Source organism: Musca domestica, unplaced genomic scaffold, assembly GCF_030504385.1.
Source record: "Musca domestica strain aabys unplaced genomic scaffold, Musca_domestica.polishedcontigs.V.1.1 3, whole genome shotgun sequence".
In the NCBI taxonomy this organism is placed as follows: domain Eukaryota; kingdom Metazoa; phylum Arthropoda; class Insecta; order Diptera; family Muscidae; genus Musca; species Musca domestica.
The window spans coordinates 11,471,964-11,544,052 of NW_026712299.1; the positions used below are offsets into that span (position 1 = coordinate 11,471,964).

Below are 72,089 nucleotides of genomic sequence, written 5' to 3' on the forward strand. Positions count from 1 at the left end.
TCCATTACGAACTTCAAACACCAAACTTGAAACAATTCCGGTGAATAACATCGCTAAAACCATCAAAATATCGAATATCGGTGGGTACAGTTATATAGGGGCTATACGAAACGTAAACCTACACAAATAGTTTTCTGTCATAGGCTGTAGTATCCACTACGTACATTAAATACCAAATTTGAAAGAATTCCGGTGAATAATGTCGCTAAAATCAACAAAGTACCGAATATCGGGAGGTACAGTTATATGGGGGCTACAGGAAGACGTGAACCGACATGGCCTATTTTTATTACCAAAAGTCCTGCAGACATAATATACATTTGAGTAAAATTTTATCAGTCTACTTCAATTCATTCGGAAGCTAGAGTGATTTCCACAGACGGACATCGCTAAATCGACCTAGAATTTTATGCTGATCAGGTGGTGTTACAAATGGAATGACAATCTTAATATACCCTCCATACAATGGTGGAGGGTATAAAAGTATATATCGGAACCGAGTTGCACAAAATGAAAACGTACGTCCCGAAATTCACTCCATTAGGGCTGGTATTGGCCATTATTTGCACAATGAACCTGAAACCGGATTAAGGATATATATGGGAGCTATATCCAAATCTAAGCCGTTCTCGATAAAATTTGGCCATGATATTTCCGAGGTTATAAGATATTACTAATGTGAGGGAGTTAAATGCCAAATTGGATTAAACCTATGTATGGAAGCTATAGATATATCTGAACCGATTTTTACCGAATTCACACGAATTGACACAATTCAGGTCATTTAGACCGATAATGGCTATTTGGTGCAAAATTAACCCGGTAGAGGATATATATTGGAGTTCTATCCAAATCAGAAACGGTCTTGACAAAATTTGATACACTTATTTCAGAGCTGTATCTAATATCTGGTACCAAAGATCACTGTTGTGGAATGCATATTACGCTTGTGAGGTACTTTAAACCCCAAATCGGATAAAATATATAAAGAGCTATAGCTATATCTGAACCGGCCTTCATCAAATTTGACATACTAGCTTCTAGACTCAATTCGGTCGTAAGTGCCAAATTTAATCCCATTTGGACAAATATTAGACGTTTGATGCAAAATAAAATGTAAATCGGACGAAGTTGTATATGGGAGATATATCAAAATCCGAACCGATCTCGATAAAATTTAGCAATGGTATTTCTGAGCTGTATTTGATATATTTCCCCAAATATTGTTGTTACAGAGTGCATATTACGGCTGCAGAGGACTAAAATAACAAATCGGATGAACCATATATATTGGAGCTATAGCTATATCTGAACCGATTTCGATCAAATTTGGCATGCTTATTTTCAGGCCTAATTTGGTTGTATGTGCAAAATTCCATACTATTCGGTCTTATATTACACGTTTGGTGCACAATAAAAGGCAAATCGGACGAAGATATATATGGGAGCTATATCTAAATTTTTACCGATTATCTCCAATGTCAATAAGGTTCGTCCTTGGTCCAAAGAAATGATTCATGCAAAATTTCATATGGATCGGGTAATAAATGCGAACTGTACTTTGTTCACAAAAATACATGGACAGACGGACGGACACTGAATGTGATTCTATGCAGATCATCAAAAGGAACTATGGGTCTATCTCGTTTCCTTTTGCCTGTTACAAACAAATGCACAAAGACGTAATACCCTGACCACCTTGTGGTGTAAGGTATAAAAAATGCACAAAGACATAATACCCTTACCGCTATGTGGTGTAGGGTATAAATAGCCGTCTCACTCTCGTTGGATCAGATAAGCGTTGATGAAGCTTCCGAAACTTATGATTAGGAAAAATTAATTTTCTAAATGTTGTCCATGTTTTGTAGTACTGCCCTTATTATCGAAAACTTTTAATATTTGCCAATTTTGTATTTAAGGTATTGAAAGTTATCATCCAATGACATTATCAATCCAAATTCAGAAATCGAATCCACGCATCTAATTATCTCGAAGATGAAAGCTCTCATATTTTTGTAGTTCTGTTCTTATCTTCGAAAACTTAACATTTGCCACATCTAATATTTAAGGTATTGAAAGTTATCATCCAAATAAAAATCTATTTTAATCAAATCCAATGACGATATCAGTAAATATTCAGTAATCAAATCCACACATCCAATTGAATCCACATTCAAAAATTCGGAAGATCTTCCAGACTATTTTTGTTCAAGAAGGTTCCTAAGCTCCCATCTTATTTTTTCTTTTTGTCTCTTGTCATTTTATATTTTCTTCAATTTCTGCCCAAATCACGTGATTTGATCTGCGGTCTTCATTTGGCAATAGAAACTACTCAAATATCAATACATCGTAATCCCGCCAACAGTGAAATTTTTTAAAGATTTATTTTGTGAAGTTATTAGAAAAGCGGTTCATCTTATCCTCAGCCCCACAATTTTCCTCACCATCCTCGCTATTTTTAATGATTCGTATCAATTTTTTACAAGATTTATTTGACACTTCCTTGTTTCACGTTACTCCCTTTCGCCCTGCCGAATCGGTGGCGGATGATTGTATTGAATGCGATATTTTTTAATTAATTACACCTATACCAAGTAGTACCACACGAACGTACGTCACTAGCGGGGTCATTTTCATTTATTTTCATCCAATCATAGACGACATTACCTTGAATAATGTTTTCTTTTTTCCACAGAGTGAGTGTGTGTGTATGCGTCTGTGTGTGTGGAGTCTGTGTTGCATAGCAACGTGCAGTACCTTTTTATACGTTTACGGATTTTCGCGAAAATTAATCGTTATACACTTGAACCCAAAGATTTATCGCTTTGTAAATTTACACTGTTCTTCCCGCCGGTTGCCGCCTTGCGCTGAATTTATTTTTTTTTCTGTTTCGATTTCATTTCCCCCATTGCCAGGAGGAGGTTGGAGTTTTTTCCTGTTTTGGTTTTCTTTCCGAGCAATCTTGTTATTTATTGTTTATGTATTAATCAATATCAGTCAGCTGAACGGAGCGAAGAATAAATATGGAATAATGAAATAAGGTACAGTGAAACACTATTTATAATGGCGTAGGACTGTAGTTGGTAAAATATTGGTGGTTATCACAGCTATATTCTATGATATTGTAAGAACCTCAATAGGGCTTCTGTGAGTTTATTAATCGGGAAACCAATTTCCGAGATTTACCGACGTTTTCAGAAGTTGGACCAAAATCCGGTATGGAATATGCTACTCCAGCGTCGAAACTGTAAAGTTGATGTTTCGGTTCAATCCAGTGCCTTAAAAAAATCCCTGCTCCAGTATATATTTGAATTTTTCATAGTTTCTTTGAAGTTGAGCAACCTTTCTTATTGAACCATGCGTATTAGTAAAGCCCTTGATTCATTTACATAATTGCGGAATATTTGGAATGCAAAAAGTTGAGTTTCAAGACAAAAAGTAAAGTTTTTAAGAAAAAAAAAATAACATCAATGGATTAAAGCAATTATAATAATATAAACATCGAAATCGAAGAAAATTTGGCTGGATTGGCCAACCCCTTCACAAAACATCTGAAGAAGTATGCAAGCGTGCATTTTTCCTCAACACTCAGGGAAGCCAAAAAGGGTTGACATAGGTCAACTATGTCAGATATTAACTCTATGGCCCATAGTCTTCAAAGATCCTTCAACAACATTGCAGAACTGAGTACCGTAGCTACAAACCGGCATAGATGGATACAATTAATAGGCAGAAGGCGACGAGTATAGCATTATAATAATGTCATCCTCTCCATTTTCCAATACCGCTTTGAGAAGTGCTCTTTCCATATTCTGTTTGTTTTTTTACTGTTCGATAAAATTTTCGGCCTTCAATATGTCTCCCCTACATCTCAAAATCTTCGCATTCCCGCTTATCCATTTCGCTCGTTTTTTCTACGGAAAATACATTTCTCCCCCTCCTTTTCTCCCGATACCTCTCTCGTGTGCAACCCTTTGCTATTAACACTGGGGTCGTCCTATGCACCACATTTTTTCCTCTGTAACATCACGATACTCCAGGTTGTACCATGACTTTATTCATTGCCTCTGGCACCCAATTTCGAATTTTTCGTCGGTTTTCATGAAGTGGGCAATATTTTTGGTACAAGGAGTGCCTTCATAGCACATTTTATACCCTGAGCCATATGGCTCAGTTTCAGGACATTTAGAGTCGATCTAGCGATGTTCGTCCATCCATCTGTCTGTTTGGCTGGCTGCAGCGAACGATAACTCTCCGACTCCACTCAACCTTGACACGTCTCAATATTTTCATCAAAACAAGATCTGTTATAAAGATGGTAGAGATTCGACCATTTCTTCTGGTACCTCCCCCTCAAAGAGTCAAAGTTTTGAATCACCATAACGATCATAAAATCCGAAATAAGCATCCGCTCTTCAAATTACACACTTCACAATATTTTTATAAATCCAAGGTCTGGTGTGAAGATGGCATATATCGGTCCACTCCTTCTGGTACCTCCAGCACAAAGGGTCAAAATTTTGAGTATCCATGAAGATCATAAACCGCGAATTTTACGTCCGATTTCATTCAGACTTGGCACATCTCAATATTTCCATCAACATAAGGTCTGCTATAAAGATGGTAGAGATCGGACCATTTCTTCTGGTACCTCCCCCACATACAGGGTGAGATGAAAAAACTGCAACCAACTTCAGACTGCTGTCATTTCAAAGCCACTCGTCCGACAACTGTTAAAATTATTATCGGAAAATTCCATTCGGCAAATATTGAAAAATGATCTCGGGGTAAAGCCATTGAAATGTGTAAGAACTTACACTGCAACAGAAAGATAATAGACTCGCTTGGCCGAAAGTGGTGAATTGCCGAATTTGGTCTTCTCCGATGAGAAAACATTCGTTGTCCAGCAGTTTGTTAACAAAAAAACTGATCGTGTTTACATGCCAAAGAGGTCAGATGAAAATATGCACCTTCGGTTGGCCACCAGAACTCAAGCGCCGGCCATGGTGATCGTGTGGACCGCCATAACAGCCGATGGCCAAATCCGCTCGTGGCATGCCGAATATTACCTCAAAAATATTCTGGAGGGTGTATTAAAGCCTTGGCACGTAAACACTTTGTCCGCAGACCTTGTTGAAATCAACAACGCACTCAGCACGCGCCACCTAAGAATGGTTACAAAATGTGGTTCCTCGCTTCATTTTCAGCGCACAATGGCCACCAAAATCTCCCGATAGCAATCCATTGGACTATTCTGTCTGTAGAATTTTGGAAAGCAAGGTTGGCACTAAAAAATACCAAAATGTCGATCACCTCAAGCAAGCGCTTCGCCGGGAATGAGCCAAAATACCGCAGAGCTAGATTCGGGCAGCGTGTGACGGTTTCACACGTTTGAAGGCCGTTTGAAAGCCATAATTCGTGCCAAAATTGACAACTTCGAAAAAATTTAAACTTATTCTAAAATTTGATGCTATTTCCGATATTTTTTGCTTTCATTCAATAAATTTAAAAAAAAGTAATAAAAAGTATGGCGTTGAATTTTATTGCAGTTTTTGTTATCGCACCCTGTATATATAATTTAATAAGATATCAGGTTTATTGTGCACCAAATGGCTAATATCAACTCAAATGAATTGTATCTTGGCAATTCCGACTGAATTCATCAAAGAAACAAATACTTCAAATTTGGTGAAAATCGGTTCAAATATAGCTATAGCTCCCATATTTATGTTTCATCCGATTTGAGGTAATAAGCACTCTACAACAATAGTCTTTGGTACCAGAAATCAGCTCAGAAAATAGAAATATAGAACTCATAAAAAAGTGTTTAAAATGTTGTCGAGATCGGTTCAGATTTTGATATACTTAATATATATCTTTATCCGATTTTGGTTTTTTTGTGCACCAATAATGTTCAATAATATAAAAATATTATTACCATAACCGATTGTTCCTTTATGAGATTGAAGGTTCTGTAACATAGCATTTGTGTATATGGTGCCATTTCTATTCACTTCTGCATCTCGAAAAGCATATCCAGCAGGATATTATAAAGACCACACGAAAGGCTGCCTCCCTATCTGAAACCTCTTTTGGTACTGAATTGCCATGATAATTGGCAAGCAAGTCTTTAAACTTTTAGTCCACTGTAAATGTAGATAAGGTCGTACATATGTTCACATGTGACACTCGTACTTAATCAAGAAGTAAATCCAGCAAACGCACGCACACACACACACATTCGTATATATTTTTTATTTATTTATGACGACAGTCTGGTGGTGTAAACTTGTCGCAATTCAATTAAAAACTTTTCAACTCCTTTTTCGAGTAAATCTGTGAATATTTTCACGTTACTGCTTTTCGCCATCGTTAATTAATGGCTGCTGTCTATGCAAATGGAATTGAAATGAAAAGCAAAAAATAGAGCGCAACTTAAATTGCTGTTGTTTTCTTTTCAACATATTAAATTTGCTTTCGCTACCAATGGTATTGGTAGTTCTTTTTTAAGTTATAAGCCTTTCAGGAGGACAAATAGAGATATATTTTTTATAGATCCGATTAGGTAACAATAATCTTATCAACAATGGGATGGGATTTTGTGAGTTTTTTTTTCTAATATTTGAATGTGACAAAATGACTTTTCCAAGCGTATTTCAGGCAATTGATTATATATTAAGGAGGGGTGATGTTGAGGTAGTTTGGAAACTAAAACGACCTACACATCGATAGTAAATTCACGCATTTTAGGAAAATTCGTCATTTATTTGACTTATAACTATGCAATTGGCCAATTAAATATTTAATTATTTACGAAAACATGTTCGGTGTAAACAAGGTTCGAAGCTTAGCTAAGTTCCTCCAGGCCTAACTTTTTATACCTTCTACCATTCGGAAGGAACTTGAAAATTTTAAAATAAAACCGGAGGAAAATACCGCTCAAACGAAAACGTATACGAAGACATGAACCTGAATAAAGTAGCATTACATACTATACCAAAACGTGGACCTGCACGGACAATTTTCTGTCAGAGGCTGTAGTATCCATTTCGAACTTCAAATACCAAATATGAAACATTTCCGGTGAATAATGTCGCTAAAATCATCAAAATACCGAATATCGGGAGGTACCGTTATATGGGGGGCTATACGAAGACGTGGACCTGCACAGACAATTTTCTGTCTTAGGCTGTAGTATACATTTCGAACTTAAAATGAAACATTTCCGGTGAATAATGTCGCTAAAATCATCAAAATACCGAATATCGGGAGGTACCGTTATATGGGGGCTCTACGAAGACTTGGACCTGCACGGACAATTTTCTGTCTTAAGCTGTAGTATTCATTACGAACTTCAAACACAAAATTTGAAACAATTCCGGTGAATAATGTAGCTGAAATCATCAAAAATGCCGAATATCGGGAGGAACCGTTATATGGGGGCTATACGAAGACGTGGACCTGAACGGACAATTTTCAGTCTTAGGCTGTAGTGTCCATTACGAACTTCAAATACCAAATTCGAAACTATTCCGGTGAATAATGTCGCTAAAATCATCAAAATACCGAATATCGGAAGGTACCGTTATATGGGGGCTATACGAAGACTTTGACCTGCACAGACAATTTTCTGTCAGAGGCTGTAATATCCATTACGAACTTCAAATACCAAATTTGAAACATTTTCGGTGAATAATGTCGCTAAAATCATCAAAGTACCGAATATCGGGAGGTACCGTTATATGGGGGGCTATACGAATACGTGTACCTGCACAGGCAATTTTCTATCATAGGCTGTAGTATCCATTACGAATTTCAAATACCAAATTTAAAACAAGTCCGGTGAATAGTGTCGTTAAAATCATCAAAATACCGAATATCGGGAGGTACTGATATACGGGGGCTATACGAAGAGGTGGGCCTGCACAGACAATTTTCTGTCTAAGACTGTAGCAGCCATTACGAACTTCAAATACCAATTTTGAAACAATTCCGGAGAATAATGTCGCTAAAATAATCAAAATACCGAATATCGGGAGGTACCGTTATATAAGGGACCGGCACAGGCAATTTTCTGTCTTAGGCTGTAACATCCATATCGAACTTCAAATACCAAATTTGAAACTATTCCGATGAATAATGTCGCTAAAATCATAAAAATACCGAATATCGAATATTCAATACCAATAGTTCTGCAGACATAATACACATTATGGCAAAATTTTATCAACCTACTTCATTTCGTTCGGAAGCTAGAGTGATTGCCACAGATGGACAGACGGACGGACATACCCTCTATACTATGGTGGAGGGTATAAAAAAGCAATCGTGCGTTCGTTGCGACTATCTTTCTGATTTTACAAAAGCTCAATTTTTTGGCACGACAGTGTATCTTTTAGTAGGAAGTGAATTGACCCAACCATGGTCGCGTCGACACAGCTGCTGGGACAATGAACTGTCAAACCGATTTTGAAATTGAAAATTTTGAATGAAAAATTTTTGAAATTTGTAAAAATTGTTGAAAATACATATCATATCAACTTCCGATTCGCGTCGTATAAGAAAACATATAAAAATCTACTTATTTTTGACAATACATTTTAAAAATTCTGATATATCAAGCGTTGATGCATCTACCTATATTCTTCTACCATGGACCCAACTCAATATCAAACTGGCATACCAATAATACATCCACACATATTTATGTATTTATGTACGTACATACTTAAATCTCGAATAAAAAATATAAACAATAAAAATTCCCATAATCCATTATTGGTGGCTTCTATAGCCATTATTTAGAATGTTTGTATTCCAACAAACCATGTTTTGATAATTAAATATAAGCTGTGCCACGATGGAAAGGAGAACACATAGATTGGAAATAAAGATATAAAAAACACAGAAAATATGTTAAAAATATTTATTGTGATACAGTAAAAATACCCTACACAATAACATCGATATGTTTACGTGGGGAGGGGATTATTTAGTTGTGAGAGATTATGTAGTTAAAAAATAGTTTCTTCTAATGTTGGTGAATACCCCTATACCCTATTCCCTACTCCCTATTGACCTCCTTTTACGAGTTTTCACTGTAATTTATTACCATCTATGGTTGTGATTTGTGTTCTCTTTGTTCTCATTTATTATTTTTTTGTCGAAATTGTTATAAATGAATGTTATTTTATTAGTTATGTCATAAAATTTGTAAAATAAACATAACATCCATTCAAACATATTTACGAGCTATTGTTGGATATTTTGGTTTGTAATCTATTTTGTGGTTATCATAAAACATTTACCATATCACAGAAAAAAAAATAAACAAAAAACTTTGAACAAATTGTGATATGTATTTCCTTTACAATTGAAATGGTTTGAAATGTGTCAAATAAAAAACGATTGCAAATGTTGTAATTGTCTGAGGGCAATTTGATGCAATTCATATATGTCTCCTATATCGTATTTATACACATTAGTCGCGTATTTCGTCATTGTCTAGGTTTTTTCTAAGACAGTAAAAGTGAGAATACATAAAACGCATTTTTGACTGGCTTAAGTTATCGGCTGGCTTCCTCGGAAAAGAACAAATGAACATTGGGCCAAAATCGAACTAAATCGACCTAAAACTCCTTTGTTCGATGACTTAAACCAGTCAAAAAAACGTCTTATGTATTCTCACCTTAAGAGCCAACAACATTTGGCATTACGGTCAATTAAAGAAAAAAATCAATTAAACAAACAAACCAATAAGGCAGCAGACAATAAACAAAAATATAAGCTTTTCATTGAAAACTATGCAATTGGTTTTACTAATGCCACAATAACAAGGTGTTCCTGCAAATTGTAAAAGCCACATGAAATGTCAAAATTTGGTTACACTTTTTTGCCTGTTGTTTATCTTTTGTTCTGTGATTTCAATAACAATAATGCATTTTGACATTTTGTTTGGTAGTCAGCTGGCTTGGAAGAGGCACCATGATCCAAGTATAAGGTCCTCCTTCCAGCTCAGCTGATTACCAAACGATCTGTCAATTAAATTTTGAGTTCGCTCCAAGCAAAACAAACTTCTAAACCATGGTAGACGAATACAGTCGCATCGCACATGGGCTTGGACAAAGAACTGTCAAACCAATTTTTAAATTGAAAATTCTAAATGAAAAATTATTCAAATTTGTAAAAATTGTTAAAAAACGCATGCCATAACAACCTCCGATTGGTGTCGTATAACATAACTTATAAAAATGTACTTATTTTTGAAAAAAAAAAAAAACATTTTAAAATTTTTTTACATATCAATGTTCACATGCGTTGATACATCTACTTGTATTCTTCTACAGTGCAGCAGAGCTGTTATACATACAAAAATTTGACAAACATATTCGCCACAAAATTCTTCTGTCAAGGCAAAAAAATTTATTTTCGCCTCAAACATGAATTTTGACATTTCATCTGATAAAATAACAGCTGTTTTTAGATTAGTTCTCTCGAAGGAAGACCTTATAATTGAGCCATGAATGGTAGAATGATACAGGTAGACGCATCGACACAGCTGATGGGACAATGAACTGTCAAACCGTTTTTGGAATTGAAAATGTTGAATGAAAAATTATTAAAATTTGTAAAAATTGTTGAAGAATTCATATTATAACAATTACCAATTTGCGTCGTATAAGAAAACATTTAAAAATATACTTATTTGATAAAACATTTTAAAATTTTGACATATCAATGTTCTCAAGCGTCGATGCATCTATATATATTCTTCTACCATGGTTTTACTTGAAAGGCAGAATGATACAGGTAGACGCATAGACACAGCTGATGGGACAATGAACTATCAAACCAATTTTGGAATTGAAAATGTTGAATAAAAAATAATCAAATTTGTAAATTTTTTTGAAAAACGCATATTATAATAAGCTCCGATTGACGTCTTATAAGAAAACATAAAAAACCTACTTATATTTGAAAAAAGAAAACATTTTAAATTATTTGACATATCAATGTTTGCAAGCGTTGATGCATCTACCTGTATTTTTCTTGATCCCCCAAAAGAAAAATAATATAAAGCTACATTATTAATATGTTTTTTCAAAAATAAATAGATTTGGTGCCCAATTCTGTCAAAACATATACACAATTTTGAACATGGCAGAATAATACAGGTAGATGCATCAACGCTTGCAAACATTGATATGTCAAAAAATTAAATGTTTTTTCAAATATAAGTAGATTTTTATATGTGTTCTTTTACTAGGTCATTCGGAGGCTATTATTAGCGTTTTTCAACAACTTTTAAAAATTTAAATAATTTTTCATTCAACATTTTCAATTCCAAAATTGGTTTGACAGTTAATTGTCCCAGCAGCTGCGTCGACGCGTCTATCTAATTCTTCTACCATGATTTTGAATTAAAAAGTTAATAATTTTGAAATTATTTCACATTGACAAAAAAAACAATTGTTGCATATAAGACTCCGCATTTGGCATTTTAAGACTTCGTTACAGAGTTGCATTTTTCTTAGTTTCTTGAAGTTGAAAAGCTTTCTGGTTGAACCATGGTTGCTCGTTCTCACAATTATGAACACAACCAAACCCATTCACATGGCATTATAATTTTGTTCCAAAAATAAGGGCAAAATGTAAATGTAGTGATTTCTTCTACCACTTATATTTTCTCTTTAGAAACTTTTTCCATCACGAATTTTGAAGGGTAAAATAAGGAACTCTTTTAAATAGCATATTTGAAATGAAATCATGACAGCAAAACAAGTTGTCAAAACAAACTCAATGGCCCATTCTTACATCTTTTCTATATTAAAGTCCAGGAGATGCATTCTTGTTCTATGAAAATATGAAATGAAAAATATTTCCTTTATAAAATTTTTCATTTGACATTTCTTTGCTTCATAAAAATTTTCATTTCATATTTTCATAGAACAATTGAGGCCCAGTTTTGCTATCCCTTAATTTAGGAAAAGTAATGCTAAGTTCACATGGCACGTGATTCGCTCTCTATTTATTGTTCGACTATTAATTATTAAATATCTATTTATGTAATTCCCCACACAAAATTTGCCTAGGGAACAAACATTTTTATTCCTGTTTTCATTCAAATAACTGTCAGAACTACAATTAAATATGTCCCATTCCTAATAAATGAGAGCATTTATCAAAAAGTATAAAATATGACATTTCAAAATGCCAAAAAGGAAATTTCTTAAAATTTTGGAAAATTTTCAGGAAGATTGAAACTAATGAATGAAACATGTAATGTTGAAGGGGGTATGTATGGTAGAGTTATCATTTTCTGTAATTTACCTTTTTAAATTTTACTGCATAGAAAACAGATTCCCATCTGTGATTTGTGCATATACGAAGGATTTAGAAATATACATTTTCACAATGAAAAGTTGTCAAATTGACATTTTTGAAAAAAAATTGTAAACATATGATTGCATGACTTTATCTTCTTGATTCTACCATGGGCGTATGTACATTCAAAGGAAAGTAAATTTTGTTCTCTCCCTCATCGGAGGTTGACTTTTGTCCAGGAGTCTTAATTATTGCAGAAAACCGGAAACAAGGAGGGATTATTTTCAAAATTTTTGTTTCGACAGGAAAAAAGGAAAATACAAGCATATATTTAAAATGTCAACATTTCCACAGAAAGTTAATAACAAGAATGGAAACGGTAAAATTCGAGCATTTTGACAATACAGACGAAATCTGCTGGTCTTATCTAATAAATAGTCATCTCAGCTAAGGCCGTGATTGCGTGTATGAATCAATGGAATCATGGTAAAATTAAGGTCTTTGCCTTATTCTAAATAAGCATTCACAGCTCTGTGTTTCACGTTTTCTGTGATTTTCCTTGTCAAATTACTAGACATATAATCAGGTTCCCATCTCTGATTTGTGTGTACGCAATGGTTACCCTAAAATTTGTAACGATTGTTACAAATTGTTACTGGAAGTCGTCTGTTAACCAGAAAGTTCTGCAAAAGTGAGCGGTTGGAGGGAGACATTTGCGTGTATCAATGAATGGAATCATGGTAAAATTAAGAAGGTAAAATCATTTTGAAATAAGCATTCCCAGCTTTGCCTTCTTGTGTAATTTACCTTTTCGAATTACTCGATATAGAAAACAGGTCCCCATCTCTGATTTGTGTGTGTATACAATGGAAATTTAAATATAAGGTGTTTATGGTTACCCTAACATTTGTAACGATTGTTACAAATTGTTGTTACTTGTTACGCCTGTTAACCCGAAAGTTCTAAAAAAGAGAGCAGTTGGAGAGTGACATTTTGACAATTCTTTCAGTGAGAGTTTGCAAATTCTTGCTGGACAAATTCCTTTTTGCAACTCTTCTTCTCATTCATCGACATTCAATCAGATGTTTTCTATTGTTTGTTTATTTCTTTTTGTGCTTTCAATTTGAAGTTTTTTTTAGAATATTTCCATACGGAAAACACATCAAAGTAATATTTCTTTTATTGCTCATATTTTTATGTTATTGCTAGTTTTATTTTTATTTATAAAACTTGTGAAATTGGTGGTGCTTCTTTTCTTTAATTTTTTTAATAGGGGACAAATTTGCTTGTTTTGACAAAACAGCTGGTTAGTTGCAAGCTTTTGCAGGAATACCGTCTGTTTACTTTTCGCATTTTCCTTGCAAAAGAGAATAAAACAACCTTACTCTCTCAGAAAGAAGTTGCTGGACAATTCCTGTTGAAAAAGTAACCAGACACACCTATAAATTTTGACAAAGTTTGAGATGTTGTCAAGTGAATAATTTAACAGAAATTGTTAACATATAATTGCATGACTTTACCATTTTAATTCTACCAAGAATAGAATCATGTCCTATCGAAAAGTTTATCCAATAAGACCAGCTGATTTCATACTGATGATTTAAGCATGGTAGAAGAATACAAGTAGTCACATCGACACAGCTGCTGGGACAATGAACTGTCAAACTGATTTTGGAATTAAAAATGTTGAGTGAAAAATTATTGAAATTTGTAAAAATTGTTGAAAAACAACCTCAGTTTTCCATCATATAAGAAAACATATAAAACCCTACTTATATTTTATAGAACATTTAACATATTTTGACATATCAATGTTCGCAAGCGTTGATGCATCTACCTGTATTCTTCTACCATGAAATTAAGCATTTGAAAACGTAAACAAACACTTTGACATTAGTTGTGTTCCAGAACCTGCAAATTAGTACTAATTAGCACTAATTCTGCTACAACGCGTTCCCGTACTCCAAAAACTAGCAAAACTTGCAGCTCTCTCTAGAAAAAAATGGCGCTGAGTGGTGCACATTTCTGCTTGTTTTAGCTACATGAATTTGGCCGAGCAGAAATGTGCATATTGTAAATTTGACATTTCATTGGCAGGGCTAACAAGGTTGAAAAATGTATTGATACATTTCAATAAAGAAAATGATCAACTTGAAAACTAAAGGAAAAACTAATATTTGTCGTGCAAAAAACAAAAAGAGAAAATATGGAGCAACTGATGTATTCACTTTTGGATGATTCCAGCAGTGAAGAGGACTGGCTAAATGAGGAATCAGATTATTAATTATTATTATAAATTATTTATTTTAACTTATCGTCTTCAATACTCATTTTTTAAATGTTGGCGCTCTTTTCAGTAAGGTTTCACCAGTCCGATTTAGGCTGTTTACTTCTGGAATTTTGAATTTTGGCATTTTATCGCATTTCTGCTAATTTTCCGTTCCCTTATTTTTTGAGCAAACCTAAATGAGAATGACATTTCGAACTGTTCTCTCTTCTGCTAGTTTTACTACTAAAAAAGTACTGGAACACAACTATTATGAAGGTTTTTCGATCTCAATTGTAGTTCTTTATAGTGATTTACACGACCTCTTTTATGGGCCTTGATCGGAACCAAATGAATGAGTGTTGGAATTAATTCCTGCAGTTCCTTGCAATGAAAATTTCATTGAACTTTGTGTTTTGGAGCAGCATCTACATAAATTTTACCGGTCATTGACAAAACCGCTTTTTATTAAAGACAAATAATATTTAACATTAAATAAAATGGCAAAACATCATCCCGATTTAATATTCTGTCGTAAACAGCCGGGTGTTGGTTAGATTATTGCTTCGTCCAAATTGCTAACAGTTCAATATAACCTGTCTTCTTTTCTAACAGCCATTGGACGTTTATGCGAGAAATGTGATGGAAAATGCGTGATATGCGATTCCTATGTGAGACCATGTACATTAGTTCGGATATGTGACGAATGTAATTATGGCTCGTACCAAGGCAGATGTGTCATTTGTGGAGGACCCGGCGTTTCCGATGCCTATTATTGTAAGGAATGTACCACACAGGAAAAAGATGTGAGTATTTTGTATTTTTTGCATACCTACCTTTGTTTATTGCAATGTGGTTTTGTTTTACATCTAGCGAGACGGATGCCCTAAAATTGTTAATCTTGGAAGCTCTAAGACAGATCTTTTCTATGAGCGGAAAAAATACGGGTTTAAACAGAAGTATGTACAATTGTTTATCCAAGTTCTTCATTTATTCAATTTATTTATTTTTCTTTTAGCTACTAGTACCTTGTGTTGGATATAAAATATTAATAAGACTTTTTGTACAATTAAAAGAGATATTTTATTTCATTGTGGGTTTTATTTACTGTAGTGGAATATATTGGTTTATATGCTATAACATTATTTTAGTCCTACGTTTAGGCAGAACCTTCTATGGAATACTTCAGACACAACTTATCAAATTCATCCGACTTCTTGTCGAAGTTTTTAACAAATTGGCTTTTGGGATAGAATTGGCGTAACTGCTCCCAGTAACGTTGAATGGTCTCTTGAGATTTGCCGGTTAAATGTGCTAATACCATCATGTTAATTAATGTGTCATAGTCATTGTGTTTCTTTGTCAAGGCCTCGCGCAAAACAGCTTCAGCCTCCTCATACCTTTCCAAACCCAAATGTACAACGGCTTGACCGTTTAGTAACAAAGGTGTAGGCTTATATTTTTCACAAAATTCCTGGTAGATGTGGAATGCGTCTTGCATAGATTCAGTGCCCGTGGAAAGAGCTACCCAGGCCTGCGCTAACTGGGTTAACGTGTGGTCATCGGATATTTCCTGCATTTTTGCCACCAATTGTTTGGCAAGGTCAATACGATTCAATCTCAACAAGCACTGTACCGACAAAGCCATCGATTCCAAATTAGTTGATCCATGCAAAATTTTAAGCGCATTTTCAAACTGTTCATCATAACAGTAGACAATTGCTGTGGCAATATGCCAGATATTAGTTTCATCTTCTTCGCTTGCTACCTTATCTGTTAACTTATTTAAAATGTCCTCGATTTTATCTGGTTGTTCGAATGCCTCGTTTATGTAGCGCAATGCCAGAAGTGGTGTGTTATTGTTCTCCTTAATATCACTGGCAATCAGCCGACCCGAATCTATGGCCAGGTAAGACAAATACATGTATGACAACAGCTCCGAACCAGCAGCACCTTGTTCGGGCAAAACAAAGTTGACAGAGCCCATGAAATTCCCGATATAATATTCATTGCGGGCATAAAAAAGTGTAGAATTGGTGTCCTCTTCCTGTGCCATCTTGCTCATTTTATATCAATCTAAAATGTTAAATGTGTGAAATTATCATTTGCTTAGGAATATTTCATATTCTTTGTAGAAAACAACCTTTAATTAAACGAAATATTTATTTACTTCTCACTAAATTCTAACTTTATATATGACGTGTTAAGAGTAAGTGGGTATGTTCAATGATGTCGTATTTGTTAAACTTTGTAGTTATTGGAAGCGTGACGTATTCAATTGACGCAACGTCTCGTGACTATGTTTATACTAGCTTCATAAAGGGTAAAACGCTTTAGCTCACAAATGGATGATATAAATAAATATAAATATTTCGAAATAACACTTGCAATAGGAATTTCCATGGTACAATAAAAAGGTCCGACTTCTGCCAATTTTGTTTTTGAATTTATTGTTTTAAAAAAAGCAAATAATTTTCATAATTAAAGATATGAAAATCCAGTCATTTTATTTTCATTTTGCGTTATTAAACACATTTAAAAAATTAAAAAAATATATCAAATAAATAAAAATCACTGGTTCAAATAATATATAATAATCAGGACTGTATTTATATTCTTCCTCCTTATTATACCATTACTTAGTTCGGTTTTGATATATCGTCCGATTTTTAAAATCAAAATATAATTAAAAATATTAAAAAGAAACAGCATGTATTTGCGAACTAAGATTTATGCACAAGATTTTATTATCATCAAATATTAAATGTAATTTTTATCACCTCTTCGAGATTTAACACGACCGGAAACCATTTACTGTCATTCCAATCGTTGCAGTGAAGATCCTACATAAGCAGCTTGACATTATGGCATATTTATTGACATATGTCAGAGTCGCATAGAATCCTGTCTCCTATCGACCTTATAAATTGGATTAATATTAAATGCTACGATGCCAACATGCTAAGTATTAAGATGAGAATACATAAAACGCTTTTTTGACTGGCTTAAGACACCGTCTGGCTTCATCGCAAAAGAACAAAGGAGGATAGGGCAAAAATCGAACAAAGTGAACCTAAAACTCTTTTGTTCCTCTACGAAGAATCCAGTGGATGACTTAAGCCATTCAAAAAAGCATTTTATGTATTCTCATCACATAAAAATCTGATCGTGCACCATATTGTAGCACGTATGAACCTTATTGTTATTTGGCAATTTTGCCATATACAAACCGTACCAAGTACTCACAAAAAGGTAACCACTGTTCCATATCAAAAAAGTTAATAATTTGCTTTTTTAACGAGATAAATAAAGAAAATAAGAGGAATATGCAAATTTTTGTAAAGATGATAGATGGAAGGACGATTACGTTGGATGTAGAGCCTTCGGATACCATTGCCACTGTGAAACAGAAGATATATGAGAAGGAATTACAAAATCAACAAGAGGCCAACGCAATTGATTTAACAGAACAGCAGAGCAAGCAACAACAAAATAGAAGAAAAACAAAGCACATATAGTGCTTAGGAATGTTTTATCTGCACATGACACTTTTCATTCTTCCTAAAAGGGATAAGGGAACTGCGATAAATACATTAGCCGACTAGAAAAACAAGGAAGCTTAAATGAGATGACCATGCGAAAATTGAAGGATTGAATGAAGTAATCCTCCGGTTCAGCAGCATGTTATTGTGAGGCGCTATGAAGAAAATCTGTAATAAATATGGTTATTACTAATGCCAATATCGGCTGAAAAATATAATAACATTGTAGTCCTACTTCCAATGCAGGTGCTCATCTTGGAACTTAAATAAATCCAATTATTACAAAAATATATTTACACTTCATTTATTATTCAATCAGATTGAAAACGACGAATTTTGTAGTGTACAGAAGTACCATGGTTTAGTTTGGACTTTGCCGTAGGGAAGTAATTAGCTTCACTTTGGTGGATGGTATACTGAAAGTATTCTCACAAGAAGCCACTTAACGTCTGAAATTCAATATTCTATTCTCAATTATTGCATACAAAATAACATAAAAAAATTGATATTCAATATTTTACCAACGCAATTAAGAACAAAATATAGTTTTCCTAATATCAAAATAACAGCCAGAATTATTTGAATCTATGATTAAAAGAGAAAGAAAATGCAGTTATTTGTACCAAACTATAAATTAAACATAAATATAAATTAAAACAAATATGATGAAGGCAGACATAAGATAAGCAAAAAAAAAAAAAACAGATAAGTTCGGCTTGGCCTTAATACCCTCCACTATTTCGAAGGAACTTGAAACATTTCAAACAAAAAAAAAAAAACGAAAACTACCACTTAATTGAAACCCGTTATATGGGGGCTATAACAAAGCGTGGACCTGCACAGACAATTTTCCATCATAGTTCCCATTACGAACTTCAAATACAAATTTTGATACAATTCCGGAGAATAATGTCGCAAAAATCATAAAAATACGGAGTATCGGGAGGTACCGTCATATGGAGGCTATACGAAGACGTGGGCATGCATACGAATTTTTTTTTAAGTTGGTAATTTTCAATACGAAATTTGAAACGATTCCGGTGAATAATGTTGCTGAAATCATCAAAATACCGAAAATTGGGAGGTACCGTTATATGGGGGCTATACGAAGACGTGGACCTGCATATAAGAATTTTTGTCATAAGCTGTAATACCCATTACGAACTTCAAATGCGAAATTCGAAATAATTCCAGTAAATAATGTCGCTAAAATCATATAAATATCGAATACCGGGAGGTACCGTTATATAGAGGCTATACGAAAACGTGGACCGACATAACCCATTTACGAACTTAACCTGCCTACTGGTAAACTATGCTTGTATGCGATATTTTAGCCTTCTATCTCAATTCGTTCGAAAGATAGCAGGATTACAACAGACGGACATCGCAAGATCGTCATAGAATTTTACGCTGATCCAGAATATATATACTTTGTAGGTTCTATTATGATTATTTCGAGGAGTTACAAACGGAATGACAAACTCCATAGAATGGTATAAAAGGGTATAAAAAAAACTATTAAAGGGCACTTCGTTTTATATGGATTGAAATTCGACAACTTTTGGACTGATTTATTCAGATTTTCAGACATATCCGTTGTCCACATGCAAAATAACTATCATTGAAGGTTTCTAAATATCAGTTGAAATAGTTTTGAGAATCAAGTTTTTTTTTCATATCTGTTGAAAAGCAAAGGGTAAGTTCTAGTATTCTACCAACATTATTATGGTCCTCTCGGTAGGAACACTTAGGTAACAACTTGATACAATTATCAGACAATTACTTTGAATAATAAAATACTAAATGGGTTTGTATTAGAGGCTATTCGAAAAAGACATGTAACTTATTGACCAGCGAAATAAATTCCTCCTCACTAGTTGTGAATTATTCTACCTTAGGGGTTTACCCATATGGAAGTTATAGTTAAACTCCTTATGTTATAGTTAAACTCCTTACTTACAACTATTTAATATTATTAATATATCACAATTGTAGCTAAATTGTACATTAATGCGTTCCCAACAAAATCAAAGACAAACATATTTTCCATGTATAAAATTTGTTGGTGGTGTTTTTTTACAATAGTTTTTGTTTTTATTTGTAGGTTGAGTACAAAGAATTAATTATTAATTCTAACGCACTAACTTAAAATTTACACATAGAAAAAAAGAAAAAGGGAGATTGGATGACAGCTTCTCCCAGAGCATTTGAAATAGCGACAACCAAAAACATATCTGTTGTCCACACGCACAGTGCATTAATCTACTTCAACTTCTTCTTGGGACGCAAGTTGTTGGTGTGTCCACACTTCTTCTTGCGGCAGTTGGTAGCACGAGGATGGAGACGAGCATAGCACTTACGGCAGATCATCTTATCGCAGTTGTATTTTTGGGCCAAAATACGCAATGAAGGTTCAATGATACCACCACGAAGACGGAGTACCAAATGCAAGGTGGATTCCTTTTGGATGTTGTAGTCGGACAAGGTGCGACCATCTTCCAATTGTTTACCGGCGAAGATCAAACGTTGTTGATCTGGGGGGATACCTTCCTTGTCTTGGATCTTAGCCTTGACATTTTCAATGGTGTCGGAAGGCTCGACCTCCAAAGTGATGGTCTTACCGGTGAGGGTCTTGACGAAGATCTGCATTTTTCTGCAAATGAGATAAAAATATGATTTATTGCAATTGTAAACACACAAAAATTGTTAAACATTTCATAAACTCAAAATCGATTCCACGAAAATGCGACGTGTTTTCTTTCTAGGGGTTTTACTTTTTAGGTTATGTTTGGTTGTTGTTTCCACACGCATTATTTTTGACATTTTCATCTGTTTCTTGCACTTTCATGTTTATTTCATTGCACACACTTACTAATCGTTATTTTATACTTGTGGAATGTTTTTTGGTTTTATAAAATTGTAATTTCACAATTTATTTAAAAAATATTTTTCTTACCTTTAGAAACGTGCAGTCAAATGCTAATCAAAAGTTAAAAAGGAAAATAAAAAGGGAAATTTCCAACATGGCGGATGCCATCTGTCATTTTTTGTTAAAGAAAGTGGGAATTTTTGACACGAGTTGCCAACTGTGTTTGAGCATGATAGTAAAACGCAGATATGGTTCCTAATGGGAAATTTGCATTTAATTGTAATTTGTGTTTAAAAAAAATCAATATATGAACTTAAGAATTGCATATAAATCAACAGATAAGGATTGAAATATATATGTTCATTTGAGGCAATTGACATATAGCCACTGGATTTGTTAAGTGTGTACGGCGTTTAAACGTAATTGTTGTGTTCATCTTAGCTTTTTCGCTCCATAATCTTTGGCTATGTTCTAGATAATCTTTTGCTGCATTAATGTCCTTCCAAAACCCAATACGCATGTAAATAATCCAGAGAATTTCAAATTCCATTGCATTTATTTCAAATAAAATCCACTGGATTTGAGAATTGATTTCATTTGATGTATATACAATGGAATTGACAGTTGAAATCCATTATGAAAATACTTATCCAGCACATGATGAGGTTATTTAAATCTGAGTTATATAAAAATAATAGATTTTTTTGTAAAGAATTTTGTATAAAAACCCCATGGTTAAATTAAGAAGGTGTAATTGTGACAAGGTAACATTTCACAACATAAACAGGTTCCCATCTCTGATTTGTGCATGTACAATGGATTTATAATTACTAATTTTGACAATGAGATGTTGTCAAATTAATAATTTTGAACAAATTGTAAACATATGATTGCATTTTACCTCCTTTATTCTACCATGAAAACCCCCAAAGTAGAAGAAGGCCCAACTATGGGACTCTACAAAATAACTAACATACTATTTTTGACAATATAAATTTTCAAAAATTGTGCAATATCGGTCTGTTCCAAAACTGCAAGATTGTAAAAGTTTTTACTATGATATAAGATTTTCCTGTTGTGATATCGAAAAAATAATGCCAACCTAGTAGATTCTTACTGGTTCTGGAACATAGCATATGGCCCGTTCTTGTATCTTTCCTTTATAGTCCGCTTTTGTTATCCCTTACTTTAGGAAGAGTGAAGAATAAATTTCACATTATCGGTTTCTGATTACTACATCTTTCCTTTAAAATATATACATTTTTACAGAGATATGCAATGCTTTTTGCAAAAGTAACTGGTTGTCACTGCATTTTTTTAAATGGTATTTTCATTTTAGTTTAAAAATAATAAATAAAACGTTTTGAAATTAATTTTGTGAAATAAAATTATAATTCAGTTCTTCCATATAAAATAAACGATTTGCGTTATCTATTTTTTATTTAAATAAATTTTGCTGTTATTGTCATGTTATCAATATAAAATATGGCAACATGAATTCGGTAAAGATGGTCTGACCTTTTGCTTATCGGACAGTTCATACTTAAATGAATCTTGTAATAACGAAAAGCGATTTATGCGTATTTTTTCATTAAAAGCAACTGCAAGAATGTGAAAGTTTTTACTACCATAACCGATTTTCCCTCTATGATATCGAAAAACTGCAAAACTAGTAGATTCTCGCAGGTTCTGGAGCAGATAAAATATTTTTATTTAAAATTTCCTTTGATCTCTATGAATATTGTTCAGCGTTATTAGTCATGGTAGAATACGCGGTAGAAAAAAACTACAGAAATACGCACCTGAGGCTATGCAATTTTTTTTTTTTTGATTTATTTAATATTATCTTTATTTTTGAAATGAGTTAAAGAGCTCGAAAAATAAATTAAGTATCCCGACTTTCTTTTAAAAATATGATCCAAACCATTTATTCTTTCAATTCAATCGAAAAACTGGATAAGAAATATAATGCGCGCTCAGCAATGTGCGTTTCATTCATTCATTTATTTTGAAAATATTTTGTTTTTATTTTTCCAAAGGAATAAATACATACACAAAATTTTCAGAAGTCGGGCACATTTAGAAAAAATTTGTAATCAGCTGTCTTACCTTTTAATTGTACCACGTTATTAGTATACTTTTCTGGCAGTCATAATACTGTATCCAAATCTGGTTTGAAATATTATTTTTTTTTATTTTGATAAAGGAAGATAGATACTGCAGCAAAATCTTGAATAGATATCATAGCAGAAGAATTCAGGTAAATGCATCAAAGCTTGGGAGCATTGATATGTCAAAAAATGTTAAATGTTTTTTTTTTTTTTTTTTTCAAATATGAGTAGATTTTTAAATGTTTTCTTATACGACGTCAATCGGACTTGTTGTGATATGCATTTTCAACAATTTTTATTTTATTAAGGTTGCATAAAACAGTACAATGTTTTCACGCGTAATATAAAGTAGGTTACTTTGGAAACGTAGTTTATTTTAATTTATTTTTTTCAGCAAACAAATAACTCAACATACATGGAATAGCAATAGAATCCTGTCGTCGTTTTCACTTAAAATTTGACAATAATATGCCATGCACTGCACCAAGCTCCAATGTTGATTTATTATTATTTAAATACCTGTAGTGGGAATCCCTAAATGTTTATTATTGACAAAAATCTGTTAACAATTTGGATGTAAAAGTGAGTTAAAAGCAAACAAAATAGCTTTCAATCGGCAGGTCTTAGCTACTTCTTTACTTTCGCTTCTAACTTACTGAAATTTGATTAATCACCGAAATTATTAGCAATTTAAAAATTGTCGTTTGTTTTGTCAATCGGTGGGTCCTAGCTACTTCTTTACATTCGCTTCCAACTTACTGACAAATTTGATTATTTACCGAAATTATTAGCAATTTAAAAATTGTTATTTATTTTGTCGTTTACTAGTAGCTTTACTGATTTTGAAGCAATGTAAATGCGTTTTATCTTCAATATAAACATGGTGTTTTATACCAATATCCCATTGGTTGGCAACGCAAAATAAAATTCCACTCTATTTACATTCCAACTGCAGCTAACTTAACATGGTATTTTTAACATATGATAACATATTCACCATTCTCATATGTCTAAATGAGTTCACCTTAATGAGAGAACAATTGTCAAAAATAGTGTGTGCGAGAGAGAGGATGTGAATGATTTGATTTTTTAAGCAAACTCATTCATTGACGATTTTTAAGCCGCAAGTGTTTGCATTTGGAAGAAAAAGGCTGTGTTAAATAATATTCACAGTTTGAAATGCAATAAGGCAGCAAATCGACAAAGAAACCTCCGGAAGAAAAGGCACCTTTTTTGTGACAACTTAAAAAAAATAACGCTAGAACAGGAACATTGAAAAGACAACGTGGTGGAATATATACGTAAACTTCTATACACAAAACATTCGCTAATCTCTTGCAGTTTTTTCGTTCTTTGTGCGAACAGAACAGAAAATGCAAATTTGTAAATGAGAAATCTGAATAAAGATTTGCAATAATTAACAAATTATTATAATAAACAGCGATAATTATGTCTAGTGAAGCGCAACAACCGCAAGATGCGGGGAATGAGGTAAGACGAGAAGAAAGTATTCATTTGTGTGTGAACGGAACCAGAAAGAAAAACTTGGTTAGAATGCAGGAATGGTGTTAAGGTCAATGTAATCGTCGAAATGAACACGTACTCTTGTCGACAAACATTCGTTTTATGTCATAAAGAAATAGAACAAACGTGGAGATATTTTCATGCGGGCGTTCAAATGAAGTCAGTCATATTTAAGTAATAATTATGATTTAATGAAAAAAATACAACTCAATAGCAAGTCGTCATGCTGCATTAGCGTGTCCGACAGATCCATTGAATTGCTGGGAAAATTTATTGTGAACTTCGCAATTCGAAGGTTTTAATATAATTTCAAAAAGTTATTGTAATGAGGTAGTGTTTGTTTCAGTGCATTCTTGACTCATTGCGCCTTAGTATTTCAATGCTGAAAATTGCCAGGCCAATAGATTTCCAAGTATTAAGGGTGATCGTTGGTCTCTGGAAATGATCAAAATTTTTCCTTAACAATGACTTAAGTCCATAATCCAAAATAGTGTGGGCACTCTTCCGTAAAAGAATTTCTAAAATCTGAAGCTTAATAAGTCTAAAAGTATAAAGCATTTCTGCTGTTTTACAATAACATGCAACGTTCTGACTAAATTTAATCACTGTCGTCTCTCTATCTTTACAGGTCGCCCCTGCAAATGGTGAGGCCCCCGTCGAGGGACAAGCCCAAGGCCAACAACAGCAACAACCTCAATCTAAAATGGAATCATTTTTTGCCATGACAAAATCTTTGATACTTCGTGCCCTTATCATTTATTTTGTATCTTCATTCTTTAGAAGAGGTCAACCTGTTGCTAATACCAATGCCAATGAAAAATCACCTGCTGCCTCTGGTCCCAAATTACATGCTTGGAATTTCTTTGAAAATGGCACATTATACGATCTACATGTGTGGCTATCCGAAGATCCTGACAATGTAAATTTCCAACAAAAATCAAATCTGTTATGGTTGCAAGAAGATCTAACCTATGGTGATTGGAAATCGGGGCCTAATCGCGATGGCATCTACTATCATCATGTCAATGTTAAGGCCACACCACAACTAATGAACAATGGTTCGATTTATTTGCATACCTTTGTTACCAAACAAGGCCAATCGCCGGATCCAAATTCACCGAACTATGCCAGAAATGGAGTATTTGGTTATCAAACGAAGCGTCTGAATAAATTCAAAAAGATACGTGTAAATCGTAACTACAACCTTTTGGCCAGCGAAAAGGAGAAATTGGCCCAAGAATTGGCTCAGGCTAATTTGAAAGACACCATTGTTTCACATTGGCATCAAAATTTAACAGTTAATTTGGTTGTGGATCAAACGAATTGGGCCCAAGGCACTGTGCCACCACCATTGGATGAATATGTGAAATTTGTTGATGGCGGTAAGACTTACTTGCCCATTCTCTTCATCAATGATTACTGGAATTTGCAACGTGACTATTATCCCATAAATGAAACCACACCCGAATTACCCTTACACCTGACCTTCCAACCCATTGGTATGTTCAAATGGCAATTGTATGCTGCTCAACAAATGAAGAACAAATTTGCCGGTAATATGCTTGGTGAACTGATGGCTTCAGGTGGTGCTGAGGTAAGAAATGCAAAGAATTTGTTTGTAATATGGACAATTAATTTATTTTGTTTTAATCTCAGGAAACCGATGAAGACCAAGACTCCCTGAAGGAAACAATGCTGGAAACAAACATCTACTTGTTGGGTCTTACCATTGCCGTTTCAATCCTACACTCTGTCTTCGAATTATTGGCCTTTAAAAATGACATTCAATTCTGGAATAATCGCCAGTCACTTGAAGGTCTCTCCGTTCGCTCCGTTTTCTTCGGTGTATTCCAGTCCTTGATTGTGTTGCTTTATGTTTTGGATAATGAAACGAACTTCATGATTCGTGTATCCTGTTTCATCGGCTTGGGCATTGAAGTTTGGAAAATCCACAAAGTTGTGGACATCAACTATAGCAGTGATCAAAAAATATTGGGCTTGTTCCCGAAAATATCCTTCAAGGACAAAGGTTCATATTCGGAGAGCTCTACAAAAGAATATGATAACTTAGCCTTTAAGTATCTCAGCTGGGTGTGTTTCCCATTGCTGATTGGTTACTTTGTCTACTCTCTGGTCTACAACGAACACAAGGGCTGGTACTCGTTTGTGTTGAATATGCTCTATGGCTATTTGTTGACATTTGGTTTCATTATGATGACACCTCAACTCTTTATTAACTACAAACTGAAATCAGTGGCCCATATGCCATGGCGCATGATGACCTACAAGTTCTTGAACACCTTCATCGATGACATCTTTGCATTTGTTATAAAAATGCCCACAATGTACAGATTGGGTTGCTTCCGTGACGACATTATCTTCTTTGTTTTCCTCTACCAACGCTGGCAATATCGCGTCGATCTTAAACGTGTCAATGAGTTTGGTTTCTCCGGCGAAATGGCCGAACAGGCAGCCCAGAAGAAGCTCGAAGGCACCACACCAGCTGTCAAAGATACTCCAAAATCTGCACAAGAAAAGAAAACAGATTAATACCAATTGTATTGTGTATTTTTTGCGTATTGCAAGCATTTGCGGTATAAATATGTTTTTAGCATTTTATTATATAGACAATGTAAATTTCTAGGAGATTTTAATGAATTGCATCTGTATACAATTTTATCAGTATGTAGTTCATAATTTATAATAACAATATCTTGTGTATTTTTGGAAAACTTATTGCGAAAAAAAGTTATTGTCCTACATACAAAAGTGAAAAGAGAAACACAACAACAGAGCTTTTTTAGTTTATTTAGAATTTATTTAAGTTTTTTGTTTTGTTTTCGTTTTCGTTTTTTTTAAACATTCTTATTCCAAATGCATTAAAATGCGCATATCATTGCAACTCAATAGATATTTTTTGTAATTTCTTTGGTTTTTGTACCTTCATTTGTGTTGTATTTATCTGTTCTCACATGGAATTTACAAGTATTTATACCTACATATAGATTTAATATGCTGCCTAAAAAGCAACAACAACAAACAACCAAACAAAACCCTAGGAAATTACCCAACAGAAAGAATATACAAGAAGCATACATACAAATATAAATAAAAGACAAGAAAAAAATTAAGAACAAAATCAAAAAAACAAAGAAACGTTGAAGATGGAATCTTATCTTTATTGCATTTCATTTAATCAAAGACTGAAATCTACGATAAGCAGAAGGCATTTAATTGTTACTAAGAGTCATGTAGTTGTAGTACATGAGATGTGGTATCATGTATCTTTATTTGTTTGATACATTACGTGCCTACAAAATGTCTCTGCTATCTTGATGGATTATCCAAAGAGGAATGGCAAGAGCTGAGATGATGACCTACTTAATAGGCACGGGTATTTGTAATTTAAATGTTTTAGAAGATCGATTGATATATCTTTTAAAGCATATACAAACATTCGAAAATGGTTAAAAGAGGGTTTCGTAGTCAATTTTTAGTGGGAGCTGCAGGCGTGTGTTAGAAAAAATCTAAGCACAACAGAGTGTATCCTTTTGCTACTCAACTTGTTTATTGCTTTTACATAATCAAAACAATTCTACTCTCCGCATCCGGTGACAGAATTTATTCTTATGAAAATGCCCGTGGAAATATTTAGACTATGTTGGAAACTAGCTAATGCACATTCTGAAGTACCTGATGTTTTTAATTTCGTTGAAAATGTGGATAAAAGCAGCAAAATCTCGAATACCGAAAGGTACCTGTATAACGGGGATGTACGAAGATGTTGACCTCTTTGTGTAATTTTCTGTCATAAGTAGTGGCACCCTTTAGGAACTTCAAGTATTAATTTTTAGAAAATTCCGTTGAAAAGTGCCGCTAAAATGATCAAAATAACGATTATAGAGCATTACCGTTGTGTGGGGGCTGTACGAAGACGTGGACTTGTATAGGTCATTTTCTGTCATTTAATTTTGGAACAACAACAACACAATTGTATGGGTACTATACCAAAACTTAAGCCCATATGGATAGTTCCCTGCAAGGGTACAGGCTGAGATGAAAAAATGCAACCAACTTCAATCTGCTGTCATTGGCTTGTCCCACAGCATAGCACTTACACCGCAACAGAAAGAAAATAGACTCAAAAGAGCTAAAGAGTTGCTTCGCTTGGGCGAAAGCGATGAACTGCCGAATTTGGTTTACTGCGATGAGAAAATATTCGTTTTGCAGCAGTTTGTAAACAAACAAAATAATTGTTGCCAAAGAGGTCGGCTGAAAATGTGCACCATCCAGCACCAGCGCCCAATGGTCACCAAAATCTCCGGATACCAATCCGTTGGACTATTGTGCCTGGAGTATTTTGGAAAGCAAGATTGGCACCAAAAAATATCAAAGTGTCGATCACTTCAAGTAAGCGCTTCACCGGGAATGGGCCGAAATACTGCAGAGCAACATTCGGTCAGCGAAGGCCATAATTCGTGCAAAAGATGACCAATTCGAACAAATCTAAACTTATTCTAAAATTTGATGCTATTTCCGACATTTTTTGCTTTCATTCAATAAAATAAAAAAAATGTAAAAATTATGGCTTTTAACTTGGTTGCATTTTTTTATCTCACCCTGCATACCCAACATACTGAGAACACTAACTATTTTACAGTGCAGTTATATGGAAATATTTACCCATGGCTTAGTTACAGAAGGTAGAATATATTTTTTTTTAATTTTGGAGCCCCTATCCGGTCAAAACATACACAATTTGTATATGTTTTGTTTTAAGAAAAAGAAAAAAATACAAGTATTTCAAATTTAGGTGCAATAGAAATGCATATTTTCGACGTTTATGGGCAACAGATTTTATATTTACGGATAAATCTGTATTATTCTTCTATCGTAGATTTAATTTTGTGGAATAGCTGCAACATTTCTTTCATGTTTGGAATTTTTCCCCAATAAAAGAATTTTGAAAGAAAACATATAAAATAAACAAAACCAATTGTTGCATATTTAAAAGTCTATTTCACACTATTAGACTCCGGTACATAGTTGTGTTTTCCCAGTTTTTTTGAAGTTGAACAACCTTTCTTATTGAACCATGCGTTGACCTACATTTCTATCTATTTTCAATACCAAACAAAAATTCTATACTCCTAAAATAAATCAGAGTAAAATTTTATCAACCGGACGGACACGGATAAATCTATATAGAATTTTTTGTTTTTCAAGAATATAGTCTTAAAAGGAAATCCGGAGCGGAGTCTACATATTAACTGAAAGCATCAATGGGTTATTCTTTGATACTACGATACACTCCAAAGTAGAAAATGTTTCCGCTAAGGCGTTCTTTATACTGCCAATCGAATATTATTATGATATTCATTTTTTTACGAATTTGAATAACTTTTCATTAAAAATGTTCAATTTCAAATTAGTTTCATTGTCCCAGCAGCTGTTTCGATGAGACTACCTGTATTTTTCTACCATGGTATCCTCCTAAGGGTCTAAATACACAAAGATAACCCAATTTTCGATTATATAAACGCACTATTAACCTCCTTTTCCAGAAATTATTTAATCCGGTAAACTTAAGATGCACTATAATAATCATTAATTTTGAAAATGTTTTGCTTTTATTCTTCAAAGCAGTATATGCAAATAAAGAAAAAAATCTAATTAGGTCAACAATACGTTTTCGTAAGATACAATACAATGTCCTTCTTAAAAAAAATACAAATTTTACATTTTGGCAAAATTTTTTCTCCGCACTGACGAGACGCATACCTAATTTCTCATCTCTATGAAAACTACCATAAAATGCAACACTGCCATTTGACGTTTACAAGTGGGTTGAAGAAAAAATGAAAATTGTGCGTATATTTTACAGACGGAGTTTATTTTCATAAAATATGTAGATAATTGTGCAAAATTCTCCACAAATTGTAGTGAAATACATACATCAAACGGCAAATTACATTATACGCATAAAATTTCCAACCGAAACAACAATTTAAGCAGTAAAAATCTAAAAACAAAATCGTAAAAAGTGCTGAGGTGAAAAAATGTCAGTGTGTGTTAATGTTTTCTCTCTGTCTCGTTCTCTTCTCAACAGAGGAAGCTGATTGATGTCAGACTGACTGTTATTTATAATAAATCTTCACAAAAGTACCGCTATAAACAGAGAGGATTCATACTTTGCAAAATATAAACAAACCAGAAAATATTGCTGAGAGTGAGAGGCAAACTTATGAAAAAAAGTGCTGTGGATGAAAAGTAGAACAATTTTCACACGTTTCAAAGAAATTAATGTAGCAAAATGTATGGCGAATGGGTATCTTTGTCCTCGCAAATAACCGCAAACAGTTGTGCGGCTCAAAGTTGCAGTGTTTTAAATAAATTCCCAGCCAGTTCTGGTCGTGAGGTGACTGTTTCTGTGGTCAAACAATTGGCCACGAACTTGGGCATTACTCAGAATGCCGAGCCAAGTCATTTGGTTAAAGATGACGAGGTAAGTGTTGGCCATGAATTTTAATTATTATGCTACTATTTTTGTAATAAGTACCTATTTGCTAAGGTTTTATTTCTAGATGTGTGTTTGGATTGTGGGTATTGGAAATTATGGTCTGTGTTAAAAAAATGCCAAACATGATTTATTTTGTTTTTGGATTCTCTTTTTTTAATTCCTTCCACGGAGAATGGAGTTTTTGTGAAATGCAAGCTAATAAATGGAATTGAAAAATCTTTCGGCCATCATGTTGGGAATATCATCAGGAACATTTGTGGAGAAATCATAACCACTGCAGCCTATGGGATTCAGCTTACAACTATGTTATTCATTTCTAGCGATTGCTTATACCTACCGAATAATAGGTTTATGTGTCCTGATTGTAGGCATAATTTGACCCGATTGTACCGTGGCTGATTTGATTATACCACAGCTTAATTTGCTTTTTATAAAGACTCCATAACAGAACAATGGGAAGTTGTTGCAATGTTTTAAAATCCAAATTATCGCCTGTAGGTATTTTCAAAACAGCTTAGTCGAGGAACAAAGAATTGAGAGATCTTTCACAATTAGATTCCATAGATTGTGTAACGCTAATTTCGCGACAGTTCGAAAGAAAGAATCGCAATGTTGAAATGACTGGATGGACTGGGAGACAAGTTCTTCATCGAAGCTCTAATCTACCGGTAGCCATCCAGATCGTTCCCGGTTCTAAAGTCAAGGAATAAAGAATGAATAGGTCTTCCGCAATTAGGTTCTATAAATTGTGCATCGATTATTTCGAAGGACAGTCAATGATGGACCGAAGGCAAATGCAGAAATCTAAATCGCAATTTTTAAATAACTGGATGAGCTGGGAGACGAGTTCTTCACCCAGATCGTTTCCGGTACCGAAGTCAGACCAAACAAAGTTAAAAATGATTCAATCACGTTTTTCGCTAGTAGCCTCGAGTCGAGGACACAAACAAAACAGCCTATGCTAAAGATTAGTGTTTATAGCACGTAATGGAAACAAAATACTTCTCCATAAAATAGTATAATTCTGCCCTATTATCAGCATTCTGTATTACCATAAACTTACAGAAACTGTCCAAAGATTAGATCAAAATCGTAATATTTTTGACAAAACAAGATCGGTTCATTTTAGTGGTACCTGTAAATTTGTTAACAATTACCAAATATGTCCATCGTAATATTTGCGATAAAAATGCTGCTTCGTTCTTACATTTTTAATTCGTATTATTTTTTCTTCATCCAGGTCAATTGGTGTATGGATGTAATTTGTTTTGGCCTGTCATTGCCTCTGCAAGAACATGAAACCATCAAAGACTGTGTCAATATTTATTGCGAATGGATGACAGCACTGCATCCTCAACCAAAAATTAGTGTACCAAAACCAATTTGTGAAGATGCCAATATGTATTGTCGCAAAATTATCAATCATTTTCATAATTTGTTTGTGCCCAGGCAGGGTGAAAGTAAGTATTGTCGAAACTTCATTTTATACACACAATTTACTTACACTGTAATATATATCCATATACTGTAGCAAAAGCAGCTCTGCAATAGAAATCAAAATTTGTACCATATAATCTCACAATATCTTAACAATTTTTCCACTCATTTTCCTTTCAAGTCTTACCATTTATTTATCAAAAAGAGCTTGGTAGGTGTTGCAATGCTAGCAATTAGTTTTCTCTTCTCCTCCTTTCATTTAAAGAGTATTTTTCGCATTAATGATTTAATTTAATTAATTGATTTAAAGGTGTTGACACAATGAGTCGCCAAGCGGTATTGTGTCATCGTGTCCTACGAACTCTACAGCAGACTGCACAAATTTCCCAAACCATGGATAGGGAAACATGGGAGTCCTTGTTATTGTTTCTTTTGGCAATAAATGAGACACTGTTGGCACCACCCACCATTAAGGATGATGTTGGCGATCAATTGTGTGAGCGACTGTTGCAAGTACTGTTTGAGGTGTGGTTGCTGGCTTGTGCACGCTGTTTTCCATCGCCATCGTTGTGGAAAACGTTACAGGAATCATGTGCTATGTGGAGGCATCGTGTGGCTCTGGTAGATCAATGGAATCGTGTGAACATGGCACTGACAGCACGTCTTTTGGAATTTACTTATGGTCCAGCATTTCCAGAATTGAAAATATGTGAGTTGTTTTATTTATTTCTTGAAATCTTTATAACATTAATCATTTTTATTTCAGCTGATGAAGATGCCCAGCTTATACCCCAGGGCATGAGCAATGATTGTGTGGCTCAGACATGGTATCGCTTCTTACGTACCATTGGCAATCCAATTGCCTTATGTTCACCACACATCATCAGCAAATCTTCGCATTTCGTTCAATGGGCCCTGACCCACGACAAAGGTGCCGAAACTTATCAACATCCATGTCTGCAGGCACTACCTTTGATATTCCTAAAAGCCATCAAGGGTATATCAAATCAAGTTGATGCTTTCTTAGGTAAGTTATTTCTATTATCACAAAATATTTTCGTGGCAGGCAATAGAGATTTACTTATGTATTGGGGTTCTGTTTCTTTAGAATGGTTTTACGGTCTAGTTTTGTAAATACCTAAATGTAGTTGTTATTGTATTTTAGAAAAACATATAAAAGATAAAATCAATTTGTTATTCGTAATTATAGTTCTTTAAAATATTAAGAAAAAGTTTTATTGTTAAGGTGTAAGAAAAGAAATGCGAAAACAACATTGTAAAAAGGCCAAATTAAGGATGCAAGTTTTAAGTCCGATTTCGCCATGGAGATGAGTGCCCTCAATTTCTTTCCAGAGGGTGTCAGCAGAATTTTTATTAGAGACATTACATCCCGAGTAATGTTTATATTTTATTCGGAAGAAGTGATGGCTGCACCAAGTTGTCGATCTCCAAATTCATCGTTTCGTATCCACGTCTTGTCAATTCATCTGTTGAGTATTACCAGAGATAGAATGGCCTGGAATCAACAAAACCTTGATGGGCAACTCAGATTTTTTCAATGCGTCCCTACACTCCAAAACTGCCATAGCTTTTATGGTACATTAACTTAGTGATTTTAGGTCCGCTTGACCACGACGTATATAGTCATGGGATTGTTCTGTTCACTGTTTCTGTTTGACCAACATATCTATGGACTTCTGTCTTGAATACTATTCAGTTGTTGTTATGTTTAAAAGAGTTTCTGATATTCAGGCTTTCCCTGAAGACCCCTGCACCCGTTCACTTTCCATCTTTGGTCTTTCAGTGGGTCATCTATAGACAGAAAATCCTTAAATTGGCCTTCAGTAGGAGGAAGATCTTTCCGAGAATAGAATATCTTTTAATAGATCTTCTATGGTTTTCTTAACAAAAATACCCTTCACTTTGTTTTCTATAGATAGAGAACCTTTCAAAAGGATAATGAATGGAAGATCTTTAATAAATATCCTCTATTTCACCTTTTACGAGGATGTGTAGTTAAATATGTCGCCTATTGATAACAGGCCTTTTAGTAGGTCTTCTTAACAGGATTAACCTTTACCTTCTTGTCTATGGGGCCTTATAAGAGATGTCCAAAATTATTCGATCAATCTCATTCAAATGTAGAGGACATTCGGTCTCCCCCATTAATGTAGCCTGTTTCAAGAAACATAATTCTCAAAATTTCCAATGAACATCCTTAATTTCGCCTTTTCTGAGGATAGGTGGGTAATATATTTTATATACGACAACATTAAACATGTTTTTCTTTCATAATCTTCTATCACCTTTTTCCTCTCCTACTATTTATCTTGCACCTTTTCATTTCCGAAAACTTTATCACATCAAAAACAAAAAAATCCCTTAAAACCCACAAACAACTAGGTATTTATGTAGCGCCTCAACGTTCTGGCGATGATGGCATTACAAATCTTATGGATATACGTTCTGCATTAAATGAAGCCACAACAACGAGCAGTGGTGGTAATAGCACTGGTGGTAGCGCATCGCAACATCATCACCACCACCACCATCATCATCATAGTTTCTTTCATCATCATGGCAGTATTAGTATACATTTGAATAGCAGTAACTCTGCTACGAATCAACATAACACCAACAATAATTCGGTGGCGAATCAACAACAACAACCACAACAGCAACAACATACACAATCACATTTACACAATTTCATAAGTGGTCCTGCTAGCTCGGCTCTAAATGCTTTAATGGGTCATCATTATCATCATAATCATGGTACGGCTGCTGCTGCTGCTGCGTCCAACAACAACAACGGTAACAATAACAATGTTGCTGCGCCAGCTCTGACATTGAGTACTGCATTGGCCCAAAATAATTCGTCAATACCGGCGGCCAGTGGTAGCCAATCGGCTGGCGTATTGGGATCCATATCATTCGGTTTACCCTCGGCCAGCAGTGGTCAGGATCAACAACAGCAACATCAATATCAACAACAAACAAATTTGCCACACTCACCAACACCGCCGCTACAAAGGCGTTTGGCAAAAAGCTTTAGTGTTGCTCCCAATTTGACACAACAAAAGGGTGCGCTATATTGGCCAATATCATATTTTTCCAAACACAAATTTTACCCTACTATAAATGTTTACAATTCGCAAACTTTTGTTTTTTTTGTGTTTCTTACTCATTTTGTTTTGTTAGCTTGTGTTAATAATACCAATTTTTGTTTCACACTTTTCGTTCAACTTTTGTAATTCAAACCCTACACCACTACGTGGTCCATTAATCTGTAAAAGACCATTCTGAAATGTGAGATGAGTTCACATATACAAATAATCGTCTGCGGCTTCCCCACAAAATCCTAAAGAAAGGACAAATATGTACTTAATACATTCCGTCACTGCTTTCATATGACAGTGACATCCAGATCTTTAAGTTGAAGAATGAGCAGTGCTGGAAATACCGATCTAATTTTGCTTGTGTCTTCTATGCGAAATATTAACATAAATATACTTTCCGCCAATGTGGCATGCTGTCCTTTGTTTTTCACACCGACAAAAGCGAACTTTTATGTTCTAAAAAATACTAAATATGTGGAACTCGATAAAAATCAACTTAACGAGAACTTATACTTCGAGCATAGCCTTTATGCCCTTAGTATAATTTGAGTATATGAATATTTCATTTTGGCGAACCACTTTTTCGAATAGGTAAATAATTACAGGTACATATTATTACAGGTACATATTATGTAAAATAATCTCCCAATATAAAGGTTTTTATAAATATTCCACTAAAATTTCTCCCTTACCATATTATTAATACGCGCAAACGCGAAGATTAATTCTGTTCAGTATTTTAACCCACATGCAACTTAATGCAGGGCTTAATCTTGACCGATTTATTAGACATGGTTAAATTAAATTCTGCCCTACAATTCGAAACATAACCCGAACGTGAAATCCTTCTAGAAATACGATAATTTAAGAAGCTTTCTTGGGTCCCAAGAGATAGAAACATAGTGGGGAATGAGATGGCTGATGAATTAGCTGACAATACATCTAGCCGGTAATTTGGAGAAGAAGAACCTACTCCCTTCTATCAATTATTAGGTCTGATCAAAGTACCAAACATCTGACCTCAAAATGGTCCTGACTACTGTTGACCATGAGAAGATGAAGAAGAGTTTACGAAGATCAAAGAATCGGGATATACATATTGACTGGCCACTGCAGTATCACAGATTTGACCTCAAAATGGTCCTGACTACTGTAGACTATTGTGAAGATGAAGAAGATTATCAAACAGGACATATAGGTTATTTGGTAGGTGGGAGGTAGAAACTCTAACGTTCTTTTCAGATGTGGATTCCCTCATCACCTATTGGTTTGCTAAAAGCATCTCATGTCTATATACTTCTACAGAAACAATCAGCTGGCATTGAATCCAAATATTGTCACATCAAATCTAGTGAAAGAATATAAAGAAGAACTTGCTAATTTAGGTCGTCTAACCTGATTAGTTCTTACTTAGATCTCAGGTCATAGGGTTCTTGTTATCAATGAAAAATCAGATGACCTAGCTCGAGCGGGATCTGCATCTAACGAACAAAGACGTCGTTCGCAACAACAATTGTAGTAGTTAGGCCAGATGGGACTAGACTGAAAATATCGAGATCTTCATTGCCACATTACAACTTCAAACGTACAAATTCTTGTTTAGCCAAAATCGGCGGAAACTTACAAGACTAATTGCGGTGCAAATCAAAGGGCTATTGGTAAACATGCAAAGTGCCTACATATTCCACACATTATTATTCATATCTTTTAGAAGGGCTACACGATTTAAGACAACCAAGCTAGGTCTGGGAGACCTTCTGACGTATATCAATTCATCAAACTGGATATAATAACCAACATACTATAATCGAAGTAACAATCTCTTCCCGAGTGGTGAGGCACACGGCAAAATTAACCTACTAATTGAGGAGCGATTCTGTTGGAGGCATAATTATTCCCGATCAAATTTCACCATAAGCATCAAGCCTTATTATTTAAGCTACGATGAAGTCATCAAATGCTTGACTTAGAGATCATTGGTCTATTGTGTTCATCCTAGGAGACATCCTAGGAGACATTAAAGACGGGATGTTTTATGATATGTTTTAAAAAATGTTTTTCGCCTAGCCACTTCTAGGTTATTTCTCGAAAAATTTAAGCTTGTCTTCCTTTTTAAATCCTATTTTAGAATCTGTGGTTCCTTTCTTTTCTTGTTTTTTTTTTTTTTTTTTTTTTTTTTTTTTTTTTTTTTTTTTTTTTTTTTTTGAAAAAAGTGAAGGTGAATTGAATAGTAGGTTTACATGAAGTTTAATAGCACCTAATGATTTTACTTGTCTGATAAGGATACCTTGTTGAGTTCTCTTAGCGAAAGGTATGAATGCCATGCTCGGAGTCCACCCCATCCATTACAGCGAAAGAACGTCGGCTCCCTCGACAAATCAGAGTAGTTTTGGCTCAACTACTTTCTGTAGTGTCAGCTGCCGTTTTAATTCGAAATAAGCGCGAATTGATGAATATTTGCGAAAAGTTTGTGCTACGTGTGATACAGGTCCGCAAAATGCGCTGCATATTTTTATTTGTCCTGCCAACTACCAACTCGCTCCAGATGATCTTTAGTTACAGCCCATAACAGTAGCTGATTTCCTAAATCTGGGTATAGAAGCAGAATCAGGCTAGTGACCAATAAACATCAAATATATATTACTGCTACAATAGCAACAACTTTTACACAGGCCATATTAATATTTTCTGTAAAAACAAAACCATATACTTTACAACAGTATAAACCAATTTACAGAAATCAATTTTAAAACACATTATATTCCTCTTCTACTGAAAGCTGTTTTTTATTTAAAATCTGTAAAATAATGATATGCACTTTAAATTCACTGGTGAAGAGTGGTGGTGTAGAGTATTGCTTGGTCGGCGTGGTCGACTGAACATTTTATTTAATTAATTTTAAACATTACTTTTAATATTTTTCTTAATAAAATTTTATACATTTTTCTTGCGTATTCTTCTTGCTTTCACAATGCAATATTTCCTTTTGTAACTAACCACCTTACGTTTTGTTAATCTACTGAAAACTGAATGAATTTTTTTGAATTTCCATTTTTGTAGCTGATACCATTGTTGTTTTGTTTCGTTTATTTATCAATATTTTTTTGTCTCTACATTATCTTCTCTGTAACAATTGACGCCCCACAATTATTGTATTTGATTTTTCGTTACGTACGTTGTTTTTTTTAACACAGCATCTATTTTTTTTTTTTTTTGAATAATATGCACAGTATTATTTTGTTCGTTGAGTTTTAATGACAACAAAACAACGGAGAGAAAAGGTAAACGTAATTATTTTCAATTATTTTCGTTGTGAATGTTTTAGTTTGGCAAGTCACGCTTCAATACCCATCGAAAAAAAACAACAATAACTAAATTTAGGTGACAGTACAATTTAATTATTATTAACTTTATTTTTTGTAGAGCATCATTGGAAAGTTTGAAATTGGGGAATACATTATAACATACGTTAAGTGCAATAATATTGAATAATGTAGATATATGAAGTTATATAGTTGGACGGAATTAAGAAAAGTCGTAGGGCTAGACAAATAATACGAGTTTTCGAACAATACACTGTGGTTGAATATTTTGCATGTCTCTTTTAATTTTTAATGCCAGCATTTCTATCATGGAGTAAAGCTATAACGACAAACAATAAATGAAATTGCTTTTATAAAAAGAACAACGGTTTTAAGCTTGGCTATTTGCAACAACAAATTATAAGTGCTTAATTCCTGTTCTATGAAAATCTGAAATGAAAATTTCAAAAAAGCCGACAAGGGTCAATTTAATAACTTTATAGAGCAAACATTTTTCATTTCATATTTTTATTGAACAAAAATCCAGCCTCAGGTTTTAAGCTTTCTAATGCTACTAATAAAATATGGAAGATTTACAAAAGTAAACTATCACCATTATGATCGGTGAGGTTTCACTAAGACCTAAACGTTTATCAATTAACTTGGGATGCATTGTGTGGGATATTACAATATTTCAGGAGTATATGCCGTTTGGTACTTTTTTACGTTTTATACGGGTATACGACGTTTTCCACGTTTACTGCTTCTCGACAGTAGAAAATGTAATAAACTGTCAAATGGACCATTTCTGATTATTACGTTCTTCAGCTGTAATCAATGAGGGTAGGATCAGAGGACGCCATCTATACTGTATTTGTTGATGGCATATGTGACTGCATCAGTATGAATGCTGCTCTAGATCGTGTATATCCCTCCTGACACGCCTGGGTGAGGGGAGTTTTATCCACCATATGGCTTGGATGACTCCCACGATAACACCTAAGATGCAACGAAAGCATATGGTTAGGCTGACATACGTGAGGATCGAACGGACACATAGTGTCGCGCGATGTAGAATAACTTTAAAAAGTTTAGAATTCAAAATTGTAAGTCAAACTAAAAAAATCGCATGCGATAAAAAATATGACAAACATTAAAAAAATGTAATAAAAAATATTCACTTTCTAATTTCAATATTTTTACGCTATATTCTTAGATTTTATTCTTTTCTGGCAAGAGGCAACTCCGAATTGATCAGCTTTGTGAAAATTAGTTCCGCAGTTCTTGACTTATAAGCGGAATAACAAAGATTTATTTTTTACATATATATTGTGCCCATTTCGTTATTTTTTCCGATATCTTGGCTATGCATAACTGTAAATGTAAGAAATGACCTTTTAATGTTGATTTGTAAATTGGCCGGGATTAAAAATATTCGCGGTTTGGTGGAAATTTCCGTATTCTGTGACATAAAAGTGATTGGTAATTTTTCCCGCTAAATATTATCCGATGACTGTCCAAATGTTTAGGCTTCCAGCCCTAACCTCTAACTGCAAACTTCCGCGTCGAATTATCTATTGTGACCTGTAGAGCAACATCATCTGTTTTTGGTCCACTGCGAGCATCTCCAAAAACAATAGGCCTCTATTCTGACCCAAACCCCACTTCAATTTTCAATTTCGTGAGGATAGGGTCATGATTGCGACGTGTGGCATGATTACAAATTAACATGGACAGGAGGACAGACGGACGGACGGACATACATAGCTAGTTAAATAAAATACTCACCAAACTCGCTTTTAAATAAATCCATTGTTACGCAGGTTGTGTGGCATGTGACACCGTCTTGTTGGAACTACACGTCAAGCTCTTCTATTTTGGGGAAAAAGTTCGTTAGCATATCACAATAGCGCTCACCATTCTCAGTTACGTTACATTTTCGCACAATTCAAGAAGTACGATCAAAAGATGACTCCAGCCCATAAACCCCACCAAACTTTGACCTGGATGGATCGGTAGCTTTTGCAACGTTTCTTCTGGCTGATCTTCAATCTAAAATCGACAATTCAGCTTATTTAAGTTACCAGAGAGTCTAAAATGAGCTTCGTCGTATATTTTCATGTTCAGCACATAATTCCATGTTGAATTAGCCATGTCCGTATATTGAATTTATGATGGAGCTCAGAATATTTGGTATTGAAAATTGAATATATCGGCCCACGTTTAGGCATAGCAGTCCTCACATTACGCTACCTCCAGATATTGGAATTTTTTGCTTCATTTTCCCACTAGACCAGCTGTTATTTGACACTTCGAGTTATCTGTGGCAAGATTTACCCCTCAAAAAAATTTACAATGTAGGTCCGCCCTTGAGTATTTGTCCATACAAAGGCAACTCCTCCTGATTTTCGGCCTCAAATTACAATCAAAAACGCAGAATTAGATTTTGCGTGATCATTGTAGATAGATTAACATTTTTCGAAGAATATCCAATATAGGTGTAAATCAGTATACCTGTGGAACCTAAGCTCAAAAGCCAACAAAGGGTAAAACATTTTTTTTGCATGGAAATCGACCAATGGGGGTTTGAGATCAGTAATTGTTATTCCGCCGAGCTTTCTAAAATGGAATGTTGTTCTCCTAAGTAGGCAATTGGACTAAATAGTAATAAAGTCACCATAGTTAGGAACTAATTGGAGATAATTCGATAATTTGAATAAGCATCGCTCATTTTTTTACGATTTAGCCAAATCTTTGTTCGCATACATTAATATCTTCAAAATCTACAATATATTTTGGACTCATTTCTCATCCTGAATGAGGCAAAATTTCATTCATTTTTTTTATATATTTTATCCACATGTTCCATTATTCAACAAAATATTTTATCCACCATTATCGTAAGCTCGGGAATGCAATTCGATAACTATTGGTTTTTCATCCTTTAATTGATCTATAACTTCTGCATTACATTTTAATTCAATTTTAATAAGATTTCACTTTACCCGATTAGAATCGATTATTTGTAACACCTTGACACGACTGCTGCATGTGGATCTTTCATATTCCATTATTTTTATCTCTGTTAACTAACCGGCTTTTTTCCCCTGTTAATCAGGTGATTGATATGCGAATTTTGGCATCAATTAATAAAAACACGTCACCGTAATCCATATAAGGGTACTTCCAAATTAAAGAAACAAAACACAAAATATCGTTTTGCGGCTAGCTAACCCATTTAAACGCCAAGTCTAGTTATTATTGTTGTTCAGTGAGTAGTGGAGATACATAGATCGGTGTTTATGAAGTTAGAGTCGAGCAAACGTACCATTTTTTATTGTTGCTGCTACTGCAAATGAGGTATTTTTTTAAAGCTGTTGACTTGGCCAGTTGTTGTGTGAATCATTTCAATTGAGAGGTTTTGTTTATTTTTAAGTGCTTTAGTTGGGAAGTGTAAAAGTATAACATACTTTTTTTGTTGTTGTTTTTTAGTAAGTAGAAAGTTTTGTTGTTACATTTCATGCTAAGGGAAATTTCATTTACATTCAAATAGATTAATCAAATAAAAAATTAGTTATCATCTTTTCCACGACTAAGTTCTGATCATTACTTAAAGTTGTTAGACTTTTACACAGTTTTAAACATCGTAGTAAGCTTCCACGTTTTCTCATTTGTAGCCATCCATATAAATGTAGTTATAAATAATTACGTTTTCTTCTCTCCTTGTTTTTTTTTTTTTTGTTACTGTAGCAGTAGTTCAAAAATGCACCTCTTTTTAACCCGCCTCTTCTTGCCTTGAATTTTAATTTACTTGTTTTTGTTTTACGCCCTTATTCGTTTTTTAGGCTTAAGTAAATCCGCTCTCATTGGCTTGACAACATCCAGATCATCAACAGCAACTGCAGCGCCAGCTCCATTAACGCCAACATCAGGACCGCCCTCAAGCAGTAGCTTGGGCTGTACGTACTAACTAATGATGATAGCAAAAAAACTAAACAAAATTTGTTAATTATTATCATGTGTTCATGTTTTTCTAGCTTTACCTTCATTGGGGGTGGAGCAGAGACCACCATTGGCTGCCACACGACCCAAATGCAACAGTATTCTACATCTTTTCGGTGAATGGTTGTTTGAAGCCGCCCACATTGGTGGTGATGCTTGGCTCATGAATACCAAAAGTAGGTACCAATTTAAAAATTTTCCTTTACATGATCTTTTTATGTGCCGTTTCTTTGCAGAACAAGCCAGCGAGGCCAGTAAACGCCCCTCTTCCATGATCATGGAAAATCGCAAGGGTAGCATTTCTTTGTCACAACCAAATTCTCTCAATGATCCCTCCAGTCTGCCACCCACCTTGACAATTGATAAATATGAATCTGGCCGAGCCGAAGCCATTGGCACATTATGTAAAATATTTTGTGCCAAAAAGACTGGCGAAGAAATCTTACCCGTTTATTTGGCTCGTTTCTATATGGCTTTGCAGCAATGTTTGAAAATCACCGAGACCAAGGAGTGTGATGAGACATTGGCCAGCATACTTTTGAATTCCGCTGATTTATTCCGTTTGGATTTGGATGGTGTGCATGTGTTGTTGCCCTCATTTATTTCCGCATTGGAAATTGTTTTACCTGCCAAAGATTTGAAAATCAAAAATCAGGCTATGCAATTTAATAAGACCGAACTGAGACGTTCCGCTATACAGATTTTATTGTCGATCTTAACATTACCATTGCATTTTCAAACACTGCCCATAAGGGATTTAACAAACGAGGCATCGGAAAGGTTGGTGTAATTTTTTTAAGAAATTGTGGGAACTAAATTTTAAAATATTACAATTTTAGGGTCATTACATTCATCCAATTGAAGCCGCGTTTAATCAACATCCTAATGAATGCCCTCCAAGTGGAAACAGATGCCCAAAATACCCATATGTTGTTGGGTGGCCTTCTGCTGACCGTCCAAGATGCTGTTACCTTTGAAGAAACCGAAAGTTTAGGCGGTGCAGAACATCCGAATATTCATGGCGGCTCGGCTTCTCCGGGACATGGCAATGAGTCGAATATCTTGAGTTCAGGTATGTTATGGGCTGGGAATAGGGTATTCAATATATTTTTTATATTGAAAACATGTTCACCCTTTCCTTTTTATACCCTACACCACAAGGTGGTCAGGGTATTATGTCTTTGTGCATTTGTTTGTAACAGGCAAAAGGAAACGAGATAGACCTATAGTTCCTTTTGCTGATCTGCATAGAATCACATTCGGAGTCGATTTATGCATGTCTGTCCGTCCGTCTGTCCGTCCACCTGTCCGTCCACCTGTCCGTCTGTCCATGTATTTTTGTAAAGAAAGGTCAAAATGTAGATATAGCCGATATGCATTTTATTGTACACCAGGAAATATATCAAATACAGCTCAGAAATACCTTTGCCAAATTTTATCGAGATCGGTTCAGATTTGGATATAGTTCCCATATATTCTTTATCCGATTTCATGTTAATTGAAAAGGCACAAATGCCTAGGCAAATTTAGTAGAAACCGATTCAGAGGAGTGTAATCCTCTCATATATTAGTTCGTTTGGACTTTAAATTATAAATATAATCATCGTTGGTATGATTTATGATTCTCACAAATTCCCCATAAAAACTTTTATTTTTCAAATGAAGCTCTACTAAATATGCAAAGTGGTATAGGGTATTATAAGGCCCGCTCGACTTGAAGACTTTCTTTACTTGGTCTATATTGAAAACGTATATTCGAATAAGTTTTCAAATTTGTAATTGCTTCTATATCAAAAACCTATTCTCCAATACATTTGCAAGATCGAAAAATTCTTCCCCAATTCGATTTCTATATCCAGAAAATATTTTTCATTTTGTTAAATTCAAACCTTATTTTCCAATACATTTTCTAATTTTATTGTTTTTTTGGTAAATGTATTTCCCAATACATTTTCTTAGTCGAGAACATATTCTAGAATTCATGTTCAACATCGAAATCTTAATCTCCAAGAAATTTCCTATTTCGTAAACGAGTTCATTTTCTTATTCTAAGTATATTTTCCAATACGTGTTATGTTTCGAAATTGCATTCTCCCATGCATTTTCTATATCGAGATTGTATTATTGTATGATTTTACCAGTATCATGTTTTACATCCCACTGTATATTTCCCATATTTTTATTTGAATTTTAATTGCTTTTTTAATTATTTTGTCTTTATTTTTGATTTTATTTTCTATTTTGCTTTTGTGTTTTCTTTTTTTTATTATACTTTTTGCTGAGAGTGTAGCTTGTTCTGAACGATCTGCTTCAATAGCTAGTGTTGGCAATTCTAGTTTAGGTGCTCATAGTACTGCCACTATTGGCAATTCGGTTGCCGCTGGTTCAACAGCAGCTGATTCGTATCATGGTTCGGGCACATTGAATGCCCGCGATAATGCATCCCAACATGAATATCCCAGTCTAACGATATTCGATGATTTACCCTTGGAAGTTTTACACGAATATGAAACAGCTACTGGCTATGGTAAATAATTATGATTTATTAATATTATTTTCATTTATTTAAAAAATTTCAATTATTTTTATTCCTTTTCCAATATGTTGGCCAATGTTTATTTTTATTACAAATAATGCAAATTTTAATGTTTTAAATGAATTCTTGGAATTTAACAACTTTTCTAGATAATGCCCATGCCTTGTTTGTTCATGCCACCTATTTGGTATGTCATCGTTTGATTTCATCCTGGAGAACGGATTTAAATGTTTCCCTGGCCGCCTTGGAATTACTTTCAGGACTTGCTCGATTATTTATACGCGACACAGGTAAGAGTTTTTTGTTGTTGTATCAAGTATGCTTATGTTTTGGTTTTCTTCTTCGAAATATTTTGCGTTGTTTGCTAATATGACATTTATATATTCTTGGTTTTGGGCTGATGATTGGTTTATGTTGTGTTTTCTCGATTCCCAGCATTTGTTTATTTTTTTCTTATGTTTTCCTTTTTTCTGATTTGGGTTTCTAATGGCGAGAATTTATTTTGTACATAAATATATTTATTTTTTTTTTGTAGAGACGTGTGTGTATGTGCGTTGTTTGTGTTGTAAAGTATTTTAAAATCCATTTTATGTAAAGAAGTAAAAAAATGATCGGCAGAGAATAGTTGATATATTTAATATCGAATTAAGGAAAAAATAATCTAGAGAATATTTCGAAACAAGAAACCAACCTTCACTTGCTGTTGATTAAATGTAGGATGTTGAATGGTTATAACTTTTACGATACACGAGTTATCCCTACTATATCAACAATTAGGCTCATCCCGACCAGGACTTACTCCAGGTAATGGCTTAACTAACGACTCAAGGACGAGAAAAATGAGTTTATAACGCTCTGGGGCTGAAACATTTATGTGAATTTAATGAAAACATGTAATCCGGGCTTAAAGTCTTCCGTTAATTGTATTCCTCAAAATGACTGATGTCTTATATACAGGGTGAGATAAAAAACTGCAACAAAGTCAAACGCCATAATTTTTACATTTTTTTTTTAATTTTGTTGAATGAAAGCAAAAAAAAAAAATGTCGGAAATAGCATACAATTTTAGAATAAGTTTACATTTGTTTGAATTGGTTACCTTTGGTAAGAATTATGGCTTTAAACGGCCAATGAAACCGTCACACGCTGCCCGAATGTTGATCTGTGGTATTTTGGCCCATTCCCGGCAAAGCGCCTGCTTGATGTGATCGACACTTTGGTATATTTAGTGCCAACCTTGCTTTCCTAAATACTCCAGACACAATAGTCCATCCGAGGATTTTGGTGGTCATTGTGCGCTGGAAATGAAGCGAGGAACCTGCTTTTGTAACCATTCTTGGGTGGCGCATGCTGAGTGCGATGGTGCTGAGTCCTGTTGGAATGTCCAAGGTCTGCGGCCAAAATGTTTGCGTGCCCAAGGCTTTAACACACCCTCCAGAATATTTTCGCAATAATATTCGGCAATTATTCTGATGTCACGGTCGATTAATACGAGCGGAGAGCGACCATCGGCTGTTATGGCGGCCAACACGATCAGCTATACGAACGTCAATGGAATTGACGTCGGAAAAAGTGGACATGTAGTCGCTACTTTCAATACCTGCACCTAGAATATTCTGACAAGGATTCGTGCCTGACAAAAACGTGAAGAGTTTCATCCTCCAGCTTTCCATCCCAACCTTTGGGTAGATATTTAAAGTGTTGTAAAGCTTGAATCCAATGCTTTATAATCTATTATATGCAGTAAGTATCCTGTAATAGGTGTTTAAAATGTGGCATTCTGTGAGGATTACGTTATCGTTTCTGAATGTGCGGAACAGTCGACATTCATACAGCCAAAGTCCAGTGCTTTTATCGCGTTTTATGTCATCTGATAGGGTATCCTTGAATGCTGACCTGAGAAATAAAATTAGTCGCAGTCGCTATATTTTGATTTCATATGAAACTCCAAATCAGACTTTTTATAGACTATCCTTGGAGATTTCATATATATTTGCAACGTTTAAAGCCTGCAGAACCGGAAAATACTTATCTCCAGGTCATTTCGACCGCCCTGATTGATTGTCTTGAAAACTTATGTTAAATTCCGCGTTTAACGATATGTAAGCACCACATACAAAGAATAAGTTGAATTCAAGTCATTCGTTTTGAGTGAAAAATTCATAATTCATCCAAGGGCGAGGTACGGAAAGATGGACTTTTCTATGTCATCTGATAGGGTATCCTTGAATGCTGACCTGAGAAATAAAATTAGTCGCAGTCGCTATATTTTGATTTCATATGAAACTCCAAATCAGACTTTTTATAGACTATCCTAGGAGATTTCATATATATTTGCAACGTTTGAAGCCTGCAGAACCGGAAAATACTTATCTCCAGGTCATTTCGACCGCCCTGATTGTCTGATCAAGTCATTCGTTTTGAGTGAAAAATTCATAATTCATCCAAGGGCGAGGCACGGAAAGATGGACTTTTCTAAGAGTTTTCATACAGTTGCAACTTTCATCTTCAAAAAATACATATGTCCAGATCTCTTTGTACACCCAGGTTGACAGTCTTGCAGTAAATTCCATGTTTAAAGATTTGGAAGAATCTCAACCGAAGAGGTATTTAAATCATGGATATTCAAGTGATTCCGGGCTATGTAATATTGGGCGATGATTTTATACAAAGGCATGGAAGCAGTATATTTCCTGTTATCAACATGAAACCTTCTCTTCGTCTTATGTTTTTTTTTCATGTGGATGAAGTTAAAAGATTTTAAAATTACTTTACATAAAATGGATTTTCAATAATATCACTTTTTTATTTCCCCATTATAACAAAATTATTTATCATCAATAGTATAATTAACCCTAACAATAAAATTTTCTTTCTTATTTTTATTCTCTTCTTCCTTTTGAACAAAACTACTAATCCTGGGAATTTGTTTAAATATTTTAACAAAAATATATAATGGTCTTGTTTTGTAAAACTCATATCACCCATTGAAAATACATTAATAAATAAAAACCTGCTCTTCCATTCAAATCATTTTTGTATTATATCAATCGATCCATTTCTGTACAACATCAATGCATCAAATTATTTTATTCATCTACTACCACACTCATATTGTACAAATAAATTATACAACAAAATTGCTGCAGCTCGGAAATTTACTAATGGTAATGATCTAGTCGAACATTTTTAACTAACACCGGTTGTTTTTCTTCTTTTTTTGTTTTTCTTTCTTTCTCTTTTTCACCAAAATATTAAAAACTTGTCAATAATTCAATCTTTTAAAAATCAAATCATAAAACAATGCACACACACAAACATACATGTTCTCATTACAAAAATACAATTACCAATATTTTGTACCACCCAACATTTCAATTTCGCCTTCTTCTGTTCTGGTCTGGTCTCATGTGTGAACCTAACTAATTTATATAAAAAACTTTAATATTTAAAACAAAAATTTTTTTACATACATTTATCATTGGGTCATGATTCGGGTATATTATCACCAAACATTTTCCATATTTTTTTCTTTGTACATTTTTTTACATCCGAAACAATGAAAATCGGATCAATCTGAATAATAACCACACAATACATACATTTCAACCCATGTTCCATGTTGGTTGAAATCAAAATCAAAAAAATTGTTGTACAAATTGATTTGAAATTGTTGAATGCAACCAAACCATATTCTACCATACACAAACAAACAACCAACCAACAACAAAAAACATAGATACCTTAGTCAAAATTGAAGAACCAAGTCAAAATCTTACGATAATTTCCACAGACGCCTTGGAATGCAAACGGGCCGTAAAATGGATTTGCGATTATATCTGCTATCAGTGTTCAAGACCACCGCAGGCCCATAGCAAAGATTTGCACAGTACCATTGTTGCCGCATTCCAATGTACATCGGCCTGGCTGATGCAGCATCCATACTTGTTGCAGGATAAAGATTGTCTACAGACCGTACTAGAGGTGGTTGAATTGGGTATATCGGGTACCAAGAGTATTGGCAAACCGGGCGATATACCGAAATTTAAAGATGAAAAAGAATTGAAACCAGCTTCTATGCGTGTTCGTGATGCTGCCGAGGCACTGCTAACAATTATTCTGGAACAAGTTGGTTATTTTCCCAGCGAATGTGGTCCCGAATCGATTTCATCGCTATTGGATGAGGTGGCGCTGATGAAACATTGCAATTCATTGGATGCGGCAAATGGTTCTTCGATTAGCACCGAACAGGCAATATCGAAATTTAAATATTTCGTAACGGAAAATTCAACCATATTGGCATTGCTCGAAGAGCCGTTGGGCAATGACCAGGATCCGCAGCCAACTGTGACGTGTAAGTATTTGATTGAAACGTTTTTAAATCTTTATTTCAGAGATATTTTCAATAAAGATTCAATGAATATCGTTACGAAAGTCCTTCCAACATATTGTTTAAAAATCCTTGATTTGGCCTCCAAAAATATTCTTAAAAGACCCAAGAATTGTCCTTCAAAATATACTTTTAAAATCCTTGATTTTGCCTCTAAAAGCATTCCTTAAAAATCCACGATTTGTCCTTCAAAAATATACTTGAAAACCCACGATTTGTCCGTCAAAAATATTTTTAAAAATCCACGATTTGTCTTTCAAAAAATATTCTTTAAAAATCCGAGATTTCTCCTTTAAAAAATATTCTTTAAAAAAAACACAGTTTTCCTTCAAAAATATTCCTTAAAAATCCACGATTTGTCCTTCAAAAATATTTTTTAAAAATGCACGATTCGTCCTTTAAAAGTATTCTTTAAAAATCCACTATATGTCCTTCAAAAATGTTTCTTAAAAATTAAAAAAAAAAAATGGACATTTAGTCTTTTACAAACGTTCTAACGAACCTTCGATTATCTGATAAAATCCGTCATTGGGTTTCCTGTTAGTCTTTAAGTTTACCTACGAAACCCGGTATTTATTTCACTGACACTCCTTAAAAATGCTCCTAAAAATCCAGTATTACTTGCCTTATTTGACCTTTAAATTCAAAAAGTATTATTTTTAAATTTAGAAGAAATTATTCATTCAAAATTAAAATTTTGTTTTTCTACCGCAGTACTCATTCGTGGTCCATTTGGACGTCACGCCTGGACAATGCAATTGAGACATTTGCCACGCAGTAAATCTGGCACCAAATACCATGCCGTCAATCCGGGACGTCCGATACCAATGAATGAGGTACCACAACGCATTGAATTCGATCAGAAACATTTCCCCGAGGGGGTGGAAAAAGTCACACCCTGTGTTGCTGATTTCTCAATACCCACATTCGAACAAATTCGTGAACAATATGGTTCCGAGAGTATTAAACAATTGGAGACGATGCTTGAAAATCAAACTATACATGAGAAATTGGCTTGGGCAGAGACGGATAACAGTTCCGATTCATTGTCTCACGCCCAGGAGAGTGTGCCACCAACGGTGTGTCATGAATTCCAGGCGGCAAGGTTATTTTTATCGCATTTTGGCTTTTTAACATTCGAAGAAAGGAATCCCAATAGCCCCGCTGAATCACTGGGAGCTCCGCCGCAACGACCATTAATTGTTTTGGATACAAAGAGATCGAATTTTGCAACAGAATTAAATTCTCTAGATAAGTTGAGTGCACGTACCTATGACACGGTTCATGTATTCTATGTCAAGGCCGGACAGACAACGGCAGAGGAGATTGTGGGTAATATGAGTGAGGAAAATGTGCGTAACTTGGATCCACATTTTGGTAACATGCTGATGACATTGGGTATGTATTTGTCATGGCATATTCCTTTAAGAAGTTTTAATATTGTAATAATATTCCCCTCCTAGGATGGCCTGTTGATATTAACGAACATTCCGGCTGGTCTGGCTTGGTTAGTACATCATGGTTTTTGAAATCGAATTCCAGCAAATCGGAAGATAAATCACAAAATCGTTCCACGGCACCAATGGATTTTAAATTCAATGGTGAATCGAAAGTTTTGTATTGGGCTGATGTTTCATCGGAGATTGCTTTTGTGGTGCCGACCGAATGGAATCTACGTTCCGAAGTCGATGGTTGCTGTCAATCATCTGGTGGTGCTGATTCAACCAATGTTTGGTCGCGCGCTTCGGCAGATGTTGGTAATTTACCTGATGCCAACAAAAATTCTGCACAACGTTCTCGCAATCTTTCATTGGAATTGGATAAATCCAAGGATCCAGTGCCACCAACACGACGAAAGGCAAATGCCATGAAACCCGGATTGTTGGCTCAACCACCAGCTAAAATTTTCTTGGTTTGGCTAGAATCATTTGAGGATGTTTTGAATTTCCCCATAGGTAGAGTGATGCCTGAAATTTTAAAACATTAAATGTAATGTTTCCTTTTATTTTTTTGCAGAGGAACTTTTGCCCTATACCAAAACCGGAGAGGAATCAAATATTCTACAGCTACCACGGGCTGCCGATGTGCATGTGATTTTCATACACGCTTTGCAATCTGGTCTGTTAAGAGTGAAATTGCAAGGGCCTCCGGGACGTATGAGTTTTGCCACACCCCTGGTGGATGGCATGGTATTAAGTCGCCGTGTTGTTGGCAATCTTGTAAGGCAAACTGCTCATAATATGGCCAAGAGAAGACGTTTGGATAATGATAAGTAGGTTCTTGATAATATAGTCTAACTAGATTTATTTACATGAATTTTGTTTTTATAGCTTCCAACCACCACACGTTCGTCGCCGCCTCAAGGTACAGGATATCGTACAAAAATACAAAATGGATTTGTCGGAACCAGAGCTTTTGGCCCATCTCTTCAAGTCATCATTTTGAATTACAGTATTTAAGCATTGATACGAATTCGCTATTTATTAGTAACATATAAATTATTTATTTTTTCTACTACTTACAATTAGGATGATATACAACAATGTACTTTTAAAGTATAGTTTTTTGTACTACTTGATTTTTGCATTACAAATTAAATGCCTTTATTCTGGGTTAATGGGTTGTTTCCGCCTCAATTTGATGTCCTGTTTCTGTTGTAGTACTGTAAGTCTTTGTTAAACTCCAATACTATTTTTAGTATTATTTTTTCATTTTTCTTAGTTTATATATTAGAAAAGAGATTTTTCTTGTTTTTTAGAAAGATAAAAGCCCTTTCTTTGTGAAACTAAATAAAATAATATACAGATATTTTTCTAACAAAATTGGATTTTGTTTTAATGTGAATCATTCATCATCAAGGTTTTGCCGTCAGATGTATACAGATGAGTTATGATTATTCAAAGTATTTACCCTTTATGGGGGAGATTTCGAAGCAGTTGGCAAATATTGTTCAATTCGTATCTGACCTAAGACTGATAAAAATATTACAACGTGCCAGATTGGGACAATATCTAATACATTCTATACTTTATATGAAATATGTGGAATTTTTTGGAAAATGTGGAAATATGCGTCAGGTAACAGATATAGCGGGCCGAAGCATATTATTTTCATACTTCATCTTCTACAGATAAATATATTAGTATGTGCAAAAGTTGAAGGAAATCGAACATTTATCCAATTTTATGCGAAATTATAAATTTCGATAAAACACATAATCATATAATATTTCTGGTTAAGAGAAATATTTAGATTTGGCAAGTTGTAAATAATCGCCGATTTGTTTCGCAAGTTATAACAGATATAAGTAGTGGAAATTGTAAACCTTTGTGGGTGAGCTACCAGAAGAGGTTGGCGAATATACATCATCTTCACAACAGATATTGCGTTATTTAGATGTGTGAAATTTGAAGAGAGTTGGATGCTTATATCGTTTCCTTGGAGCGTTTAGTTTTTCAAAAAATTTTAACCCTATGTGGGGGAGGTACCAGAAGAAATGGTCTGATCTGTACCATCATTATAACAGATCTTGTGTTGATGGAAATATTGAGATGTACCAAACCTGAATGGAATCGGATGTTAGTTTCGCGTTTTATAAGCTTCATGGATATTCAAAAATTTGACCCTTTTGTGGGGGAAGTACCAGAAGAAGTGGACCGAAATATTCCATTTTCACACCTTGGGTTAATAAAAATATTATGATGTTGCAATTTGAAGACAATCGGAGTCTTAATTCACATTTTATAAGAGTTATAATTATTAAAAATGTGACCCTTTCTGGGGTAAGTACTTGATGGAGTGTGCCGATATTGTCCATTTTCGCACCTGACCTAGCACTGATGCGAATATTAGGATTTGCTAGGTTGGAGCAAAATTGGATTATACTCCCTCTTTCTGTGCAGTAAATTATTTTCTTTGAAAATATTGACATTTTGAGGTCAAATGATATATACCCTCTCTAGCCATATAGCCAAGGGTATAAAAAACACAAGGCCTACAAACACTGTTCTATTACACGGCTTGTTCGGTTCCACTAATATGTTTGTATATAGCATGCAATTCTGTTGTTGAATATTTTCTATTGGCGACGAAATCGAAATTGGCCTGTATGAATCGCCTTTGATGGCATCCTTGCCTGGCGGGACCATCCGCCCCATTTTCCAGGCTTCGGGAAAGATATGCGTGGCTAGCTACATGTTGAAAACTTTTCCCTTACCCACAGATTACTCATATCTTTTACACTTCAAATGGTCTAGCCACTTTTTCCTTTTATGCTCCTGTACCAATAGGCTGTCTTCCAATGTCATTTGCTAGTCCCTCTACCTCTGCTGGGGAATTTGGTCTTATTTCGGGTATTCGATTAGCAGGTATATAGCGAGTGGTTGCAGTTTTGATGATGTCTGGGAAAATAATTTCATTAAAAGGGTTGGGGCGACGTTCAGCGTTTTACGAAATCGGGTGATCGGCTCATGGAGACGATTATCGGGAGATGGTCTCACCCAAGAGAAATAACGGGTTTGCCAAGTCACATCATTTGTCAGGCCGGGTGATATTATGGTTATGTGACACACTCCTCTTCGACCGTCCGGAATATGGAACAGTCAATGTGCTCTGTCAGCGCTGATCCCCTATGGTCATTGAACAGAATGGTGTAACAGGAATGCTATTCCCCCACCTCCACTTCTTTTGCGATCCTTTCTCAATATGTTGCAGAACCAAGGTCCGGGGTTTTCTTCAATCGTGGCACGGACTGGAAGAATCTCGAGTACGCATTCCTGGATATGATGATCCCAATGCAGAAAAATAAACAAACACGAACGTATATACACTTAGGTGGCGCCCAAATGATTTTAGGACATTTACCCCTCTAGGAATATCATGCCATTGAAACCCCTTGTTCTAGGCTGTTATTGTCTTCTAACTGCAGGTTTATGTTGTGCCAATAACTTGGAGTACGTGTCTTTCCAGGAGTGATTAAAACGTTACGGATGTTTAGCTCGGAGGTTCTATGTATGGCTTTTAAGGTTTCCAATCTATAAAAAGGCTTTTACCAATAAAACCACATGAAGCACTCTTCCATAAATTCGCAAAATCCATCGTTTTATTTTTCAAAACAAGACCCCTCTACCCTCTGCCGGTTAAATAATTTTAATTGTTGAAATTTCTTCTTCTTCAACGACGAGCATAAATTACCCCTAACTCCCAATAAAAATAATTTTCCAAAGTTACAAACCAAAAACTTAACACCACAAGCCTTTCATTTATTGTGCTGTTTGTTGTCCGCCTTGTCGTTGCTGGGCATCCTTTAAAATGCCACCATTTGTACATAGTTTGTCTACTTTGTAGTTAATTTATGAGCTCCTAATTTTAAATGTTTCGATTCTAGAGAGTGGAGTGAGAGAGAGAGAGAGAGAGAGAGAGAGAGAAAACATGTGGCAAAAGTAAAACATGTTCTGATTTCCAGACACAATAAAGTGAATCTTGGGTAACGTTTGCCTAAATGCGATCAAGCAATGCGCAAAGAAACAAATTCCTCATGTGAAAGTCTAAAATGAAAAACCAAAAAAAAAAACGATACAATTTAAGCCTCAAGGATTACATAACAAATAAAACTTTGTCCGCACACACACATGCATGCATAGGACTTAAATGAACAAACGTTAATATGTACCAGTTTTGTAATGCATTGCAATAGTTCTGAAGTGTTGGTGGTGTTGACCGGTTGACTATGAATTTTGTTTGCAATTCTCCACATTAATGACTACAAAGTGGACAAACAATCTGCAATTCTATAAATGTGGCTGATGTTTAAGGGGGTTATAAGAAAAGGGCCTCTATTTCTAGTAATTATGGGGAGGCGAGTTCCTCGGCCAGTCAAGGGCCCGCCGATCGAATCTCTTTAAAACTCTCTAGATGGATTCATGCCATGCTCTTCAGCAGAATTTTAGAGAAATCCATTAGGAGAATGGTTACCAGGGGTAGACCGCAGGGCGGTGTTCTCTCACCATTGATTGCGGTGAAATTCCTGCAAACAATTTCAGATGAAATGTCTAATGGATTAGGTGTAAACCTATTAAAACATAGCTAGCCCTATTCATAAAGAAACAGGAAAGTCCTGTATTCTCATCACCAATGATAGATGGAGTCACCTTACTCCTCTCTTTCGGAGGAAAATACCTCGGTACTGTTCTCGACCACCATTGGAACTGGAAGTGAAATTAGGCGATTAGGCGTAAGCCTATTAAAACATAGCTAGCCCTCTTCACAAAGAAACAGGAAGGTCCTGTATTCTCATCACCAATGATAGATGGAGTCACCTTACTCCTCTCTTCCGGAGGAAAATATCTCGGTACTGTTCTCGACCACCATTGGAACTGGAAGTGAAATACTGAGAAACATGCAGAGAGGCTTAATATCACCTTACTCTTTTAAGAACTCTATATATCTACATATAATTAAGAGGATATATGAATCAATTATTTGCCCTATCCTAGCCTATGGAGCTCTAGTCTGATGGCACTCTTTAGGTGGGGCTTTGACAAAATTCAAAGAGCCGCATTGCTCGCATCACATCTTAGGACTGCCCTTTGCTTAAGTCCATTAAGACTTTTCGTACTGAAACAGGCGATCAGGTGTGCCCTTCGACTCAGAGTGCTTAAATAATGGCGCAGCCAATCCTTAGGACCCTCTGCGATCTTAGGTCGGGTGAAATGAATAAGTGGTCAATTCAACGAATTACTTGACATTCATATACTTTACAGAGACGTCAGGACCCGTAACAATCCACCTTTATGAAGTATAGCCGTAATATGTGATATCCTTAATAGATTTCCAGGCGGCAAACGTTGCTATTAAAAATTATATACGTCGATCGTCAGGCGGCACTGAAGTCTACCATTAAGTCTGTGGCAATGTAGAAAATACTGGGTTGTCCATCAAGATCTGTTGGGTTCCAGGCCATTTTAGTATTCAGTTAATTAGACAGCAGATGAATTGTCAAGACTGACATTGAAGTTGAGAACTCGGTTAGACCACCCTGCGTCACTCCGGGAGATTCCAATAAAAATAGCTCGATGAAAGAGAATAAATGTAATGTCCTTAAGAAAGTTTGGCCTATAAACTTCGAGAAGAGTATAAAATAGCTCTTCTCCATGGCGAAACCTGTCACTGTAGTGTGAGAGTCATGACCTGTAAATGGAGTGGCGACGATACTGATTACTGTACGATCTGCCAAGGATACGATACGATAATGGACCTGCAGTACTTCGGGCAGATATACAGGGTGAGATGAAAAAACTGCAACCAACTTCAGACTGCTGTTATTTCTAAGCCAGTGCGAATAAATCTTTTGTGTCTCGTTCCGTCGCTCGTTACCGTGATACTGGTAGCGTAATCCGACGTCAAGGAAGTGGACAGAAGAAAACAGCAACATCAGCAGAAATGGTTTGAAAAGTGAAGAAGCGACATGATCACAGTGGCCGAAAAATGGCTCGTGAGCTGAACATATTGCAATATTCCATTCGGCAAATATTGGAAAATGAGCTCGGGGTTAAGCCATTGAAACTCCAAAAATTGCAAGAAATTACACCTTAGCAGAAAGAAAATAGACTTAAAAGAGCTAAAGAGTTGCTTCGCTTGACCGAAAGTGGTGAACTTTCGAATTTCGTTTTCTTCGATGAGAAAACATTCGTTGTCCAGCAGTTTGTAAACAAACAAAATGATCGAGTTTACTTGCCAAAGAGGTCAGCTGAAAATGTGCACTTTCGGTTGGCCACCAGAACTCAAGCGCCGGCCATGGTGGTGGTGTGGGCCGCCATAATAGCCGATGGTCGCTCTCCGCTCGTATTAATCAACCATGGCGTCAGAATAAATGCCGAATGTTATCGCGAAAATATTCTGGAGGGTGTATTAAAGCATTTGGCGAGCAAACATTTTGGCCGCTTCATTTCCAGCGCACAATGACCACCAAAATCTCCGGATACCAATCCGTTGGACTATTGTGTCTGGAGTATTTTCGAAAGCAAGGTTGGCACTCAAAAATACCAAAGTATCGATCACCTCAAGCAAGCGTTTCGCCGGGAATAGGCCAAAATACCGCAGAGAAACATTCGGACAGCGCGTGACAATTTCATTGGCCGTTTGAAGGCCATAATTAGTGTCAAAGGTGACCAATTCGATCAAATCTCAACTTATTCTAAAATTTAATGCTGTTTCCGACATTTTTTGTTTTCATTCAATAAAATTTAAAAAATTGTCAAAAATTATGGCGTTCGACTTTGTTGCAGTTTTTTATCTCACCCTGTATATAGATTCTTGAATTCGTTATTTATTATTATTCTGTAGGCCCCTGTTTATTCTTTGAAAGTCCCTGCCTGTATTTCTTTAGGTATGTTGTTATTTTGCCGCACAAACATTATTAAAACTTTGATTTCTCCAATTTAAAACCATAACAATTCACATTGTAACCAAAATGTGGCAATAGTTAAATATGGGTAGATTGCAGAGTTACCAGGTGTACTATTTGTCTTCCTGACCAATTAGAAAAAAAAAAACGTATTTTGAGGTAATCGGAGTATCCCAAATAAGTTTCGCATAATTACGGTGATGACTTCTCTCTTGAGTTCATATTTTTTTTTATTTTGGCTGAGTTTGAAACCAGACCGAAAATGACTTAATGCTCTTCAGGGTTAGCATATTTGATCACATTCCTTTGGTCGTTGTTTCCACCACATTAATATAAGGACTTTTTGGTAGTAACTCTGAAAACCATTTAAGTCACTCATTTGCCATGCCAAATTTTCCTTAGCCTATTTGGCAACCTATTTAATTGGCCCAAGAACAACAACTACGAAAAAACGAACAACGCTACAACACCAACCACAATAAAAATATATAGTCAACAGCAAATCTGAGGAAATAGAATGGGAGAGGTGGAAGACGAAGCAGAGGTACGTGTTATTGAATTTATGAGCCATATATTGCAACATTTATCAAAGTGATAAATGGCACTGGACATAGTCAAGTCAAGTAGTATCACATACATCTCTACTTTTCAAGTAAATTTAACAGCATCCCAAACAACAACAACAGCAACAACAACAGCAACAACAACAAGAGTTGCATCTTACAAACGAAAAAAAAAATGGTACAAGACGATGAACTAAAAAAGAAAACGTGAAGTCGACCATGTGATGCACTAAAAGCGTGCTGCTAGATTTAAAGGGAAAGCTCATCATTGTCGGTATCATACGGACTTATACTTCTTGGAAATTGAGTGGAACAAAAAATTTCTTTTTGGAGAAAATCCAAAACTATAACTACATTATGATGCTAACCATGTAAACAAAGACGGTATCGATCATGTGACACTTTATACCTTCATAATTTGTTGAAAATTTTCAGTAGATCTAAACCCCTTTTTACAAGTCATAATATTGGACTACTTAAACAAGTAAGCAAAGGCTATAGTCGTGCGGGGCCGACCATGTGATACCCTTCAACACTGCAATATGTTAGAAGCCCCCTTAATCCATATCGCTTTTGAAATTATGTCACGGAGCACTGACCTGACCCAATATTTAAGCACTCCGTCATACTGTTAGTTGTTGTGGTCCATTTTCCATCCAAAATGCTAGAATCGTTCCCTGTCCTTAACTCTCTTCTCAGGCGTGTCGATTGGCTTCAATTGTGTGATTAGGATTTTTTTTCTGTTTTTGATTCATTTGAGCCTCTAAATATTTTGCGATCATCTCAAAAGCGAGAGGCCCCTCTGTATCTCTAAATTTAGACTCATCTGTATGTTTTGCTTGTCACGATATTTGGATATATTCCTCAACGAAATCAGCATAAAAATTTCGGCTCTTGTGTATTTCGGATATCGCCTGTAAGTAATTTTTTTACACAAAAGTAGTGGCCCATTCTACTCGCTGTCCTAAACTCTAACTTCATGCGAGATCTCGTGTCCTTTGGTTTCTATTTGTGACCTTTATAACGGCTGGAAAATAAGGAACATTTTTAGTTGTTGGTCCATTTCAACCCCCAAATAAATTGCGGACATCTTTAAAACCAATAGGCCTATCCCTTCTGAGCCTTACCCTACCCTTATGAAAATTTTCGTGAGGATCGGACGATTATTGCAATCTGCACATAAAAACATCAATCTGTGTTGTAAGGTGAAAAAATATTACAAAATATACACTTCAATATTATAAGTCAGAATGAAAAAATCGCATGCGATAAAAAATATGAAAAGATAAAAATATGTCACAAATACTACAAAACCAATATTAACATCATTATTGACATCTTTTTATGCGATTTTTTAGATTTGATACTTTTATGCCAAGAGGGCATTCTGAATTTGCAAAATTTGTCAAAATCGGTCCAGCCATTCTTGAGATATGAGCATTCTAGCTAACATCCCCTTCCTTTGTGTATATACATTGTATATATTTCGCTATATATATCCGATATATTTCCTATCGGCATCGACGTTCGTCTATTTTTTATTTCGTAGGGATTAAAAATATTCGCGGTTTAATGCAAAATTTTACTTTTATTTAACACAAATGTTATGGTCTATTTCACCCACTAAATATTACCCAATGACCATCAAAAATGGAAGACTTCTAGCCACACCTAAGCTCTAGCCCCATGCTAACTTCCGCTTCGATTGGTCCATAATTGCGACTTGTATAGCAACTGCAAAATCAGGAAATTTTTCAGTTTTTGGTCTATTTCAATCCCCAAATGTTATGCAATAATCTCGAAAAGCAATAGGGTTCTATTCTGACCATAACCCTACCTCCATTTTCAATTTCGTGAAGATCGGACCATAATTGCGACCTGTAGAGTGATTACAAATTAACATGAACAGACGGACGGACGGACATACATAGCTAGATCGACTCAGCTCGGCGAGCTAGGAAGATCCATATATACTTTCCTATGTGGGAAACCAATATTTCGAGGTGTTACATAATTTTTGGTCCAATCAAACTTATAATACCCCCAACACATAGTGTTGTAGGGTATAAAAATCAATCTAAATATTCGTTTTATGATTTTATCCTCAGCCATATGTCTGGAGAGGGCATATATCATTTGATATGGTCAAAACGTGCCTAGTCGAAATAACGGTTTTACACCCTAGGTCTCTTCGGACCAAATCCCTTTCAGGACATTTGGAGTCGATCTAGCGATGTCCGTCCGTGCGTCTGTCTGTCTGGTTGGCTGCTGCGCACTATAAATCTCGAAGGGGGTTTTAGACCCTAGGTCTCTTTGGACCAAATCCGTTTAAGGACATTTGGAGTTGGCTGCTGCGCACTTTAAATCTCAAAGGGAGTGTCCGATTTGGTCCAAACTTGGTACATCATAATATTTTTGTCAAACTTAGATCGGTCCACTCTATCAAGTACCTCCCCCAAGAAGGGTCAACTTTTTGAATAATTACAACTCTTAAAAAATGTGATGTAATAATCCGATTGTCTTCAAATTTCACACATCCCAATAATTTCAATAACCCAAGGTCTAGTGTTAAGATGGAATATATCGATCCACTCCTTCTGATACCTCCCACACAAAATGTCGAAATTTTCAAAAAATATATTTTCTGCTCAGAAAGAGAAACGATAATCCGATTTTGCTCCAACTTTGCAAAATTTTGAATATCCATGAAACGTGAAATAAGTCTTCGATTCCACCCAGACTTGGCACATCTCAATATTTCTATAAGCACAAGATCTGTTATAAATATGGTAGAGATCGAACAATTTCTTCTGGTACCTCCCCACAAAGGGTCAAAGTTTTTAATAGTCAAATCGATTATAAAATCCGAAATGGGCATCCGGTTCTCTTCATATTTCGCACATCATATTTTTTCTACTAAAACAAGATCTGTTATGAAGATGGGATATATCGGTCTACTCCTTCTGGTACCTTCATATAAAGTCAAAGGAAGTAACCAACATAGTCCAAACCTGGCACGTCGCAATATTTATATCATATTTATTTAGGTCGGATACGAAATTGACAATACTGGTCCATTCTCTCAGAACATACTCCGCGGAGGGTCAAACAATTTGAATAATCATAATAAAAGTCAAAATATATTCGGCAAAACCGACTGATACTTTTTAACTTGTTATAATACACTTTTGTGTCTTGAAATCATTCAACAAAGAAAGACCTGGCGTTTTTTATTAAACCTATAGATCCCTATTTGCATTGGTCCTTCAAGCCGGAACGGTGATTGACAGTGGAAAAAAAATTCTCCATAAATGTTAAAGACTTTCTCTTAATGTCTAGGAAATTCTGTCAAAACCATGCTGAGTCAGAAAGAAACTTCAGCAGAAAAGAGCACATGAAGTAAGTACTAAAGGGCCGTAGACTAGCTGAAACAGAGCATGATGAGTACGTTGTCAAAATACCGGAGAATACTAGCAAAGACGAAAGAGTTGGAGTAGAAGAACCCATTACTGGTGTTGAAATACTTGGGAAGAAACAGAATCATGTCCTCAGAACTTAGAAGAACCACTGTCAACCATTCAAGAATATAAGTGGCAAAAAGTAGCAAAGTGATATGGTAAGGTTAGTTTGAAAAGAGGGCCAGTATAGGCCAGTTGTGCGCTCTAGACTACGGTCTCCCCATAAGGTTTTTGTTGTTTTCCCTACGTCTTCATTGTTCTATAGGGATATGTAGTCGTTTTTTGCCCAAGTATTTAACTCTAGACGTAACGCATTTTGTGGCTTCGGATTCCAAGTTTAGAGAGAGAGAGAGAGTTCGCTATATCTTTACTTCCAATCCCCGCGTGAACTTGAACCCATATAATGCGTACTGAACCCTATTGAGAGTAGTTGTTGATTGATAGCTTTTATGGCGATCTAACAGTTCAGACACTCTTCTATCGCCCAGACCTCCACTTAAAGGATCGTATTATGAATGGGCAAGTGAAGAGAGAGTACAGTATATGGTTCTTCAATAAAAAGTCCCAATCCCGTTCTTCCCCTAACCTCGAGCAATCTATGTAACAACAGTATTCAGTAGACATTTGCGATGTGAATCCGTCAAACTTAAATGTCATACTCATATTGAAACAGAATAAGACTCTGGTATAATAAGATGCTGAAGGAATCTCATGTTTGTCAGGAAGTTGAAGATGCCTTGTGGAATTGGTGCAGCTAGAAAAAGGAACGATAACATGTTTAAGGTCTGCAAGATGGCGCTGCCAGAGGAGGAAGACACCATTGGCCTCAGATAGAAGATGACGCATGAAGAGAATTCAGTCTCGAAATTTAAGACGGCAGACAAAGGAGGTAATACCCTAAAAAGAGACCGGATGGTACGATGCAGGAGCTTCCTGGGTGCTATTAATTCATCCTTCTTCTTTTCTCTTTCATCTATTTCATTTTCTATATATTTTTTTATGTATTTTTTTGCTTCAATCGCAAGAATTTGACTCAATTCAATTGACTCAATTTTCCATATCGTTATATATGTATCTCACTTCCTTAGCCATAAACATCTCTTATTGTGAACTATTCCCCGTCCCATTTTTTCTTGCACTTCGTACAACAGTTTTGAAGAAAAGGTTGCATAAAATTCTTTTTTTTTTAGTTTTATTGGCCCAAACGATGCTTTCACGAACCATGCCATGCTGCCGTGATAGGGTGTCGCATAGCTAGAATTGTAAGTTGCATTCATCGTTGTTCGGAGGGGAAATATTATACTTGCGTTTTAATTAAAATCATTTACAGAAGTATTATTTACTTTTATTTCGACAATGCTGTTGTCGTTGTTGTTGCCGCCGTTGCGGGACGAATCTTGAATTGTCGTTTTGGCTGCAATGCTTATGGCGGCGTTGGTGATTGTTGGAGTTGGTGTTATTTCATTTGCTGGTCATGTGTTCTGGATTGACTGGCAATTGAGCATTTTTGTGCGTATGGTCAGTCCTGCGTTTCTCCGTCCATCTTCGCCATCTGAATAAGTGTGGCCATGACTTTGTAGTTCAAGTTCCAATTTTACACCACACAAAAATATTGGGTGGTCAACCAATGCTAAACATCCAACCAACCAAACCGACTGCCTAACCAGCCAGACCCCACTAGAGCATAGAAAACCGTTTTCTCTAAACATTTTTAAATGTGTTTCTTTTGCATTCGGCAATTCAATTCAGGTTGAGCTCTGTTGCTCTGTCTCTGTTATTGGCCATAGAATCTATGGCCGTTTTAAAGATTTGTTGCAAAGATTTGAAGTTCCGGTAATGAGAAGTAATAAATTTTGGTCGCCAATATGTAATCTGAATACAAAGTTAGTCAAGCTGTTAGCCCAAGTCAATTGGTGGAATATGGAGAAAAAAAGGGGTGGAGAAAAAAAAAACAAAACTAAAATAAAATAAATGTGTAATTGATTCCTCGAGACATGTATGGACAGCTGCATTTGTTTCGCATGGACATGTTCGACCTTATGTCATAAATTTCAATATAGTTTATAGAAAAAATTGGTTTGTTTTATAAATGCTGTGGAAGTCATATTTATGACATTAACATGACTTGTTACTAGTTTTTTTTTGGTGTACTGAGATAACATTTTAAGAAAATCAAAAAGAAGGGGGGAAATTTTGAGAAATTTTAAATTGTTTTTTGACTTTAAATATGTGCAAAGGACCCTTCAGATTTTCTTTGAAAAAATCTAGAGACTTTTATAAGAAGATCTGCGAATCGTCTATGAGAAGATCAACAGATCTTCTAAGAGAAGATCCACAGATCTTCTATGAGAAAATCTACAGATCTTTCGTGAGAGATCTTCTGTGAGAAGATCTGCAGATCTTCTATGAGAATATCTACAGATCTTTCATAAGAGATCTTTTCTCAGAACGTCTGCATATATTCTATGAGAAGATCTACGTATCTTCTATGAGAAGATCAAAAGATCTTCTATGAGAAGATATGCGGATCTTCTATGAGAGGATCTACAGATCTTCTATGAGAGGATCTACAGATCTTTTGTTAGAAGGTTTATAGATTTTCTTTGAGAAGATTTACTGACCTTTTATGTGAAGATCTACAGATCTTCTATGAGAGGATCTACAGATCTTCTATGAGAGGATCTACAGGATCTTCTATGAGACGATCTACAGAACTTCTATGAGAAAATCTACAGATCTTTTATGAGAATATCTAGCGATCTATTAGAAGATCTAGGTATCTTCTATGAGAAGATCTACAGATCTTGTGTGAGAAGAGAAGAAAATCTCCATACTCCAACAAACAAAATAATCGTGTTTACTTGCCAAAAATGTCAGCTGAAAATGTGCACCCTCGGTTGGCCACCAGAACTCAAGCACCGGCCATTGTGATGGCGTGGTCCTCCATAACAGCCGTTGGTCGCTCTCCGCTCGTATTAATCGACCGTGGCATCAGAATAAACGAAAATATTCTGGAGGGTGTATTAAAGCCTTGGTCACGCAAACATTTTGGCCGCAGACCTTGAACATTCCAACAGGACTCAGCACGCGCCACCCAAAATGGTTACAAAATGAGGTTCCTCGCTTCATTTCCAGCGTACAATGGCCTCCAAAATCTTCGGATACCAATCCATTGGACTATTGTGTCTGGAGTATTTTGGAAAGCAAGGTTGGTAATCGCTTCGCCGGAAATGGTCCAAAATACCGCTGAGCAACATTCGGGCAGCGTGCGACAGTTTCAAGATTAAAAAAATGTAAAAGATATGGCGTTTGACTTTGTTGCATTTTTTTTTTATCTCACCCTGTAGGTATCTCTCATTCTGCTTTATACCCTCAGCCATACGGCTAGAGATGTTATATATTATTGATAAGGCCAAAATGTGCCTCATCGAAATAACGGTTTTAGACTCTAGGTCTCTTTGGACCAAATCCGTTTTGAAGATATTTGAAGTCGATCTAGCGATATCCGACCGTCCGTCTTTCTGTCTGCCTGGTGCGGACGATAATCTCCAAGGGAGTATCCGATTTTGCCCAAACTCAGTACATCGTAATATTATTGTCAAACTTAGATTGAGTTCGGAGATGGGCATTATCGGACCACTCCTTCTGGTACCTCCCCCACAAAAGATCGAAATTTTCAAAAAACTTTTACTGCACAAATAGATTATCCGATTTTGCCCCAACTTTGCCAATCTTAATATTTGCATCAGTGCTAGGTTAGGTGCGAAAATGGGTCACAAAGGGTCAAATTTTTTAATAATTATAATCCTTATAAAATCTGATGTAAGAGTCCAACTTTTTATCCAAGGTCTGATGTGAAGATGAAATATATTGGTCCACTCCTTCTGGTATCTCCCCCACAAAGGGTCAAAATTTTGAAAATCAATGATGCTCATAAAACGCGAAATTAACATTCGATTCCATTCAGACATCTCAATATTTCTATCAGCACAAGATCTTTTATAAGTATGGTAGAGATCGGACCTCCCCCAAAAGGGTCATAGTTTTGGAAAAGCAAAATGATTATAAAACCGAAATAAGCAACCGGTTTTCTTTAAATTTCACACATGACATTCTTTTTACTAACACAAGCTCTGCTGTGAAAATGGTATATATAGGGCACCCCTTCTGGTACTCCCCTACTATGGGTTAAAATTTTGATAAACAAAAAGCTCATAAAACGCGAAATAAGCAACCTACATTCTTCAAATTTCACACATCCTAACATTTTTGCTAACGCAAAATCTGCTGTGAAGATAACAGATATGTGCCAACCTCTTTTGGTACCTCATCCACAAAGGGCCAAAATTTTCAATACTTAGATCTTCTCATAGAAGATCTGTAGATCTCCTCATAGAAAATCTGTCGATCGTTTCAAAGAAGATCTGCAGATTTTTTCTAGAATATCTTTTCATAGAAGATCTGTAGATTTTCTCCAAGAATATATTTAGATATTCTCATTTTCCCATAGAAGACATCTAGATCTTGTCAAAAAAAATCTGTAATTTTTTTCATAGTAGATTTGTGGATCTTCTGATAGAGATATAGAAGATTTTCTCGTGGATTCAACGCTCTATAAATATTGCAAAAAATATAAGTATAATATAATCTTCCAATCTGCCGAAGAAAATATTTCGTGCTCCAAACGACAAAACAAATGTCAAATCTCATGCATTTTCATTGGGAAAAGATCAACACCCTAACTGACGCACTCCTTACTCCGATGATAAATTTCACAACAAGCTATTTCGAAAAAGATCAATAGCATAACTCTAAAGGGTCATTGTGGTGTTACCAACAAATTAGCACCATAATTTTTGTTGTTTTGTTCTTCACACAACGGCAAAATGCAATTAAAATTGCTCATACGACCCCACGAACATCCGTAAAACACATAAAGAAACCCATCAACCAGGAGAACAAAAGGCAATGTAGAAACACAAAACATAAAAAAAAACTCACGCTTTAAACAGCTTTTAAGATAAATTCCACAAAAAATAGAAATAGAAATAAAAATCTAACTGGAAATTAGTGTTCCTTGTGGATAAGCTGCAACACGCTGAACTATGTTGAACCACTCATAAAAATCGAACGTGAACTCGACATTTGCACTTTTTGTTACAGGCATTTTCCGCACCATTCTCATTTATAGGCCACGAAATTCATTTTCTAGCCAGAAGGAAGGCATTTTTTCCACCACCAACAACCACTGGCAAATGGAATGCATTTTAAGTTGTTACTGTGGTCAGTTTTAGAGGTTTGTTTTTCTTTTGTTGTTGACTTTTTGGCGTTTTCTTAGTAAATTTGAAAATGTGAAAAAGATATTTCGATATTGTTGAGTGTTTGTTAATGTTTTTAGTGGCTGTTGTTTTTTGTTGTTTTGGGTTTTATTGAATATTTATGAATAGATAATGCGATTTGAAAACGATTAGGAAACAAGAACTTTTATTGATTTGTGTGAGATCCTACCCTACACTGTGACTGAGGGTATGGTCGATTAGGTGTTGGGTTGGAATGCTTGTTGAAATTTTAAATGGATGAAAATTCTTGTTTTATTTCTCGCATGTCTCTAGTGATTACCATGGATGCGAGTCTAAAAGATTTCGGAAAAAGTGTTAGAATTTGTCAAAAATAGTAATATATCTCTAAATATATTTGTCTATAAATGTTTATTTGCTATATTTATTTATTTTTAATGCTGCTAATGCTAATTATCGCTTCACACAAGTAACCAATACATAAAAAGGGCACTTTCAACCTTTACATTGATGATGACGTCGTTGGCGTTAATAGTCAGAAATTGAGGATTCATTAAAACACAACATGAATACAAATTTTCAATTTTTTTTGGTGAATTTACTTCCAAAGCAAATAAATTTTCCAGGAACGGAACTTGAAAATCAAATGACAAAAACTTATATCTAAAGCGAAATATGTGTCTTCTCTTTCCTTTGGCAGGAAAATAATAAATAATAGTAATAATAATAATATAAATAATAATAATAATAATAATAATAATAATAATAATAATAATATTAATAATAATAATAATAATAATAATAATAATAATAATAATAATAATAATAATAATAATAATAATAATAATAATAATAATAATAATAATAATAATAATAATAATAATAATAATAATAATAATAATAATAATAATAATAATAATAATAATAATAATAATAATAATAATAATAATAATAATAATAATAATAATAATAATAATAATAATAATAATAATAATAATAATAATAATAATAATAATAATAATATTAATAGATATATATAGTAATAGCTCCCATATATATGTTTCATATGATTTGTTGTTAAGGTAACATTTGGTAGCAGATATTTTATTGAGCTCGGAAATACCTTTTCCAAATTTTATCGAGATCGGCTAAGATTTGAATAAATGATAAAAATGTCTCCGTCAAATTAAGTGAAAATCGAATCGGAATTGGATATGCCTCTCATATTTTAGTTCCATCTGAAACCAAACTATAACTGTTCTAAAGCCAAATTTTGATAGGTGGTATTATCTACTTCAAATAAATTTGTTTGTTACGGGAGCTATACTAAATATGCCCCGCCCGAGTTTTGACTTTTCCTTACTGGTTTCTATTATTTTATTCAATTACTTCATCTAAAAATAAATAAAACAAGAAAAAAAGCAGTAAGTTCGGTCGGGCCGAACTTTGAATACCCTCCACCATTTGGAACGAATTTGGGAATACTCAAAAACAATAAAATTCGTTAAAACTTCTGTGGACCTGCGCAGAAAATTTTCTGTCTTAGGCTGTAGTATCCATTACGAACTTCAAGTACCAAGTTTGAAGCAATTCCGGTGAATAATTTCGCTAACATCATCAAAATAACAAATATCTGGAGGTACCGTTTTATGGGGGCTTTACGAAGAGGTGGACCTGCACAGACAATCTCCTGTCTTAGGCTGTAGTATCCATTACGAACTTTAAATACCAAATTTGAAACTATTCCGGTGAAAAATGTCCCTAAAATCATCAAAATACCGAATATCGGAAGGTACCGTTGTATGGGGGCTATACCAAAACGTGGACCTACATGGCCCATTTTCCATACCAAAAGTCCTGCAAACATAACATACATTAGAGCAAAATTTTATCAATCTACTTCAATTCGTCCGGAAGCTAGAGTGATTTCCACAGGCGGACAGACGGACGGACATCGCTAAATCGATATAGAATTTTATTTTGATAAAGAATATATATACTTTGTTGGGTCTAAAATGTATATTTCGAGGTGTTACTGACGGAATGACAAACTCACAATACTCTCCATACTATGGTGGAGGGTATAAAAATACGTTTAGTTATTTTTTTCAAGAGACCATGACAACATTTTAGAATTTTAATTATTTATTTAATGATTTCAAATCGTGGATTTTCAGATTTTTTAAGGGAATTTTTCAATAACTTCATGTCAATAAAAAGAATTTTCAAATATTTCATAGAAAGAAATTGAAGAAATTTTCATTAATTTTCATACCAAGCATTTGAGGACATTTCGTTATTATTTTAAGAGCTTGGGGATTTTTAAGAAGACTTTTAAGGACTTTCTACAAAAAATTCAGAAATTTTCCAAGGATATCATTCGATTTCTTATTTTTTTTAAGTTCTTTTCTTTTTAACAGCGTTTTGCTCCTCTCTATTATTTTTGCCTACCGTATATTTACTTCTTTAAATTGACCCTTTGAATTGAGATATTTTTTCTCTTTCCCGTCTTAAATTGATTAAGTTGCACTAGTAATGATATTATATTCATTTTCCATTAGCCCTACTGAAAATTATTTTCTGTCACCCTAAGGAAGGGAAATTGTAAATCAGGCTACAACATGAAATTAATCTTCCATAAAAAAATATTTATGCAAACTATTCAATTGCTAGTTAACAATTGGCCGCAAAGAAATCTCGTAATAATTAATCGAAATACAGTGGAACCAGGTCAAAAAGGATTAAATTCAGTTTTCAAAGAGTGAAAATTCGGAATCGAAGTTTAGTACACTTTGACTCCGAATTTCTCGAATTGGTACTAAAAAGTTCTAAATTTTGTATTTGTATTTTGGCGTGAAGAAGCATTGCAAAAGGTACCACAAAAGGTAAAAAAAGTCACTCTCTTTATGAGAAGAAGGCCTTCTTGTCTCTTTGGAGAAGTAGACTCTCTGATCTTCTCAGAGAGATACATTTTTTGAACACCCTCTCGAGTTTCCATTGGAGTAAGCTTTACTGTATCAATCCCTTTTTTAAAAAAATACACATCATTATATTTATTCACCCATTCCACCATTTTAAACCGATCATCATTGATCACTAAATTATGCAAAACCATAAACCTCGAACCATAGAATATCCGTTTCCGTCGTAGCAGCGACTGACTGGCTGGCTGACTGACTTATCACAATGGCCAATGGCTAAACGACCCAAAACCCAAATGGAATTAAAAATAATGTGATATGTAATCTCAGCGAAAGAAATAATGAAAAATCGCCAGCGATATTTCCCACAATTCATACAAGTTATAAATCAAGAGCAAGCCACCAACAACAACCACCAGCAAAAACTGTTCATGGCCAAGGAAAATAAAAATAGGAAAAAAAAATGAGAAAAAAAAGAAGAAATATAAACTGAACACCAGCATCGTGAAACCCAAATAAATATTCACTCATGCAATCGTAAACAAATCTATGCAAAGAAAAATTAGATTTCAACGATTGCCAATGACGACTTTTCCAGACGCCTTTTTTCGTCCCTCCTCAAAACTTCTCTGTGGCAATCGTTTCCTCACCGGATTTCTTGTGTCTCGCTTGGTGACCATAAAGGCAGCGTGATTTTTTTGTTTGTTTGGTGTGTGCACCAGAACCATTGGATGGTGGCGGTGGAATTATGTTGTTCTGAGACAGTGGTGTTGGGGACTTCGGGCAAGGAATATTGAAAAATATTCAGAAATACCATTGGTCGTTATAGATATTACGTATAGCCAAAATCTGAATGCTTCAAGCTAAAATTTGCCCTAATATGAGGTATATAAAAATGTCCTAACATGAGACATATGAAAGATGCATATATACAAATGTCCAATAATTTCAGTATAATTTTGACCTATTGTTAAAATTAACTTCGAGTCCAAAAGGATCTTAATGTTGCTTCTATATAGAGCGGGTTAAAATTGGATTCTCTCATATTGGTCTCTCTTAAAATAGAAAAACTAATTTTTAAAGTCTTAAAGTTCAGTTAGGCGTGACATGCAACATCGCCGTTCTAGTATTAAATATCATTGCTGTTTAGTGCATTATATGACTTCGATAGATAACCGGACCTAGTTTCACCAAATGGAAAAATTCGGTTGAATGTGAAAAAATCCATCAAATTTGGGTTGGTATTACATAAATGATGAACAGTAACCGTAAAATCGGATGAAGACTTATATCTAAGGTATATAAAAATCTGAATCGATCTAGATAAAATTTTACAGAGCTATAGGTATATCTGAACCGATTTTCGCCAATATTTGAAGCACTTGCTTCTGGGCTATATTCCGTCGGTAGTGCCAAAATTTAGGACTTTTTGCAACTTGGTGCACAATTAACCCGAAATCGGTTGAAGATATATATGGGAGCTATATCCGATCTTGAAATT

At 34.9% G+C, this 72,089-nt stretch overlaps 5 protein-coding genes and 1 long non-coding RNA gene across 21 annotated transcripts; 3 read left to right on the forward strand and 3 right to left on the reverse strand.

The window, feature by feature from the left end:
* Positions 1-14,982: 14,982 nt before the first annotated feature.
* Positions 14,983-15,679, forward strand: LOC109613435 (PHD finger-like domain-containing protein 5A). Its single transcript, XM_059124684.1, has 4 exons — positions 14,983-15,142; positions 15,206-15,396; positions 15,464-15,549; positions 15,609-15,679. The coding sequence occupies exons 1-4, from the start codon at positions 15,091-15,093 to the stop codon at positions 15,613-15,615; spliced, it is 336 nt and encodes a 111-aa protein (XP_058980667.1). The 5' UTR covers positions 14,983-15,090; the 3' UTR covers positions 15,616-15,679.
* LOC101896832 (coatomer subunit epsilon) lies at positions 15,555-16,842 on the reverse strand. Its single transcript, XM_005187603.4, has 2 exons — positions 16,734-16,842; positions 15,555-16,666 (listed from the first exon to the last, which is right to left on the reverse strand). Exon 2 carries the CDS (start codon positions 16,653-16,655, stop codon positions 15,750-15,752), a length of 906 nt encoding a protein of 301 aa, XP_005187660.1. The 5' UTR covers positions 16,656-16,666; positions 16,734-16,842; the 3' UTR covers positions 15,555-15,749.
* Positions 16,843-20,177: 3,335 nt separating this feature from the next.
* On the reverse strand, positions 20,178-21,244 carry LOC101896652 (ubiquitin-ribosomal protein eL40 fusion protein). Its single transcript, XM_005187602.4, has 2 exons — positions 21,092-21,244; positions 20,178-20,788 (listed from the first exon to the last, which is right to left on the reverse strand). The coding sequence occupies exon 2, from the start codon at positions 20,782-20,784 to the stop codon at positions 20,398-20,400; it is 387 nt and encodes a 128-aa protein (XP_005187659.1). The 5' UTR covers positions 20,785-20,788; positions 21,092-21,244; the 3' UTR covers positions 20,178-20,397.
* A 2,894-nt stretch (positions 21,245-24,138) lies between these two features.
* On the forward strand, positions 24,139-27,814 carry LOC101897245 (putative lipid scramblase CLPTM1). Its single transcript, XM_005187606.4, has 3 exons — positions 24,139-24,606; positions 25,268-26,233; positions 26,296-27,814. Exons 1-3 carry the CDS (start codon positions 24,565-24,567, stop codon positions 27,187-27,189), a joined length of 1,902 nt encoding a protein of 633 aa, XP_005187663.2. The 5' UTR covers positions 24,139-24,564; the 3' UTR covers positions 27,190-27,814.
* Positions 27,815-30,350: 2,536 nt separating this feature from the next.
* Positions 30,351-52,581, forward strand: LOC101889631 (ral GTPase-activating protein subunit beta). 16 transcript variants are annotated; one of them, XM_059124664.1, is made up of 19 exons: positions 30,352-30,675; positions 30,749-31,144; positions 32,400-32,619; positions 32,778-32,807; positions 32,907-33,305; positions 33,363-33,623; positions 35,000-35,680; positions 42,863-42,976; positions 43,055-43,195; positions 43,256-43,799; positions 43,859-44,091; positions 45,310-45,546; positions 45,705-45,845; positions 48,705-48,722; positions 49,295-49,909; positions 50,660-51,343; positions 51,409-51,900; positions 51,962-52,217; positions 52,276-52,581. In XM_059124664.1, the coding sequence occupies exons 2-19, from the start codon at positions 30,953-30,955 to the stop codon at positions 52,388-52,390; spliced, it is 5,373 nt and encodes a 1,790-aa protein (XP_058980647.1). In that variant the 5' UTR covers positions 30,352-30,675; positions 30,749-30,952; the 3' UTR covers positions 52,391-52,581. The 16 variants fall into 16 exon arrangements, with proteins under 16 accessions (XP_058980653.1, XP_058980647.1, XP_058980646.1 ...); XM_059124663.1 differs by having other exon boundaries at positions 30,352-30,653; XM_059124665.1 differs by having other exon boundaries at positions 30,356-30,506.
* Positions 32,024-32,968, reverse strand: LOC131803396 (uncharacterized). Its single transcript, XR_009342561.1, has 4 exons — positions 32,784-32,968; positions 32,664-32,701; positions 32,367-32,444; positions 32,024-32,294 (listed from the first exon to the last, which is right to left on the reverse strand). It is a non-coding gene; the product is annotated as an uncharacterized LOC131803396 (long non-coding RNA).
* Positions 52,582-72,089: the final 19,508 nt, after the last annotated feature.

Bases quoted from the DNA above. Each gene is read 5' to 3' on its own strand.
- LOC101896832 (XM_005187603.4), bottom strand. From the start codon at position 16,655: ATGAGCAAGATGGCACAGGAAGAGGACACCAATTCTACACTTTTTTAT.
- LOC101889631 (XM_059124664.1), top strand. From the start codon at position 30,953: ATGTATGGCGAATGGGTATCTTTGTCCTCGCAAATAACCGCAAACAGT. The intron at 32,620-32,777 runs GTAAGTATTGTC...TTTCCTTTCAAG, and splicing joins TGTGCCCAGGCAGGGTGAAA to TCTTACCATTTATTTATCAA. The intron at 32,808-32,906 runs GTAGGTGTTGCA...ATTGATTTAAAG, and splicing joins TATTTATCAAAAAGAGCTTG to GTGTTGACACAATGAGTCGC.
- LOC109613435 (XM_059124684.1), top strand. From the start codon at position 15,091: ATGGCAAAACATCATCCCGATTTAATATTCTGTCGTAAACAGCCGGGT. The intron at 15,143-15,205 runs GTTAGATTATTG...CTTTTCTAACAG, and splicing joins TCGTAAACAGCCGGGTGTTG to CCATTGGACGTTTATGCGAG. The intron at 15,397-15,463 runs GTGAGTATTTTG...TTTTACATCTAG, and splicing joins GTACCACACAGGAAAAAGAT to CGAGACGGATGCCCTAAAAT.
- LOC101896652 (XM_005187602.4), bottom strand. From the start codon at position 20,784: ATGCAGATCTTCGTCAAGACCCTCACCGGTAAGACCATCACTTTGGAG.
- LOC101897245 (XM_005187606.4), top strand. From the start codon at position 24,565: ATGTCTAGTGAAGCGCAACAACCGCAAGATGCGGGGAATGAG. The intron at 24,607-25,267 runs GTAAGACGAGAA...CTATCTTTACAG, and splicing joins CGCAAGATGCGGGGAATGAG to GTCGCCCCTGCAAATGGTGA. The intron at 26,234-26,295 runs GTAAGAAATGCA...TTTTAATCTCAG, and splicing joins TGGCTTCAGGTGGTGCTGAG to GAAACCGATGAAGACCAAGA.